The 60,948-nt window shown below is 40.5% G+C and overlaps 2 protein-coding genes across 5 annotated transcripts; both read right to left on the minus strand.

The window, feature by feature from the left end:
* Positions 1-11,399: 11,399 nt before the first annotated feature.
* alx1 (ALX homeobox 1) lies at positions 11,400-16,761 on the minus strand. Of its 2 annotated transcripts, XM_034587965.1 has the most exons (5): positions 16,478-16,761; positions 15,680-15,984; positions 15,151-15,279; positions 12,421-12,764; positions 11,400-11,763 (listed from the first exon to the last, which is right to left on the minus strand). In XM_034587965.1, exons 1-4 carry the CDS (start codon positions 16,665-16,667, stop codon positions 12,423-12,425), a joined length of 966 nt encoding a protein of 321 aa, XP_034443856.1. In that variant the 5' UTR covers positions 16,668-16,761; the 3' UTR covers positions 11,400-11,763; positions 12,421-12,422. The 2 variants fall into 2 exon arrangements, with proteins under 2 accessions (XP_034443856.1, XP_034443855.1); XM_034587964.1 differs by having other exon boundaries at positions 11,400-12,764.
* Positions 16,762-22,111: 5,350 nt separating this feature from the next.
* lrriq1 (leucine-rich repeats and IQ motif containing 1) lies at positions 22,112-57,864 on the minus strand. 3 transcript variants are annotated; one of them, XM_034588547.1, is made up of 28 exons: positions 57,355-57,863; positions 55,484-55,580; positions 55,186-55,262; positions 54,996-55,086; positions 54,239-54,444; positions 53,853-53,927; positions 52,752-53,276; positions 52,218-52,643; positions 51,651-52,142; positions 50,972-51,124; positions 50,744-50,894; positions 49,577-49,770; positions 47,962-48,089; positions 47,614-47,687; positions 46,910-47,003; positions 42,954-43,133; positions 39,404-39,775; positions 38,701-38,884; positions 37,666-37,791; positions 37,095-37,184; positions 35,685-35,818; positions 34,713-34,784; positions 34,486-34,574; positions 33,581-33,682; positions 27,621-27,726; positions 26,315-26,375; positions 25,624-25,744; positions 22,112-22,711 (listed from the first exon to the last, which is right to left on the minus strand). In XM_034588547.1, the coding sequence occupies exons 1-28, from the start codon at positions 57,469-57,471 to the stop codon at positions 22,578-22,580; spliced, it is 4,671 nt and encodes a 1,556-aa protein (XP_034444438.1). In that variant the 5' UTR covers positions 57,472-57,863; the 3' UTR covers positions 22,112-22,577. The 3 variants fall into 3 exon arrangements, 2 of the variants coding, with proteins under 2 accessions (XP_034444438.1, XP_034444437.1); XM_034588546.1 differs by having other exon boundaries at positions 51,651-52,643; XR_004614156.1 differs by lacking the exon at positions 26,315-26,375 and having other exon boundaries at positions 22,573-22,711; positions 51,651-52,643; positions 57,355-57,864.
* Between the last annotated feature and the right edge of the window lie 3,084 nt (positions 57,865-60,948).

Below are 60,948 nucleotides of genomic sequence, written 5' to 3' on the forward strand. Positions count from 1 at the left end.
AGCATATATGTATGTAATGTATTTTTTTTTACCATATTTGAAGTGAGACATGATTTACACAAATATTTTCTGTACATGTCAGAAATCAGATTATAGCTTCATCCAAGTATCCTGCCCTGCTCTGCTGCCTAGTGTGTGTGTGTGTGTGTGTGTGTGTGTGTGTGTGTGTGTGTGTGTGTGTGTGTGTGTGTGTGTGTGTGTGTGTGTGTGTGTGTGTGTGTGTGTGTGCTCCCCCTGTTTTATTTATAATGCATGTGAACTATATGCACTACCTGGAGGTGTAAGCCAAACACATTCATGTCAGATATATGAGGCACCGTGGGGCTGCTGGGGAGCTGAGCTGCAGTTTGGTTTGGCAGCTGCACAGCAGGAGCCATCTCCCCCTGTCAGCCGTCATGTGGAGGAGACGTTCATTTCTGAGGAGGCAACAAGATTACAGCCTCTCTCTGTGGTCTGCTGCGGGAAAATGTGACCTATCACATCCCACACTGCTTTTATGAAGTATATACATCTTATCTTATCGTCTTACTCTCCTCCCACAAGTCTCTCTTGTGTCCAGCATTTAGGATCATTATAAACATGAGTATCTTCTCCAGAGTGTTTAGTGTTGAAGAGAATTAATACACTATATGGTCTAAAGTATTTCTCTATGTCCTTTTTTTGTTCCCACACTGCTTTAAGTTGTGAAGTATTTGTGACACCTATGAAAAACATTTCTTTTCAATTTAGGATGAGGGAGATTTCTGAAATATTTTGATGTAAATAGCAAAACAAAAGCTGCATTGTTGTTTTGACAGGAGGTGTCATTGTGCAATTATGGATGTTTTTTCTATACAGATACAGTTTCAGAGTTTGTCAAGATTATATAAATTACACACGCGACTGAGGTTGTTGATGACATCTCACTTCATTCCACTCATCATAGCAGGAAATGCAAAATGTGAGAATTGTTGAAAACCTGAAGAAGATATTTAGTTTGATGTTCGAAATTCAGGCGATTAACTAAAACTTAACATGTTAGAGAAATTGTAATGTAAATCATTGGTATTGATCAGTGAGTATAACAAGCCCTGATGAAGTTGTAAGATCTCAAGTCCAGCCATCGTTATATTTTTGGATGGAAAGAGAAAACATAGAATCCTAAAGAAATAATAACAGTACTTGAGATTTAACCTTTTGTTTCTACTCCTGTCACAGAATTCGAATAAAATAGGGTTTTCCTTCAGGATCTATAAATGTCTTTTTAAGTTCAAATGATCTAAGTGGAAGTAATAAGGTGAAATATTGATCATCCTTTACCAGGGGCGGATCCAGGGACAGGGCTAGGGGGGCACTGGTCCCAACTCAAATCTGATTGGCCCCTGAAGTGCCCCTGTGCTGTCAATCGTCTTTTTTTTTATTGATAGGCTAAACTAGCCACTTACTAACAATAAATATATCAATTTGTTAAGCATTTTTATTATAAAAAAAAATCTAAACACAATGTGCTTGAACATGGAACAATTTTCAAAGTATTGTAACAAACTGGGTTTACTGTTGGGACGTGTTGTGGATTACTGTTTTAAGATGTTAAGTTAGTTTAAGAAAAGGGGCTGTTACTGCTGTTAGAAGTTTCTGGAAATGAGTGAAGGTGACACAAGATGATAGGCTGTAAAGAATGTCAGGCAGCTACCAATGGAAGGGATCTGAATCAAGGAAGGATCGGGTATCGGCTGAGAGTCAGGAAATGTTCTGTTGTTGCGGCTCTAGTGTGTGGTCGGAGAGAGCGGATGTGGAGAATCCATCAGTACAGAGAACTCAGAGCCGCAGTAGCCTGTATTACCTGGATTATAGATAAACGCTTGATGAACCAATTCAAGTTTTGCAGCTCATTATTAAAGGACACTGCACTGTGTTCAATGATTTACTCAAAGCTATAGAGCTGAGAGTAAACAAGGAATGACTTAAACATGCATCTTATTCAATCAGAAATTGTGCATGGATGTTGGACATAAAATTGCACCTCTATGTAAATTGTGGCCCATTAATGGCCCCTGATTTAGAAAAATCCTAGATCCACCACTGTCCTGTACTTTGGGTAATGAGTCTGCTTTTGAGAGCTGCAAGACGCTGATTCACACTGTAGTCTCCAAGTAGATAGACTGCACATAGTAAATTCAGGAAGAAGAGCCTTTACCAAACCAACTTACCTTAAATGTTATTTACCGAGCTCACCCTTTTGTTAACAGGCAATATATTTGACATAAAATAAGTCCACTGAAGAAAGGATCTGGACATTTATACTCTTTCAAAACTTTTGTCACATTGAAGGAATCTCGCGGCTTTTGAATCTTAAACAATAAAAAAATTGCTTCTCGTTTTTTTAGCCATTTAGGTCTTCATCAAACACAACATGGTCTTTATATTAGGATACCCCATACATACATACATGTATTACAACGCACATACTTGTTACATTTTAGATCAGATTAGATTAGATTTGTACAACGAAATGGACTTTTACATCTAACTAGAAATTGCAAATAGTAGAAGGGAAAGTATACATCATATATTGTACATTAACATGAAACAAAACACAGATGATAAAAGAGCAGCAGGGTCAATTATTTACAGTTATGGTATATATGAGTATATCCAGATCCAGTGAGAAGAGTATTATGTGTGAGTTTATATGTGTTGTATTTGTCTTCACTCTTCTCAGTGATATTGTTCCTGTTATTAACATCTCCTCTTTTTCTGCCCATTAATGGACAGAAATGTTAACAGCCCTTAAAAAACAGTTAATAAAACCCTAGTCTATTATATGTTCTATCTTCAATGACGTGAGCACGGGCCAGGCCACACTAACATCACATCAGTCACATCTATTCTCTCTGATGACACTGTTTGTTTGTTTGTTTTTAATTGTTGAGTGGTTTGTATAAACAGTATAATCCTGCAGGGGCAGTGCCTCGTGTGACTGTTCATGAGCGCAGCAGCTGTCAGGGTCAACATGATGCTTTTTACTGATAGATGACTGACTGTGTGAGTGTGTGTGTGTTTGCATGCATGTGTGTGTCCATTTGTTTTTGATATCACAAATTATAGACATGTTGTAAAAACGTATTGGCCCTGCAGAGATTCTTTTTTGTGATGCATTGAATTCTCACAGTATTAGTTTATTCACCTCAGCTATTAGTCTGAAGACATTTTCTCTGGTTTATTGTGAACATTCACGTCTAACATTTAGCCTTTATTATATATTGCTATATTATATTGTAACATTAAGTCTATCCCAGTACACTTTTTACAATCAATGTACATTCACACTTCCTGATACTGGTATTGATAATGGTCAAGCACAGCAAATAGTGATGCCCTTAGTGTTGCTAACATAACGACCACTGGTAACTAGAGATTGTCTGATTATAAACACTTAGGAAGCATCTATTAAGTTATGTACAGTTAAGTTGCATTATTATACTCAATTAATGGCATCTTGGGGCATAACATCAAAATATAAAGGCTGTTCTCTCCCAAATCAAACCTCAGAACACTGAATTAACAACATAGGTCGATATTAAGAGACAATAACGAAACAAAGAGGAGCTAAGTGAGACCACTACTAAATCTGACACCCTGTACCGACAAAAACGGAGAAAACAAAGTAAATGGAAGTCCGCCCCTATGTTTCAGTGATAGCCTATATACAGAAGTGAAATAATGTATTTAAATCGACATAAAAAGACAATTACAAACAATCTGAATGCAGAATGGAGGAAGAAGAATAAACCAATTAGCAGTTTGCCAGCATTCGCCCAATGATTAATGACAGTTTAAAACGAAATGAACCTCATTCTCATTTTCGCCGAGCTCACACTCTGGAGTGGCATTAAACCTGCCAGCGTCCAATGTCCTGGCAATGTTCCTGAACAAAGCAGTGCACATAAGGATCTTTTGTTTTTTGTCACATAAAGTGCTACATTATAACTTTTCTTTATGAGACAGTAGTTCCATGTCAAGTCTCCCTTTCCTTTTGTGAACAGTTCCTATGTGCTTCATGTAAAGAGCACTACTTTTAAGGGAATGAGAGGCACCATTGAGATTCTCGCCAGCATCTATACCCGTTATTAAAGTCTAATAATAGATCTTTCAACATTTGCTGCTTTGTTTCCATGTTTAACCTGAAAGTCTAGAGCCCCTGCAACCACAAAGAAAGGCTGTTGTCACTCCTCAGCACAGCAGGGGGCACTTAACCTTACCTTGCACCCTGTGAATTCATTCCACATATGTTTGGCGCTGGCATCTGTTAGACTCTGTCCATCCATCCATTAGCTATACTGCTTATCCTTTGAGGGCAGCGGAGGGAAGGGGCTGGAGCCAATCCCAGCTGGCGTCTACTAGACAGTTCAACACTATAAGAAATAGTTTTTGCTTTTGTTTTTGATTTCACAAAAGAAATGTGCAGTAATAGCCAAAGTGTCGTACTTGGAAAATAAGAACAGGAAGAATATAAGTTGGCTGTGATGACAGTCAAGGGCCAAGTAGAGCAGAGACATGACATCAGTGATTAGCCAATACTAAGTTAGATTCTCCATCCGTCACGCTGGATTGGACGACATTTACCAGGGGAGCAAGTCTGCAGTTTTCCCACAGTAACACTTGACCTGATTATGGGTGTCGATACACACACACACACACACACACACACACACACACACACACACACACACACACCTGGATTGACTGAAAATCTTTTGTGATGGAACCAGAATAATTGCTTACTCAAGAAATCCCACTGTGGCCTTTTAGCTGTGTTTCATTTGTTTAAATGTGTGTTTAGTACACTTTAAAAAAAATGTTCTTTTTATTTCTCATTTCCTTGCTTGGGTTTGAAAGTCAAACACAGGCTCATACAGTTAAAAGAAATGTCCTGGACTGACTGTGGAACAATTCCAAAATTCAAAACCACCATCAGTTGGCAGCGGCTCTTGCTTTTAATGCTACAACCTTGCACCCATTTACCCCCCCTGCCACACGTCCTGTTGATCTGACATTGTTGTCAAAGCTCCTCAAAATCTACAAGTGCCTAATAGCTCTGAGGAATCATGGTGTGCAGCCAAAAATGCCTTTCAGGAGGTCCCTTATTCTCAACGCGGGGAGGAAGTGGTTCACAACGGGCCCGAGGCGGCTTTACAAGGGGCTATTAGAGGCCTGTAGCAGGATGCCTCACAAATCCAATTAGGAAGAGCTGGGACTGGACCTGGACTGTCTGCTGCTGCCTGTCAGTCAGAGCAGAGAGAGCAGGTGTCCAGTTACCAGAGGTTTCAGGGTGTGTGTGTGTGTGTGTGTGTACGTGTGTGTCTGATGGAGTTCAGCTTCAGTGGGTCTTTTATCTGGAGCGTATTTATGTGCATCATGTAGGCTATGTTTTTGACCATACAGTATATCAAATTATGCTATTATTTGTCTGTACATAGGTATGTGTGTGTGTGTTCCTGTACTTATATCTTTGTGGGGACCATTTGAAGCATAGACCCTACAGAGTGAGGACATGTTTGGAAAGTGAGGACATTTTGGCTGGTCCTCACTTTTTCAAAGGGCTGTTTGAGGGTTGAGACTTGGTTTTAGGGTTATGGTTAGAATTAGTGTTAGGTTGGGGTTAGGGTTGGGCATTTAGTTTGGATTTTAAAGGTTAGGGTAAGGGGCCTGGGAATGTATTATGTCAATGTGGGTCCTCACTAAAACAGAAGTACAAACATGTGTGTGTGTGTGTGTGTGTGTGTGTGTGTGTGTGTGTGTGTGTGTGTGTGTGTGTGTGTGTGTGTGTGTGTGTGTGTGTGTGTGTGTGTGTGTGTGTGTGTGTGTGCGTGAGCTAAATCTGTTTACACCCTTACATTATGGACTTGTCTTCCTAATGGGGACAAAGAAGCCATGCAGACCACATAACGTAAATCTTAAAATTTTAAGGCGAAGACAGGTTTTAAGGTTAGGTTAAGGTTAGGTTAAGGGTTAGTCAAGTAGTAAATATGCATAGTGTATTAGCCTATTCACAGCTGTGCAGCTAGTGTAACATGGTGAATATTGCAGGCATTATATCCTGACACTTCTTAAGTGTTACATGATATTTGCTTTGTGCTAATTATTTATCTAACATGACAAAAGTAGATCTTATCCCAATCCCCTGGTCGTCCATTTCATACCAACATACACACAAGTGTACAAAGAGTCAGAAAAAGTATTTTGTTACTATTGAAGTAGGGGGCAGTACAATGTCCTTTAGACAGTTTATTTTAACCAGAGTGGTTAGAGGTCTCCTGAGGAAGGCCCAGCTCAAGTGTGAAGATTTCAAAGGGAAGCTGCAAATTCAGATAAAGTGCTGTCTGAGAGCATGTAGCAGCTACAGTGAAGGTGAAACCTGTGTTGCATGGAGCAGCTGTGTTCAGAGGAGAGCGGGTCGTCCTCTGACCAAAAGGTCAGTGGTTCAATGCCGAAGTGTCCTTGGGCAAGATACTGAACCGCAAATTGCTGCTCTCATAGAGAAAGAGCTGCACATAGATGCACTGTATGAATATGTGTGTGAATGGCAATAAACTGCATTGTAAAGAGCTTTGAGGGGTCATCAAGACTAGAAAAGCTCAATATAAATACAATCCATTTTCCTGTTAAAAATACTGTAACATTTAGTTTTACCCAACAGATTTTTTTAAATCCCTTTTGATAGTACTTTTATAAAATTATAAAAAGTTGAGCAACTTGCCTCTTGGTACAATATGATCTGCAAATATCAATATTCAAAAACAATAAAAACAAAAGAATTATCATGACTAAATAAGTGACTAAAAGCAGAAACTTTCATGTGAGTACCATCAAGTAGTCCAAGAAGTGTGGTCTTTCAGTTTGTTTTATATGATTCAATATAATACAAAACATTATGATATAAAAAAGACACTGAATGAACAAAATGATGAAGTTCTTTGATATATCACATTGATTCATTTTCTAATGTGAGTTTTGTGTGTTATAGTTTAACACAAATTTTGCCTGCTATACTTATATAGTATTTATAATATATTTTTGCAGTTTCTTTTTTTTAAGTATTAACACAGGACAAATCTCAAGTCTCATTTCTGACATGTATTGCTGATTTTTTGTTTAAAGATATTTTAGCTGCAAGGCTCTGCACACTACATTAAAACAACATGTGTATACTCAGCTCCATGAAGTTTGCCTTTGCCACAGTCTAATATATATTATTAAATAGATTAAGTGACCTCTGAAGAAACTCAACTATCACAGTGAGCCAGGGAGAGGGCTTAAGACAAATATCTGTGCTCACAGGGAAAAAAAGAGGTGATGGACTGTTGGTGAGCTGGTCTATCTGTTCCAGAGCAGGAGAAGAAGAAGTAGAACATCAGTGTTGAGTGATTAGAACAACAACAGTGGGTAGACGGCAAATGTAGATCTCTGCTGTGGAACATACGTGACCCATAACTCAGTGTTTCAGCCGCCAGAGCATTTGATCTAGCTCTATTTCTTCATGTCAACAGCTGTGTGTGTGTGTGTGTGTGGGTGTGTGTGTGCATGTATGTGTGAGAGTGTGTTATACAGAGGCCTGTCCTCCCCTGCGTGAGGTAGTGCGGGAAGTAGGGAGGCAGGGGAGGGAAGCTCTTATATTAATGGCTGTGGTTAACCTGGAAGGGTCAAACCCATTGGAGCTGTTGATGGATCTGGTCTGCAGGAGCCCTCTCACTCTCTCACTCTCTCTCTCTCTCTCTCTCTCTCTCTCTCTCTCTCTCTCTCTCTGTATCGCACACACAAACATACACACACTCTTGTCCGCATGCGCACAGGCCTGGCTGCATGACCATCAGTCGGTGGTTGTCCGGTCACAGATGGCGATGACGTCATTTTGCTTAGGGAAAAAAGATGACCATAAAGGCGCAACGTGGACTTTTAGTTAAGGGCATGTTTATCAGAGACAGAGGAGGACGAACTCATGTCATTTGATGAGGTAAAGCTCAGTGGAACCACATAACAACAGAGTCTTAAGATAGTGAAAAAAGAAAAAGCTAATTATTTTTCTTCCTTAACAAAACACAATGTGGGAGCTCATCGTCTGACGATGAATGAACCTCTGATGGCAACGGCCAGCACAGATATCCACTGTCTTGGCCCTAGTCCCACTAGTGTCTTTTATCACACAAGTCAAATGTTTCTGCACACAAAAACACAAACAGTGATCATCTTTCTAGGTGTTTTAGGTCCAGCGATCTGCATATGAATGCATGGTAATTTAAGCCGATGCATTTCGGTCAATGTGTTCTGCCTCTTGCTCTCAACACAGCCTGTTTACCTGCGAGCAACCAAAGCCTGTACAACGTGATTGTTCAAACAAGAAATGGAGACCAGAAGATTTCCAGACCAAAAATCTTGTTCCTCACCTACAAAACAGATTTTGCATGTAAATATGTAGAATCTTTTGTTTAGAGATAAAAATATATTAAATATAAAAATATAAAATTGTATGTTTTGCCAGCACTCAAGTGCAGTTAAGTCCCGCCAACTAGAACCACTCTGTTGGGGAGAGATCATGGTTGTGGTTAAACAATCCTAAAAAGTCAACACACTTTTGAGCGTATGAGGAGCTGGAAAAGTGTCACACTCGTCCTGACAGTCCTTATTCACAAAAAGCCACAAGAGGTGAGGACCCAAACATACAGTAGGCTGAATGAATGACAGATGCTGACGAGATCCAGTGAGGAATGTTTCCTCAGAAAGGTCAACAGAAATCCACAATAACATTGTGCAATCTTACTGGCATTCACTGACCTAGTTTCAATGGTTGGTTAGGAGGCTGCGGGATTTACTGAAAACTCTTACATACAGTGTTCACTGACATGCTGAGCCTTACAAATGAAACTTACAATGTGGTATGACTGAGATCAGAGTTGTATAGGTACATAATGCCACTGGAGTAAACAAGAGACACACACCAAACATGTAGGATCTCAAATAAATCCCTGTCTAACTTGACTTATCACTCTTTTTTGAGGAAAATAGTTCCTTTTAGATATGAAAATACTGCTGAATGTAGCAATGCGACACAATTGTGACTGTAGTCAATCTCTATATACTGAAAGTATCTTGAAATTATTATTAATATTATAATATTAAGGCTCTGCAATATACTAGTGACCTGTCCCAGCCTCATGCCCAATGTCAGCTGGCATTGGCTCCAACTCCCTCATGACCCTCAAAGGATAAGTAGTTGATGGATGGATGGATGGATGGATGGATGGATGGATGGATGGATGGATAGATTGATAGATGGATAGATTGATAGATGGATGAATGGATGAATGGATGAATGGATGGATGGATGGATGGATGGATGGAGGGATGGTGCAGACCTCGTCGAGGCCCAACAATACCCTTATAAAACCACATTTGAATTCACCAGACCTGGACATTTATTTGGATCTGCAACAAATTGCTCATAAATATCAGTTCTCTTAATATGCCTGAAATTTCTTTCTGGGAAAATGGTGAAAATGGTGAAAACGCCCTATCTCGCAAAGTTCAAGAAAGAGAAAAATAATCCTGGATCTACCCCCTGATCCACATCAGCACCAAAATGTAACGTGTTATTCCCTGACCCATACCACATCCTTCCACCAAGTTTCATGGTATTCTGTCAGGTAGTTTTTGCATAATCTTGCTTACAAATAAACAAAGACACAAACAAACAGTCAGGAGTGAAAATATGACCTCCTTGGCAGAGGTCAAATAACAAAAGCCTAGAGGATACAGCACATGATAGTCAACAAAGGGACTGGTAAAGTGAAAAAGATGGCGGGGGGAATAAGAGCAAGGAACACCTCCCTGCAACATCGGGGAACACGTCCAACACCGTTTCCATGGACACTTCATGATCAAAGCCTCTGTGTTATGATGCGTGCAGATAACATACTCTGGTTTGTACTTTTGAATAGCAGCAACCAGGAAGTACCCCAAGGAAACAAACTGGTTTCCAAACCCAAGCATCTGACACAAGTTACAGTCGTAATTGAATCAAGCCCACCGTTGGGTTTCCCTGAGATGCTATCCACTGCTGACTGTGATCTCAGAGCAAAACAAAAAGATGACATCAGAGAGGAAACAGGAGAGAAAGAAGAAGACATGCTCCCAATTACAGGACAGTGTCATAGATTAAAGAACAGGGACTGTGTGTCTTTGCAGAGACATGTAGTGCTGGGGCCACATGGAAAAAGCTACCACTGACGAATGAAGAGATTAACTGTGTTTAATGAGATGAGGTGGCAGTTTCCAGGCTACGAGGGTCAGGACTCTTTTTGGATGGAGTTTAAAGGATAAGGTTGGTGATACCTTTATCTCTGTAGTATTCATATGGTGCGTAACATATCATCAGAACACATCTATATTCATCTGTGTCATACAGAGATCCATTGATGTGAGCTACACTGTTGCACTAGCTGACATGTTACTTCATGAACATTAGGACTGAATTTGTCTATTAGTCTTCACCTGCAAATTCATTGTTTAGTCCTGTTTATAACATTTGCTAAAGACTACAGAGGCCTGCCCTGTGATGAGTCTGAGAATATTTATTGCAAGGTCTTCAGTAGGAACCAGCGGGTTAGAGCTGATGACAATGTAGACAGGTCAAACAATTGAAAGACCAGTGAGCATGTTTATTTTGGTTGATTCATGGGATTTACTGACAGTAAGAAAAGTAAATGGAAGGAGAGGAATAAGAAATTAAATAATAAACTAATTAACTATTGATCGAAACCAAGAAAAATGTCTCCCTGAGTTAAAGAAGTGAGTCACTGATGTTGTGGATTGATTTGGGGCGTGGTTCATTGGAGGAAGCTGCATCAGGCTCGTTAGAAGGATAAATTCATTGACCACGTTTAAATGGACAATAATATTCCAATTATTGACCTTAGTTAGAGTAAGACATCATTTTGATTATGAAATTTATATGAATTGCCGATAGAATTTTCCATTGAGATTCCTGTTTATGTGTTAAAGAGCATAGTGTGATTATGACTCACGTCAACATTCCTTCTAGTTGTTTACACTCCAATAGGACGTTATAATGTGATTACGACATATACATTTCAACATAATGCGTCAACTCCACATGTCTTCATTCCATTATTGCTTTTTCCGAGTATGACCTTATTCAGGTTAAGGTAATCAGGAAATGCTGTTGACGTGGCAGTGTCTTATTCAGACTATTGGCTTAATCAGGTCAATATCCAAATATTGGTGTCCATGTTAGCATTGCTATTGTTGATTTGTTGACACTAAGGAACAAAATGGAATCTCACCGGCCTTACCCTTTAATGTAAACTTCAAGAAAAGTGCAGTCATACTGGATTCATTGACATTCATTTATTATGCATTCACCAGATAAATTTATAACACAAAACACTATATTAAAATCTGCCTCCGCTGCCTGCGTCTTGTACCTGTGATACAGCACAGAGGCAGACGACAGAGATTACAGAGCTTTGCTGCAAAGCACACAGACACGTTAGTACGTCAAGTCAGTCTGTCTCATCCTCAGTCCTGAGCTGGAGCGAGGGGGAGAAAGGTGAAAGGCGCAGGGAAAGAAACCTCTTCACAGTGCTTTAGAAATCAGGTAGTGGTTCAGGCCCCCTTGCTCTGGATCCACGTTTACCCATGATGGGAGTGAATCCCACTGGAGCCTTGAGTTTTCTCTGTCTTCACCTGCCTTTCACTTCTTTCTGTCTGAATAAAGAGGAAGCACTGCTGACCCTCCTCTTTAAAAAACAACAACAGAGAAAGCTTTTTCTTCACAGCTCTCACCTCCTCACATCACCATGGTTCATTGACCGTCTGGTCGGACCAGAGAGTACAACGGTTTTTGCACAGGGCTGTAAAACACTGAAAGAGCATCACCCTGAAAGTCTGAAGGATATGGATGTCTTACTTTAGTTAAGCTACATGAAGGTCTAGACTGGAAACTTGATTTGGTATTTTAAGAATAATACCAGTGAGTCGCACTGCAGATCTGCATCACACCAGAAACGCAGCTGATTATCTGTCATATAACATTATGGCTGCATAGATTCCTATCTTGAGATTGTTTCCTGCAGCTTTAAGAATATGCAGATAAAGCATTTTCCACTTAAGCTCTGGATCCAGGCCCAGTTTTGGGTCTATTTCTTGATTCAACGGATACATTTTGGTTATGCCTTATATATGATGCAGATCTAAATAGTAGGGCAGTATGGTTGTTAAATTGGCCATATCACTCGCAGTGACATCTAATCTTTAGATGACAAAGGATCGGTGAGTTGTGAGATTTGTGAGTCACTGAGCTTTTTGATATGATTTCAGACTCTTTGAGCATTTTCAAAAACCTCTCCAGGCACAGAAACCCACAATCACATGGCCCAGGAGATGTTAGCCGTGTGCTCCTTGGCCTTCATGCGAAGCACAGCGATGCTGGACGAGCGCCTCTCGAACTCTGGCTTGGTCTCGAAGGTGTGGTGGCCATTGGTGGCCGGCGTGAGGAGAGAGTCTGCACTGAAGAAGTTGTTGAGGGAGACGTGGCCGAACTGGTTCTGCTGATTGGGAAAACCCATGTAGCCATGGTCGGCGGCGCCAGCGGCCGAGCGGGGGGAGTGTGAGTAGGAAGTTACGCAGGGCGGGGAGCCTCGGGGCAGCACGCAGGAGGAGACCACGGAGCCGCCGGAGGCCGGGTTCGGCCACAGGTTGTTGGAGATCTGTTGGGTGTTAGATACGGAGCAGAATGAGTCTCATAGCATGGGGGTCTAACACACACTCCAACAATGGCTGCTGAAGATCATGAAATACAGTCAAAAGCTCTGGAAAACCCTGTAAACAGATGCTAGTCACACAATATAGATGTAGTAATAAGAACATTTAAGTTCTGCATAGTGCGCTGAAAATAAAAAAACTAAATAAATCTAATTATTCGTCTCTATTGCAATGTATCGCATTTTAAAGGGGCTACAAACGACACAAATGGAGTAAAAGAATTAACATAACATTTACATTATACTGCTCTGGTTATTCAATGTAGTTCCAGCATGAATCTGTTAAAATACAGGAATATTTTGTAAAATGCTTAATCAACAGAAGAAAAAAAACGGCAAATGTCTTGGAAATGTAAATAGGTTGTTCCACCCACAGCATATTTTCTAAACTCTAGTGGTGTCTGCGTGGGCTTTCACTAAGTTTTGGTTTGATTTGCCCAGGTTTCGAGATATGAGTCGTTCCATAAACAGTGTCCGGTTCCAGAAGAAATAGTCCCAATGAAAACTTCTGACAAATATGTGGAATATGTTGTGAGACAGTGACACTTCTCCTGGAATTAAAATATAAATGTTGCTGTTAAATTATCTTTAATGTCATATGTTTTTAATGTTGCGAGCGCCACATGGAGGCCGAGACCTTCGAATACAAATGAAAGCACAACTGTATTTATGAGTCTACTAATATAGAGGTCAGTGAGGAAATATGTTTTGTTCATATTGAGTTAATGGTTATTATGTTTACATGCACGTGGATTTAAATGAATCCAGAGGAATGTCATACATTTCTCATATTCCTCGTTGGAGGCTCATGCAGAGAGCAGACAGGACAGTGAGTACAGAGAGCAGACATAAACCCATCTGGCCAGCACACAGTAAACACCACATGGCAGGAGCGTCTCCACAGAACAGCATGTCCGTCTATAAGGTAAAATACACTGATGGCTCGGTCACATAATAAATGACCTCATTCCCTCAAACGCCAAGATTTCAATCAAACTGAGAAGACAAGCCCATGCAAGTACAGTTAGTAGCATGTGAGAAGCATGGGAATGAATTAGTCCTTTAACTGCATTTGGTCCAATTTAAACCACTGAATCATGCAGCTAAAGAGTTCTTTATCATAATGAATATGTAAAAAAATGCAGCATGTTCAGAGAATACAGAACATGCAAAGGGATATAGGCTGAACCAACCGGCTATTGTGCAACGTAGGACAACACCTTAGTTTACAGAAAAGACCACAAGCCAATTGTGGCTGGATGAAGAGTTTTCTTTTGACAGTGAGATAAACTGACTCCAGCTCAGAAATGTGGCTGTAGCATGAGAAGCAGCTTGGGCCGGTGGAACGTTTCCTAACTGTGTGCCTTCCTGACAACATGTGCCATTGATCAACTTCAATCTCTACCCAGAGCAACAACAATGGCCAAAACCCTTATAGTAAACAAAAGAAAAAAACAGACTCTTTCAAACTCACAAGAATGCGATCCATGCCCGCTGAGTTAGGGGGACACACAAAAACACCCACTCCCCCACTCAGTTACTCTTAGGGTGCATTCAGTGACAGTAATCTGGATCAGCTGCAGGACAGGGCACGGCTGGTATCCAGGGCCATCTATCAGAAACATGTGTGAGGACAATGAGACAGTCCAGCAGATTCTTTGACCTGCTCTTGGACCAGGCCGTAGCACAGACTCCAACATCCTGTGCATTTCAATTTATGATTCTGCTTTTATCAATTCACAAACTGTTTTCTTTGAGCTTAAAATATGAACACGCACTGCTGTGAGAAGAGGCTGTCTGCATATTTCCATCCGGGGAAAAAAAAGAAATCAGCACGGGGCTTGACAACACCACGGAGGCCTAATCTCAGTCTGTGATAGACCCGGAGGACGAACTGACACTCTGTGTCTCCTCTCACCTCATCTTGTACATGACCTTTGTCCAAAGTGCAAGATGAATGTTCAGCCAACATGAAATGTGATATTAGGCCATTCATTCCGCCATGACACCTCGCAGCCTCTCTAATCAGCGTCCCGGCTCTTTTCTGAAGATACGTTTCATAATAAGTGATTAATTGCGCTGCAGTGACAGTTTGGCTGCTTTGTGCAATTTGTTGTGACTCACACAGGGGGGGGGGGGGGGTAGCTTAGAGGAGAAAGATCACTGCAGGCCGCTGTGCGCATTACGCACCAGCGGCGTCCCGTCGGCTGCATGCGCACTGTATATATGCTTTTGATGAATGGCTTTAAACTCCATCAGATGTAGATTTTTTTTTTTTTTTACACAGGCTGTAAAAAGTTGAACTCCTGCAGAAACGTGGGGTCAAACTCGCCTGTGTGTAGCTGTCGGTCCTCGGTAAGACGGATAAATCGTAGGTGGCTGCGAAGTGCGTTTTGGCCTGTTGGATCTGCCCGTAGCGCTCCCTCTTCCTCCACTTCGCTCTTCTGTTCTGAAACCACACCTGGTAGGAGGCAGGGAGGGGAAATGGAAAATAAAATGAAACAATGTCATTTTAAATAGTGTGACTTTCCTGCATAAAATACATGGTATATTTCTCGAAAAAAAAAAAAAAACATGTTAAATAATGTGTTGAAAAATAAGTGCTGTGGCAATAAATGGAAAATAAATATTTCTGTAATGATGCAAAAAAAAATCAAGTGTGTGTTTAATCTAAAAATGTGTTTTATCTAATGAAATATGATGAGGTGTTTTCATATCAGCTACACTGAGGGATTTATATTTTTACGCACTGCTCCTCATTCCTGTTTTATCGTCTTAAACCTTCTTTTCCTTATCTCGCGCTTTGTCGTGTCCAACAGTGAGACTGAAAGAAAAATACTGAGCCCGCTGATGGATTGTACCTGCACTCTGGCCTCCGTTAACTCCGTCCTCATGGCCAGCTGTTCCCTCACGTACACGTCTGGATAGTGCGTTTTCTGGAACACCTTCTCCAGCTCCTCCAGCTGCGCGCTGGTGAACGTGGTCCGGTGTCTCCTCTTCTTGCTGCTGGACACGTTACTGTCGCACTTGTCCGCCATGTCGTCCAAGTCCGTCTTCTCCTGCCCGCTGGTCACCGGGGACGCGCGCAGGGTGCAACAACTGTCCATGGACCTGCCGAGGTCCGAGTGCAAAGTGTCCTCGTCCGTTTTTGGCACACCGTAATTGGCTGGAGAGATCAGGTGACAAATAAGTCATACATATTTCTCATATTTTATTTCAGCACATGTTAACTGCAGTTTAGCGCAAAACAATGATTCAAGTATCAGAGTAAATAAAGTGTGGACTGCACGAATTAGTTTATATCCCTCCCCCAATACACTTTAGGTCCATTTTCATTATTTTAAGTGTATTTCCTTTTATAATCATGTATAAAAATGTAGGAAATTATTTTTAAAATTAATTTTAATTATTAAAAATGACAAAAACATAAAACAATTTCAAGAATAATGACATCTAATGAGTATATCTGAATTTAAATTACGCATTTGAAAGGTTTTGGACAAAACAATATATAAAGAAAAGAAAGATAATATCACTGCATGATAAATGTCCTGAAATGCGACTTCTATTTTCTCGCTCTGGTACGGATGCAGATCCTCTAAAAGCACAGAGATGATGCACACAAAGTCAGAGTCACACGACACAAAGTTGTTACGCACCGTTTTGGTCTCCGCAGGGCGAGGAGCGGTGGTCGCCGCTCTGGAGCCCGAAGGCCTGCGCGCACTTCGTGGAGGACTTGGTGAAGTACTGCGCGCTGTCCAAGCTCTCCATGACTTGGTCCATGTAGTAATCGCTGGCCTTCATCGCTTGACTTTTCAAGGCAAACTTATCCTCCATGTACTCCATCATCTCAACCGGGATCCACTCTGCTCGAATCTGATGTCACCATTAAAGAAGACACTCTAATCGCGCGACTATTAGCGGAGCGGTGCTTTGTGATGCAATAATTTGCCAATGGAGTTGATTTGCTGTGTGTTGAAGGCAGAACGTTTTTATAGCCCCGAAGAGAATGAGAGTCTTAAAGGAGAACCCTGTCCTCCTCCTCCTCCTCCTCCTCCTCCTCTGTGGATGTGAACCAGCAGCCAACTCCTCCCACGACCCCAATCCAAACCAGATACAAGTTTGAAGTGAATCTAGACCCACAACGACTCTGAGAGGAAACAATCACAAGTGACTATAATGTACAACATGTTTACACATCCAAAATGAGCCCATCATTTATCTCCAGCTTCGACCTGAGACTGAGGAAACCTGTCCATTCCATCCCTGTGTCTGAAGTAAAGGTCGCTGCTCTCCGCACACACACACGTCCATTAAAGACTATTTAACCTGGGTGCTTTCAAAATAAGTGAACAGCAATATGTTCTAAAATGCACGTAAAGTTAGGCGCAAAATCACATTTTACTTTAATGATTAATATGTTATATCTACGTTGAGACTGTTTTCTGAATCTGAGTGATTTGCTCAACTTTGTACTTCGAACGCCCAAAGGCGTCATGTCACTATTTTTACCATTTATATTTCTTCTAGAAAATAAAATATATTTTAACTTTTAATAGAAAAAAAGGACGGAAAATGAATTTAGTTTTTTTATTAATTAAAAGCACAAGTGCGTAAAAACTAATCCCTTCACAGTATCTACATACAAGCTTAAATAAAAAATATGGCTGCACAATTTTATTTTCATTTTTTTAAAGAAATTGTAGAAATGACACCAATTCTAACTTAATAACTAAATATACAATTTAATCGATATTAACGGTTCCACGCTTCATTCCGAATTAAATAACGGGATTATTAATTCCTGACAATGTTAAAAAGAAAAATACATATTTTAAATACAGTTTTACACGTTATTTTCGCTGTAATGTTCAGTGTGTCGCTAACTATGTATTACTTACTGCTGGGTTAAATTGCGCTAGATTAAAAAAGTGAATGATTGAATGAAAATCTAACGTCGGCGCAGTTCGATACTTGCTCTCATGTCAGCCACCATCTGCAGATTATTATGCTTTATATGAAATTAACGTTCTTAGTCAAATGTTTGCAAAATCCTCGATATGTTTTTTCAAAGAGAACCAGACATGATTTTCTTTTTAAACGAGGACAAACTTAAACATAAAGTAAAAACCACGCTCTGCCTGTTGGTCAATAAAAGCCTCGGTTCGTCTTCCTGAACTCTGTCGCTTTATTCTTTAAAATGGGAAATACTCGAAATCAAATTAGGATTTCATATTTGACATTCATGGGTCCTGTAGAAGACGTGTTGACCTTTTCTTGCTTTTCGAGTAAAGAGCAAACATTCCTCTGGTGCAGGGAAGTTGAGTTTCATTGAACCCATGCAGACTCCCCGGAGCAGACCGGACTCAACAGGGAGGTTTTTCTTCTAAAAAAGGACAGGAAGTGGGCTTCTTCTATTTCTTCTTATTGGTGGAATTATGTTACCGCTAACCAAAGCCCATCTCCCACCTCCACATCTCCACCCTGGGCCACACCACCTGCCATGCACACCATGCGTTGCTTTGGTTCGCTCTGGGGTCAGTGGCAGTTACCTGGGGCTGCACAGTGCCACGGGAGAAAATATCAAAATAAATAGAGGTGCTCTTAAGTAGCAGGGGGGAGGGTGTCCTATTGGGCTTCTAAGATGACCTCGCGCACCGGCTCACGCTGAGGAGAAAATGTGAAAAGTTCACTGTGGTCTGCTGGAAGTCTGGCTGGAGACTCCTGCCACAGTAGATGCTGCACCGGTTTGTAGAGTTGGAGGGATCGGTCACCTCCAGGCCCTGGAGTCTTTCAGTGCTGCAGCCAAAATGTCATGTGAGCCACCTGGAAAGACCTACAGATCCATTTCTAATGAAAAAACATCCACTGCCAGTTTGTTACTACATTGTGTATGTGTAGCACTCATCGTGGTCAAAATAAATATGATTGAACTGAACTAATTATCATTCATCTCAGTCTTAATGTGACTGAACAGAGTCCAACACGACCAAACCAGGGCCCGAGAGGCCAAAATGTGCCACTTCAGAAGGCAAGAGCATGACATCATGATGCCTGAAGCCCTACAGGGTCTAATTTAATCCATCAAAATGTCTTCAAAGTTGGGCTATGAAACACAAAATCGGCCAGAGTTTATATTCCCCCAAAGCACAACATTTTGAGGAGGTCGTGAATGTCATCTGAATCTGCAGAACATTAGGCTCAGGAAGCTGTATATCAAAATATCAAAAAAAGTGAAAGCTGCAGTTTGGGCTTTCAGAGATTGTTTGTTTGTCCTTTGTTATTTTTCAATGGAGTTGGACATTCCTGAGTTGCACTTTGCTGATCATCAGGATTATGGAACCAGATAAATTAATCCAGACTTCAGACTAAAGCAACATTTTGATTAAAATACAACGTGAGGTTGACGATTTTTGTCATATAACCACTTCAACAGTTTGAAAAGGTTTTACAGGAACAACATCAACAGAGCACCTAGCAACAATAAAGACACGCACACGTGATCTATTTGCATATTTAAGCAATTTTAAATACAATAAAATCATCACCACTAAAAACATCTAAAAGCCTCTTTAAGTGGATTTTAATATTTATTCAATCTAAAGAAAGAAGCATGTCTACACAAAGAAGAACAGCGAGCAACTGTCACAAGCTGCTGAAGCACAAACAATCTATTATATCATGTTTATTGAGTCCAGTTACAAAAAGAAAAGGATTATCATTTAAAAAAAGACAATTAGACAAACCTGGAGATATTTTTGCTCCTGACACAAGAAGCTAAAAATAAATCATGCCACTGATAAATTATTTTAAATGAATAAAAATATATATGACTGTATTATGAAAAAGTTAGAGATCAATAAGGTGTGTGTGTTTAAATTTACAATTGATAATGTACATTTTAATTAGATGATTATATCATGTATGTATAATGTATTAAATATGTGTGTACATAAATGTCCTCTGTATATTGTCTCACTAGAGATTTTTTTTACCTTCACCTCTGTCAAATATAATAAAAATCAGATCCAGCAGTTTTCATTCAGGGAAGCTTCAACTTTTACCAGAATCCCGTGCATTACTGTTTCTGCTTGTTTGAGTTTATTCTAAATTTATTTATCAATTGGTTAAAATTTTTCAGGGGAACTTAAACATTCCTGAGTTTGTATCAATTTCCCTTTTCTTTACTTTGGATAAAATTATTGTTTAATTGTGTCACAAGGCAGAAATAAATAAGCAAACAGCACCTCTTCAGTCACTTGTCTATGAGTTAGGTCCTTTGATATTTACAGTGCTGAGACTCAGGAAAGCTATACACAATACTTCCATATTCCAAACCTAATAACTTTGTAACTCTTTTTATGATTTACTCTTCACTTGAATGATAAATACACCAGCACTAGACCTTCAAACCAGCTTCACTACCACAACCACATTTCCTTTAATAAGTCAGGCTGCCTGCACACACGTTCTGCAGTGTGTTTATTATATATAGTACTATATGTATTTTTTGCACATAAGTGTGAACGAGAGGAAATCCTTCAAACCTAAAATATATTTTTCCCATTTTTAGTCCATTTAAGGCAAAAAATGTATACATATTAATAAAAAATATATATTTCATGCAAGACATGTTGCTTTGTGTTTGAGGAATGTAGTTTTTTCCCCCAGGTAGCTCAGTTTCCATTAATTTACACAGGATATAAAAAAGAATTATCACATCATTGAAACATGCCTGTGTTCATTTTTCCATAGCTACATTATTGTTGTAATGTAATGATAATATATAACGTTGACAAACATTAACGCCACATTCACTGTGATTTATTACACAACTCAAGCAAGTCTCATGAGTCTGCTGATTCATTTTCAAACACATTGAACTGAATTGAAACTCATACTTGTCTACAAAAACAAATGTACCAAAAAATAAACCCGTACATTATCCATTCCAAACTGTTCAGGTGAAGTGTACAGAAGTCTATAGAACACATAAAGATGAAACTTGCAAAGACACTGTTAAAGTCCTTTAATGCATTTGAAGACATCACATGGAGCGATGTGGATACAAAACCTCTCTCTGCCAGACTCCATTTGACAACGTTAGCTGACTTGAGGTCAGGCTGGCAGCGCAGTTTGAGCTGAGAGGAACATTCTTCATCTTATCTAAATGTGTGGTGCAGCACTCGTTTCACCAGGCAACGCATTTTGGATGTCTTAGGTTACATATAATTTACCCATAATCCAAAAGTAAACAACTTTAATGATGGCTGGTGGATGACGTTGATGTTTAACAATATCATTTCAGAAGCAGTAGTCGTAGATGAGGAGTCGGAGTCTGGTAGATCTGAACCTTGTGACAAGATGTGTTTTAATGTCACCTGTCTGATCATGTTTTATATGCAAAAACAATCAAAATTTTCCAGTTGTACATTGTACAGCTGTATAGTGACAGTCTGATGACAGACACCCCCACTCGCTCGCTGTCCCCCGCGGGGCCTGACGAATCAGTCTCCCCCTGAGGGAGGACCGTCCTCTTGGGTTTCACAACAGCCTCCAAGTGGGAGAGACCACCACATCTCTGGCATACGCCACTCTCCGAGACACAAATCCCCATCAGCTCGAGTACAGTCATAACACACCCTCCAGACATGTGTAAGTGAAAGATAGAAGGAAAATAAATAGAGAGACATGCTGGAGAGATATGCATTTCCTGCCAGGGAGCCACTCCGCAGCTCAGACTATTTGTTTTGACATTAATTAAGTTATCATTTCTAGGCAGCCGACCAGCAAGGAACCTCTGAGCCTGAGGTTCACCACCTCCGGTGGGGCAGTGTTTGTGAACGGACGCCTTAATTCAAACACACAGAAAAGGTCGTTATAATCAACGGTTGAAAATAAAGAAAACAGACTTGTAATTCCAACACCAATGTTTGTGTTTGGCTCATAAAAGCAGTAATTTCATGGCCGCTGTTGGTAAGCAGGAGCTAAACATATCCGCAGAAAGGAGAATTTGCACAGATTTTCTGGCCTTTATTAAAGTTTACTCTTAAGGGAGAGGAGAAGAAGTAGAAAAGGCACATCTCTTCCCATGGTTACAAACTATATTTACCGTCGAGAGAGAATATCAGTGCAGAAACAACAGCTCGGCATGTTCAGAAACAGGAATCCACAGGTACTTCACGTCCTGGTTCTTATTTCCTGCCATCATTTGCATATGGAGCGTGTCATTTGCTGAAGGTTTGTGACTTTGCTCCATGTGTTTTGGTGCCGGTTGACTGCAGTCACATTCAGGTCCTGATACTTGAGCAGAATCACCGTAAGAAAAGGGCCTGAGGATATTTGGGCTGTTCTGGCTCCCATTGGTCTTAATTAATTTCCAGGAGAGGGAGCCCATGTTTTCAGCTGAGTTAAAAAAGAACAGCTGCAGAGGGGATTCAGCACAGGTGATAAAATAACATTATACATCAAACTAAAGAAATTTGTCTTCATGGAAGAAAGAAATAACCATTTGACGCTTCTAATAAAGTCCGAACAAAGATTTATTTAATAACTTAAGACATCAAATCAAAGGCAGCACGGCCCTGAGCAATTCTGATGCACATAGATTTAGATTTTGAAAATGCTGCTAGATGTACAAGATGCACATCTACATATGTGCACATCGTAGCTGTATGGGAGTTATAGTTGTATCTACTTTAAATGGTGCCGTGTCAGGGCAGCAACAAAAAGAGATGTCGTCGTCGTGGAGTTGGTGTTCTACTTGTACACTTTGTCCCTTTTCTTCCCTCCTCCCCAGCCGCCGCTCAGCTGGACCGGATTGTCTCGGAGGGAGATGCGTTCCCTTCTTGATGGAGCAGACTGGACGCGCTGCGGAGATAGAACCTCTTTTCCTACAGACACAAATATCGAAGAGGGACACATCAATATTTCACATGTACAATGAGCGGTGTGAAATCAATCAATCAGACTTCAAATAGAAATCTGGCACTGCACTTTTAATATTTAATAAAATAAGTTTCTCTGGTAACTTCTGTTTGTCAGAATGGTAGTGTAACATTTTTGAACACCTGAGAATTTCTTGAATTCTATTAGCTCCTCCTTGTGAGTTGGTTCTAGGAAGAAATCCTTACTTTCTCCTGGGAAACCATGAGTCCGCTTCAAGTCTAAAATTCCAAGAACAGAATGATAAAGGGCGCTCGCGATACGACATACATTTGACCTCAAGCAGTGAAAGGAAAGAAGTTTGGTTAGTAAAATCTAAAAGTTAAAAACAAACAGCCAGACTGAGATTTTAATGAAATGACTTATCATTCGGTCATATGATTACTATACTACAGAAACGTCTTCCTCCAGGACACAACTGTAGCTTTAGTTGGTAGATAAAGTGTGTGCCTGTGGTCTCTGGCTCAGCGGACAGTAAAGACTTAAGCGTGAGCAGATAGGTTTTGTGTTTGTGTGCGCCGGCTCCCCGGGGCACTGGTGCGATGTATCACAGCCCCTTCCATTTCACCTGGGGATCAGTACAAAGCTTTTCAAACACACAGAACAAAGGCGGTGCTTCTACCGGGCATGATGCATTCCACGTGTAGAGCCCAGGCCCGCAGTCTCCACGGCCAAACCACACAGGGAGCCAAACAGTGGGGAGAGCTCTGGGGGAGGCGGGGGGGCCCGGAACGCTTCGCAGGTACTGACCCGGCTCTAAATATCTGCACAGCTGGCACACTGTATAGAATATCCCTCCACTCATGAGTCAGACCTAATCGCAGCTCTCTAGTTTTTGATTTTACTCACGTTCCATGGTGTGACGCCGTGCTTTTCCCCTCTCGTAGTTTGCGTAATATAGTTCCAAGATAACCCACCACAGTCCTCCGTGTTTATTTTCAGAAATTTCACTCCAGCTGTGGAGGCTGAATTTAGTTTATTAAAGACTTTTGTCCAATTATCTGTTCTAAATCAGAAACAGAACCCCAAACCCCTGATGCACATGTTGCTAATTTTACTGCGAGCTCTGCAGCCATGTTATTAAAACGTACGGAGATAAAGAAATGGCCACACGTTTGAATCAACCGCTGTGACCAAACAAATTGTTTTCGATCATTTTACTCCTATTATCATTGAGCGTTGCACAGAATCGAGGGAGCAGATATGCAACTTAAGTGGTTTCCTCTGCACACATAATGAAAATATTTTGTGAGCCTGGAAACGCATTTTATGGCACCGTCCCAGCAAGTGGTGAGAGTATCGCATTGCAACAGGTTATAGAGTATTTATGAAGTCTTTACTGCTATGGCAAATTAAGTGAACCCTCCAACTTTAAAGCTGCACTTTGATGTGTGTGTCCCTTCCAAGGCAAAGAATAGACAACTTTATGATAAAAACTCTTTTACTGTCTCATACAGGCTGTGTATAAAGATGCCCCACTCCTGTTTTCCTGATTTAACCCAAGTTAATTAAATTAGGTTCCTGGGATTTGAACTGGAGCACCACATTGACCATTAGATGTCCTTTCCATGTTTATGAAATATCTAATTGGCTTTTTGAAAAATGCTCCGGCCTTACACATACATTCATATTTCAATTTGCCCTATGCAATTGGTGTTTTTATCGGGGCAGACAAAGAGGCTTTCTCTCTCCAGCGCTGAGCTCCTGAGGAGAACAACAGTCTGTCTGCGTAGCACGCCGACGTTCGCTCAAGCTTCCACCTCGTGGATATCATTTTGGAAATTATCATCGGAATCCAATTTGGCTTCGTTAGCGTGGGACAGGGCTCCCCCTTCACTCGGATTCCTGGGCTTGTTTAATGTGATCATCTGCTGTCAGCCCGTCAGTAGCATCTTTGTCACTCAAACTCCTGAGCACTGCGTCTCCTGACAGAAGGGCCAGTCATTCTTCACTGAAAGGACGGATTTTTTTTTTCTTCCTGCCCGTTTCCTGTCAGAAGAGAAATTCACGGCACTCTGTCCCCGGCCCGACCTTGTTGCACCCCCGCCCTCCTCCCTCCCGTCCCACAGCAGCCGACCAGTGGACTCAGTCTAGGCTGAATAAGCAGCCGTCTTTATCCCTGGCTATGTGCACTCAGGTCTGTGTGACCTGAGACCTGCCTGTGCAAGTGTGCAAACACTGAAACATCTGTACACACATGTAAATGTACTGCATACGCACATGTATGCTTCTCTTATGTTGCGGAAGTTTGAGCATGAAACTGCTCAGAAAGTTTAACTTTGGTGCATCTCCACCTTTTTATGTAGCAATAACTAGAAATTGTGCATTTGCTTTACCAACAACTAGCTGATGACATATATATAGACACATATTATATACACACAGTATTTCTATTTTAAATATATGCCGATACATTTATAAATGTGTATGAACTAGGTACAGTTGTTTTCCTTTAGAGTTGGCTTAGAAAGAAATCATTTTTTATGTTACTCTTTGTAGTACAAAAGATTTCCACATTTGCAAACATTTGTATTTGTCCATTTGTCAATACACAGTATGCATTGGATACTATATGCATGTATGTATGTTTAAAAACAATTCATAATTTCTTGAAAAATCTATAAAACCTGACCTGAAGCCCCTTAAATAACATAAAATGTCTCTATTATCCTTTCTATTTGTACAAGAATGTTCAAGTGACAGAAGTAATTTACTATGAAGGCATGATTGTCCTGACTTTCATTTTACATTCTAGGAAAATACATATGTGTTCTTTGGATTCTGTTCAATGTTTGGTGTAAAATTGCCAGTAACACATTGATCTCTGGTAGAAAATGGCTGTGAAATTCACAAGACTTACTTGCATGACCCAAAGAGTTGCTGCAAGGATAATTTCTCTCTTTGCAGGGTTGGGAAACTAAACTGCTGCTGGCCCACAATCCACTGGCGTGATGTAGACGTTCAGCGTGTGCTGGGTCAGCCTGCGCACACAACACGCAGAGACACAGAAACACACACACACACACATTAAAGAGGCCCAAAATGACACGTCTCACGCAAGCAGTCCAGTATTTTGAAAAACATTCAACAGGCAGCGGCTCTGCAGTTTGAACATATCTAAGAAACAGGAGGAAGGGGGCGGCTCCTCTTGCCAGTGATCATAACTCAAAGTGCTGTATAACGGCACAGGGAGACCTGCGGTTTCTGACTTCAAAGACCTTACGAGCATCAGTATCGTTCTCGGGTTCAGACAAACTGCTCCACAGTGACACTGGGATTTCTGCGAGTGAAATAAAGAAATTGCAGCCAGTTGATCCAATTGAAAGTGTCACTGTGGAGCTAAACCTCCGACTCACCCCCCTCCCCACATTTCCTCCTTTAAATCGAAGCTGATGAGACAGGCTCCAGGAGAGGGAACCTACAACGCGTTTGATGACTGTGACTGGCAAAAGTAAATACTGCATACCTTCACATGCAACTGCCCCCCCACACAGAAATTATTCAAATAAAGATTCAAAGCACAGGGGGGGGGGGGGGAGATATGTACTCACCACCAGCTGCACTCTGCCTCCATTCAGAACAACTGAGCTGATCTCTGGTAGGAAATGTTCACTGAGAATAGGGCACAAAATGTGTTCAGGGCTATTAGTTCTAGGTGCATTTAGAAATAGGTTCCCCCATCTTAAAGTCTAGGCATCAGAATACCATTCAACTAGAGTGGAGCTCAGTAGAGTGCATATCTCTTCCAAGGCCCCCTAATGAAGACACATTTAAATTCACTAGATCCAGATTTTAATTTGGATCTGCACCAAATTACACTCACTCATATATATCCCTAAACTATGCCTGATTTTTTTTCATCAAGATGAAATCATAATGTTGGGGGAGAAAAAATAAAATGTAACATCCTTGGCAGAGGTTTAGAAACAGTGAATTCATGAATGATAATGTTAATGATTATCTTAGGGCAGTGGGCAGCACATGCCTCATGGCTCAGTGCCTCAGAGACAAAAAGTTAGTCTGATTCAATACACAGTGATTATACTCAAGTGTCATTATCTATTTAATATTTCGACAATTTGCCCCTGGACATTTAAAGAAAAAAAAACACAGATAATGTGATTTTACTAAAAGGCAGTTTATTGCTTAATAAATTGAGACAAATTAGATAAATCTTATAATTTTATGGGGGAAAAAAGCAAAATAAAACACACCCAGCTCTTAAAACACACCTCACTTGGATGTTTGACCTTCACTGTGAAGACTCATGTAAGTTTAAGACTTCAATGTTTTATGTTGTTTTGTGTACATCACAACTTGTCTGGTAGCCAATCACGGCCCAATATTTAACTTATAGTGTGATGAATGCGTGTCAAGATCTGCACTTTAAATGTAGTAGGAAGTCTCTTGTGTTTAGTAGTGAAAAAAAAAAAATGAACACTATGCATTGTCATGACTTCTGGATTATTAAGTGAGGGAGAAGTTTTGTTTTTTTAAAGAGGTATCTGAACTATATTGCTGAGAAATCCAAATCATCTTTGTAGTTTAACAATGATGGAAGCTTTAATTGATGATTAAAAGATCAATTACAGAAATAAAAATCTAACTACCCCCACTGGTATCAAGCCATGGCAATGTTTTGGATTTCTGAGATATAACACATCTTTGAGATTTCTTGTTGCTGGATTAGATTATACTGGATAATCCATTGACCTTGCTCCAAATCACAGATTAATCCAAAGATACGTGCATGGCTCGATCCAAAAGAAGAAAACACAATTTGGTCATGTTACCTTTTAAAGAAATGTATGTCGTTCACATGCCCCCTCACTGTATGACCTACATTGAGCAGCTCACCTCTCTGAGTCCCTGTCTGACTGGGTGTGCAGCCACTGCTGAGCTCGTTCCTGCTTCACTTGCTCGGTCTGCTCCGCCTGCTCCAGGTCTAGCTTTGCTCTGCACACTGCACTCGACAGAAAACATCAAATAAATGTCAAAGGCAATTTTCTTCCCCCTCCAACTTTTTTCGTGTCAGTTAAGTAACATTCTTGTTGACAATTGTGGCAAAGAATGAACATGATGCTTAATCTGTAAAAACTGGGGTGAAGGTGGCACCTTTCTAAATGACAGGGAGCGTAATCAATACCGCAGTGAAGGACTTGTGTGAAGTACGAGCTCAACAAATAAACAGCTCGTGGGCCTGATCTTCAGCAACACTTGTTACACTGTAATTACAGCCGGTCAGAGCTCCCAGTCCTGGCACACAACAGTGGTCAAACCTCCCAGTATGTTTTGGGGTAATGTGGTGTACTTGTTTGGAGGACTGTATAATACTGGATCATTTAAAGTTGCTGAGAGATGAAATGAGTTCTGTATCAATATTTGTTGGGTCTTGTGGTTCTGTGTAAAAACGGAACCCAAGCAACAGCCCAACAGTTTGTTAAAGACAGAAATCAGACAGGCATCTAGCTGATTGACGAGTAATGCCGGAATCCCATAATAAGGTCATATTTCAAAGTAAACATTTATGTTGCTGAGACAGTAATGCTGCTGTGGTTGGTGTACACTGATAATGACTTTTGACAGCCCAATGCTGGAACTAATGATGCATTTACTTAAGCCACTGACTTGCTTCTGCTGATCTGTAAAAAAAGAAGGGGAAAGCTATACAGTTTTCATGGGTTAATTGAGAAGCGCCACTAAAAACGTCAAGTGATAGATGCGTCCCCCTCGGGGCAGCAAAGGCCAGGAAATGGCTACTTGCACTTCCCAAAGCTGATAATACACAGAGAGACGAGGGATAGGTGATTCAGAAGAAAAAACACTCAGAGAATTGTGTTTTTAAATAATAACTTATGCTGATTATCTAAATTTGCTATCAAGGCTGATAGTAGTTTGAAATCCCTGCATGTATCACACAATTACACTGTGTGGACTGTGTACACAAATATACAAGCTCAATGAAAAAAATAAAAAAAAGTTTGCATTTATGTTGCAATCCATTGGCATAAAGAGACTCTCTTCTTGTTTTCCCCTCTGAACCCTCCACGGAAAAGAAAAACCTCCTGACCCCCTCCAACCTCCTGAATCCCCCTCTAGTTCTCCTCCAGGACATCAGAAGGGGGCCTGTAGGAGTCACGCCTGTTAAGAGGGGCTCTTAAGCACATTAAGCGATCTCATCTCCACTGAGGTGGGGAGAACTCTGACTTAATATCAGAGAGTTGGAGAGGAGGAGGGTGGAGGCTTTGGCCCCGCAGCAAACCAGAGGTGATACACAGAGCTGGGACTTTGGAGCCTCCTCCCCTCCAACGCCACTGCAGAGACAAACAACACAGAGTCAGGACCAGGGCCAGTGATCTCTATTAAGAAATGAAATGGGGCCCTGAATGAGCTGATGAGCTTGTGTTGTAGTGAGCGAGCATCCAGAGAAGTTTGAATCATCTGTCTCAAATGCAGATAAATTAGTTAGATAAATAAGTCGAAAGCTGATGCATTTCGGTCAATGTGTTCCTTCTATTTTGCTCCTCACAGTCTGTTTAACTGCAGGCAACCAAAGCCTGCTCAGATGTGATTGGTTTAAGTAGAAACTTGTTCATGGAGATTATGGTAAAACAATGAGTAGACAGTCATTAGGTTGTAAAAAAAGATTATCTAAACCACTTCATTTGTATGTGAATCAGAATAATAAAAAAAACAGACAATTTAACACAACCGCACATAATCTCTCGTCTCTCTGAAGCATTCACAGTTGTGCAAACAACAAGTGACTGAGGTTGTTGTGTGAAGCTTGAGATAACACTTCCTGTGCTGCCGACTGTCTGACCAGCCCACACCTGGCTTGTCACTGTAGAGAGGATTGTCCGATTTTTTTGTCCTGTTAGATGAGTATTATATAAATACTACTATAAACTGATGTACACACAGCCAGATAACAACAAAAGTTGAATAAAGAGGCATTTACCATTAATTACATTTTTCTTCCAAATAGGCTAAGCTTCTAATTTGTTAAAGCTACCAAAATAAAACACTACGTAAAATCCTTTCTAATATATCCGTGAAAAAAAATGTTCAGATGTTAATTGTTAAAACTGACAGAATCAACACTTTTTCTAATAAAGACTTACTTGTACCCATCCTGCTCTAGATACTGTGAAGCTTTAGATTTACTAAGAAAAACAATCTATGTCTCAGCCCCTTACATTCTTTGCTTTTGGTTTGAAAGCCATTTTGATGGAAAACATGGCACAAAATCCTGTCTTCATGGACCTTGCAAAGTGGAAGAAGAATCAGAGCGTGTCTGAAACTTGACTAACTCAGTGTTTTCAGTTGGACGTCTGTCTCTGTGAGTGACTCAGACTGCTGCACCTCAGCACAACATTGGCTCAGCGAGTTTCGTCCCCGAGTGTGCCAGTGCACCTCAAACATATACGATGAGAAGAGAGCTCCAGCCTGAGATAAAAGTAAGCGCGGAGATTACGGGGGTGAAATTGAACGCATATGAATGGTGGTAAATAGTCTGACACTAAGTTATTTTGGATGATGGATGATAAACAAGATGATTGTGTTTCAGTCGAGCTTTGTAGAGGAATTGAAGTGTGAAATCGAGTTAAGTGCTCGGGAGGTAGAGGTTCCAGGCTGAAATAAAAATATATACTCTCGTGTCCCTCTGACATGAGGACGGATGTTTGGTGGAGCCTGATCTCAGTTTGGATGGAAGAGGAAGGTTGGAGCAGTGTGTGTGTGTGTGTGTGTGTGTGTGTGTGTGTGTGTGTGTGTGTGTGTGTGTGTGTGTGTGTGTGTGTTTGGCCTATATTTGTGGGGTATACTTGTGGAGACTGACAGCTTTGAGGGGACCCTTTAAGTTTAAATGCTGTTCGCGGGGTAAGACTTGGTTTGAGGGTTTAAGTTAGGCATTCAGTTGTTAAGGTTAGGTTAGGTAGGGAAGGAAACGCATTACATCAATGAAAGTTCCCAATGAATGTAGTAAGACAAGGATGCATGTGTGTGTGTGTGTGTGTCTGGGGGGGTGAGTGGAAGGAGCTGGTAGAAAGTAAGAAGAGAAACAAGGAGGAGTGCTTTGAATCATACAACATCTTCAGCATCTGCACTACCCAGACACTTGACAATACAAATCATCTAGAAAAAGGGAAGTGCATTTCTCTTCTTTCTTTTTTTTGCCTTTAAAAGAAAATGTCTTGCGGCTCTGCTCCACTCTCTCCCTCTCTGTCTCTCTCTCTCTGGGTATGTAAGCCGATACCCATTTCAAGTGGGTTACTCATGTCCAGCACATCCACACAAAGAGCCCGGATAAAATAAACACGCCGCATCGGATATCTTGGAAAGAATCTGTCATGGGTTTGAGGCTAATCACCTCCAGAAGGGGCTTGACTCAAAGCCTGAAATGTTAGCCCCTGTCGGGGAGCGCTGGCTGGGCCGGGCTGGGCTGGCTAGGCCCCGGGCACTGGGGATGGATCCGGAGGAGGGGGTGCTTTCCACAGGTCAGGACCAGGGAAGTGAGAGGGGAGGCTGGCCTGGGCCCATTTACACAGGACCACCGCACCGAGAGCCAGTTTCCGACACAACAACGCCGATGCCACTGTTGACACCGCCTTTAGGATACTCTGTTAAAAGGCAGCAAGAGTCCTCTCCTCTAGAACCAAGCTAGTTAACGTTTTTCAGCTTCGGATCAGAAAACCGGCTGAGGACAAGGAGTATTTAGCAGAGGGAAGGGTAACGTCCGGACCCCCGTTACTTTATCAGTTAATGTAGCTGCTTCGCTTCATTCCTTTAGAACAACAGTCCTGTTTGATGAATTATCAAGGCAACAGTGGAGGGGAGAGATAAGGATACTGAAAAGAAACAGAACTGGGAATATTGTTGTAACTCAATAGGTGAATTGGATGGAGCCGATCCTGAACCGCCAGCTGGCTGAGAGCTTATCGATGGCTGTGTTGTGCTCATTCATACATGGTTCCAGTGTCAGGAGACCCAGTGTTGGAGAGTTGACATAATACACCTGCAGGTCAAAATAAACACTTGATAACATAAGTACTCTGCCCTAGTCATACTCAAATTATCTGCTGAATAATTCCAAACGGGGAAAAATCCACTGCAATCGACCAAATTATTGGTTTATGGTGTAACTTTAGACATGTACTGACATCTGAAAACAATAAAAAGTTATCAGTCTCTTCAAAAACATGGAGCATTTTCTTGATCTTAAGCTGCACAGCGATGAATCAGCTTTGAGAGAAACAAGAGGACAACTTCGCAACTATTCCACAAACAAATGACCTAAGTGGACTGAAAATTATCCCAGAGTTGAAGGTACAATTTGTTATATTTCATTTTAAACTGTAAAATGAAATGAAGTGACAAATAAACATACTCTATTTATCCTAAGCTAATCGGGGAGTATTTCATGCTTATGGCAGCGTGGGACTTGGCCCAGCGATAGACCAGTCACTTCACTGCCTGTTGGCAAACACTGTTGTTGCAGCGCCCCTCTGACTGCTGGATGACCGCGGGCGTCATGCTCTCTGGATGTGAGGCCCTGATCCTGATGGTATAGTGTTGGGTGGGGTGCAGAGGAAAGATGGCGACAGGCCCTCCTGATAAAAAAGCAACTTCCCCCGTCTTCCCTGCTGCATTGCCTAAAGCTCTTCCCCTCCCTTTTTAACTGACTGTGGATGTCACAACTCCAAAACATCTCTGCACTCAGGACGGGAGGCAACAGCAGAAAGAGATGGAGAGACACGTTTCCATCAGTGTACTTCACATTACAGTCGACCTATAGACTCTTTTGAAGCCTCTGATTCCATAACAATAGGAAGAAAGTCTTCAGGAAACAAATCATCATAAATCAAAATCAGTTGGTAGCTGGTTGTACCCAAAGTACCATGTCTGTCTGTCTGTCATTGCCACTGTTCATCATATCAGCTTCACACAAGTGTGTTCTTAAAGAGGAAATGCAGTGTCAAATTATTGAGGTTTGGACATGTGATACGTTCAATATCAATACAATTTAATATACAGGCGACCAGTGCTCTGCATTAAGTGGGGGTTGGGCAGTGTGCCTTCAGTCTGTGGACCAGGTTGAAAATGTCTTCTACGTCCTCTGATAAACCACAACAGCAACTGGGTCAAACTGTGGGATTATTACTTATTTTGAAAAGTTGTGAACTTGCTTCTGAAGATTGTGTCGATTGCTTAACAGGCCTCTGAAATAGGTGACATGTTATGTATAAAACGTGAACAGTAATAAAACAAGTTCAGTTTCATTTTATGAAAAACTTTGACTATAAACTTTCATTGCAGATGAAAATACAGAACACAAAGTTTTCCAACTTCACTCTTCACCATAGGCTGTTAATAAAAAGCTCTGAACACAACGTCCAGCACACACAATAAAAAGTGACAGTCGAACTGTTTAAAGAGAGGGCTCACTAAAGACGAGGAATGTCAGATCATTGAGACAAAAGGCTGCGGTCTTCACAGATCTCACCATCTATGGTGAATATAGTGTTATTATGACCAATGAAGACATTTCCAAAACTTCAAAGAGAAATGAAATGATCCTTTACTCATTGTCCTGCTGGGCCCTCACATTCTTCTGCTTGGAGAACAAGTATGTTGTGTGCTTTGATTAATTCAACATGTCAAAGTTAGTAGTCAGGAAATTATCTATTGCCACTTGCACTTTGCATGTTGCATGATTTGTAAAATGCGGCTCGAATCTCTACAGATGGTTCAATAAAAGCGGTATTTACCGGTGTCGCTAAACGGTTACCAAATGTGTAGCATGTCCTGAATCCTACCTTTCACATGATTTCTGTTGTGTGGGCCAGGCCTGTTTCGTGCCTCCACTGGAGCCTGCTGGTATTTGCAGTTTCTGAACAATGCAAGGCAGACAGAGGGATCTAGGACAGAGAGAGAGAGAGAGAAAAGGAGGGTCAAAGAAGGACAAGGCAGGCCTAAAACCAGAAGCAGAAAACCAGGACCTGACATTCGGAAAATATTAGAACAGCGCTCTGGTTCCACTGAGGCAGACGCCATTAAGAGTTACAGCTGACATAGACCTGTGTGTCGGTGGAGCAAGATGACAAGAGCCCTGCTATTGGAATCATGCATTCGCAATTGTGATCAAAGCGCAGCCGCCGTCTACACGACCATGGCATGATAACCATGGCAGGACTACTGTTTCTTGGAGCAGAGCAGAGGTGAGGTCACCTTTCATTGCAGCTGCACTCAACCACTACAATGAGTGAAAGTCATCATGGGATGAATTGTCAAGAGGTTTCTTGGCAATCGTTATTTCCTCTGCAGCCTCTCAAATAAGGCCCAATAAGAGGCGACAGGCCCTGGCTTCTGCTGTCTGTTATGGCTCATTAACATACATGAGGTGGAAAGGTTCGCTGCTGTTGAAGCACAGTTGAAGGAAAAAGAATGATATGGACAAGAGGCAAAAATTAGTGTGGACTTTTCTTTTTTTCTTTTAGAAAATGGATTTATGTCATAACAGCAGCACAATATGGAATATATTGTGTGTGATGGGGATATTTGGTGATTAAAGGTTAGGATTGGGGAGACTGACAGAAAGGAGCTTCTGATCTGCCTTCATAATATTCAAATTTCTAAATGTGCCATATCGTGTTTTGCTAACAAAAAAGTATCAAAACCAGAAATATTACACAAACAGAGAAATTTCTACACACACACTCACCTCTATATTTATTCTGCTGTTGCTTCTTGGACCTCATCTTCTGAGCTCTCTTGAGCATCAGAAGAGCTGTGTTGCTGTCGTGGAACCCCCTTGGAGACAAAGTGGACAGAAATTACACAGATAATCCCATTCAGTGGAATTACAATGCACACGCATGCACACACACACACGAACACACACACACACACACACACTCTAATCATTAGGACACCATGTAGGTGATTTACCATTCTTGCACAATCTTTTCTGATCTTGCAGAGAGACCACTGAGCGCTGCAGTCGAAGCAGGAGATTTGCTTCTGAAAACAAAGAGATAATTGTCTTTAAAAGATAACATAGAAGTTTACTAATTCATTCATTTTCAAATATCACCACACATATTTTATTTATTTATCATATATGTGAAAATAGTGGTAATAGTATCAGTATTCTATTGATAAACAAGCATTTTTACAACAACAGTCTTTACCAACTTACTGAGGTTCTATGGTACCTGGTTTGATTGTTGCTTAAATGCTACATAGACTAAGTTGTGGACAATATTGTGGAAGATGGATACAATTTCGACATAAATCATCCATATTTTCTTGAAATCAATGTATATCTAATTTTATAAAAATAATCACCTGGTTGATTCACAAAAATGTCTCTTCAGCTAGGGACCGGAATCTGTTCATTCTCTTCCTTTTTCTTACTATGTTTTTGAGCATTGATTGTTCATTGATCAGTAATACATGTACCTGTATGTCACCTGCACTGTGGCACTAGAGCAAATCGCAGAAGTATACTGAGGAATTAGAGTAAACAATCTTGAATCAAATGTTGTTCTTAGTAATTTGCTTTAGGTTCAATGAAAATGACATTACAAAGTCAGTGCATCATATTGAGGTCAGGTAAAGCAAAAGTGACAACATACGGAATACAGGTAACACCTACAGTTTGTCCAGGAGCTTAATGCGACTTGCAAAAATATATTTTTTGGTATTTTGGGTCTCTACTATGTGCAGACTCCGACTCACACAGCATTGTTGGGAAATCAATAATGGCGTACCAATAAACACTGTTCACACTCCACGTGAAGATGAATTCTTTCTCTGCTTCAAATATAGTAGAAATTGTATAAAAACAGTGTGAAATAGAGATCAAGTTTTAGTTCTTACTAGTCAATGACAGTGAATAATCAACAATAATTCACTTACCTGATAGAACTCTCTGGTGAAACGTCCATCCCTGTGGAGTCCACTTGTTCTCCTGCCACCCAGGCCTGCTTTGGCCTCCATGAAGGTGTTGGTGGGAGTGTGTACTGTGAGGGTTCAGGAAAGGGCCCAGGAGGCTGAAACACACACCAATCACTGTCAGCAACTAGTCACAGCTCTTGTTACTTTTTTTGAGTCGATTTTCGATATGTATTACCTCTGCCAAGGAAGTTGTGTTTTCATGTGTGTTTGTTTGTTAGTTAGCAGGATTACGCAACAACTACTGAATGAATTAACACACCAGGTCAGGGAGGAACCCATTCAATTTTGGTGAGCATCTGGGGGTGGATCCAGATTTCTTTCCCACTTTCTTTAATCATCGGACATGTTTAGGGGATTGATATTTATGAGTCTGTGAAATTTGGTGCAGGTCCAAATAAAAATCTGGATATCGTGAATTTACATGTGGTTTCATAAGGCTGTTGGGCCTTGGCGGAGATATGCGCTCTATTGAGTACCAATTTCTTTAATTTATTTGAAAGGGAGATTAGACAGTTGAAAACATAAATGTAACCAGTTGATGAACCATAACATATTAGAGCTTCAAGCTAATTCACATCTGTAGTCCCTTAATCATAGTTTCCTTAACATCTTGCTTTTTAGAAAAAAAAGTGTGTACAGCAGCCAATCTAAATATTAGTTTCAAAAAGTGTAATAATCATATAAAAACAGTTCTATATTTAAATTTGTATTTTTAACATAGGGAACTTTGCATCTGGCTGTCTGAGTGAAAGTGAATCCTGATCTGAGGTGTGTAAAGCTGCCATGCTGCCGCTCTAAAAGGATGTTTTCATTTCAGGTATTTTGCTGACAATTTTAACCAAGGCAGGTTAACACACTCACGGAACGCTCATATGTTAGTCAAACTAACTAACTTAATTACTCTTTAGGTCCCAAGCGCTAAATTGTTCATCCCCTTCTTTGATGTGTACCTCACTGTCAATGCATTGAAACTGGCCATGACAGCAGCTGCACCACATCAGCGGGCCTAAACCAGCTACCATGATGTACAGCGCTGAGCCTGCTCCAAAGAAAAGATCCAACGAGAGGTAAAGCGAGGAGGAAAAAAAAAAACATGACAGCCCGTCGTGTGAAAAATGACATCTGCTGGTGCTGAGCAACCGTCGGCCCTCCAGGAAATAATCTTGTTTTTCAAGAGAATACATTTAGAGAACAATCAGGGAGAGTGAGACAAATTCTGGAAGTGAAGTTAGATGAGAAAGGGGCCGGGTGAGGAAAAAAGGTTGTCCACTGATATCACACATGGGGCTGGTAAATCCCAAAATTCCCATGCCACACTCACAACAATACCACTCCACCAAACTTTAAAAACATTAGAGACAGTTAGTTCACCTTCAGAGAAAGTGGCTGCTCTGAACCATGCTGATGTCTGGAAGATGATTCTTCAGAAAGTGGCAATGTCCAGTGCTTCTCCAGTGCTGCCTTTGTGAAAACATAAAGATTTTTTCTACATATTAGTAGCAATATTATTTACACTCTATTTCTAGCCAGCAACTGGTGAACAAGTGCCTTCAGAATCAAACATGTAATATTATATATAATATATAACATGCTGTTCTCTATATATGGTGTAAAATATATAATAGTGGAAGGCGTTTATGGTTGTGTATTTTGTATGTGATGTATTTATTGGTATTATGATGTTTTTGTGTCCACATTTGCATGTCTGCAGGTTTATGTCTTGTAAGTGTTTATATTTGTTTCAATACGTAATGTATGCAAAGGTGTTTATGTGTCTATGCATGTATCTTTACAAATCTTCATATGTGCTTGTTTGTGTATGTATTGAGAGGGAGAGTATATTTTTAGGTATCTTTGTATGCAGGTCTGTGTGTCTGTTGGGGCAACGGTTGGGGGATTACTGAACCACGAAAGTGACTAGCACATGAACCTGTGTGCATACCTCATCAAAGACAAATCCATCCACGTCTACCTCCTCAAAGGCTTCGTCCTCTCCGCTGTCGGGGCATGTGACAGCAGCCAGAGCAGTTTCAAGCCTCCTCCTCAGAGCGAAGCCCCTCCAGAATGCCTGGAGGTACCCAAAGAAAGAAAAAGCTGAAACGTCTCCATGAATCACGGAGCAAACGTAAATATTGTGTGTTATCCCATTAGGGAGATAAAACATGTTAACCCCTCTTTTAATTGCCGAGCGCTCTGCTGTCTGAACTCTGCGTGACTCCGGGCTGTTCCGAGACAAATGGAGTTCCAGTGTGCCTCTAAATCCTCCAATTCCCAATGGGCTGGGGGGGGGGGGGGGGCACACTTCACTTCAAGCTGCACCGAGCAGGAATCCTAGAACCCTTACCACCACACTTCTTTGGAATCTGATTAATCACAACCCCAACATGCATACACACTTCTCTACTGCACCAGCCACCTCCCCTTCTACCTTGGAGAGCCCTGAAGGACTCATCAAACACTTTTTTGTGTTGAGAGGGGATTTGTGCTAAGTGTTGAGTAGCATGTTTTTTAGAACGGCAGCTCACGCCTGTGCAGAGGATTAGACGAATAAACCCCCCATAGCACGTATGAGGCCTGAAGATGGATGTTTGAGGGTGAAAGTGGAAATTTTCAGATCTCCACGGTGTGAAAGTGACTTTAACCTTCTGCCACAAAAGTGTGGCTGTAGATGGTGAGGTTTTAATTTACACATTGGCAAATTATCTATTGTCCATTCTGACCAGCAGTTTGGTTAGCGAATATTGACTTTTTAAAAATTTTATTTTTTACTTACAGGTACAGTGAGAAATATAATGCATATACAATGAAAATATTGACCTGATGAATTGAATTGAATTAAATATTCTCACAGTTTAAGCTACAGGTGTGTGGAAAGTAAAAACTTATAACGTTTTAAATATACTTCAACTGGATTTATCCTTCTGTAAATCAGACGACAAACACGTCCATATATTTGACAGAATTCCAACAGCTTTACCTGGATGATAGTTGCTGCATAATCTTGGCCAACAACGCTTCTGTCAACATCAGAAGGTCCTGACTCTGGCGTTCCTCCATCTCCTCCTCTTTCACCTCCCTTCTCAGCTGTGGGGGGGCTGCTGATGTTCCCACATTTCTGTCTGTACTTCCTCCACCGCTGCTGAATCACGACTGCTGCTGTGCTGCTCCACAATGGACACATACACACACACACACATGCACAGACAAAGTGAGGGATATATATATGATGTCATCGCACCTCTCAAAACATAAACTTATCCATGAGCAGACATCTGGAGCGCAGGAGGGTTTAAGCCTGTCCAGAGCCACCCTTCATATCAAAGATCTATTGTCCTCCCAAAGATAGCGCAGTGTTAATGATGAAGCTGCGTGTTAAAATGAAGAGAATGTTCAACATCTTCTGCCGTAAATCAAATAGAGGAGGCTTCAATGATGACAAATGCTCCCCAGCAGAAACTAATAAAATGCTCAGCTGCTATGAAAAGTATTATAGTTTTTAAAAAGGGGGTGTTTGTTTTCAATCAGTCTACAATTATGTATCCAGGAATAATGTGGACACTGTCAATACAAACAAGCTCAACTCATTGAGTAGTTTCTAAAAGCATTGCGTTGGATAGGGTGGATGTACACCACCTCTGCTTTGAGGTTCACAATGAGGCTGATGACAATTGGTGATTTACTTTTTGGAGTCCAGGTCTGGATGGTTGGACACAGGAGCCACTTTAAGTCGAGAGGAGGTGGTTGTTTCCATCGTTGCCAAGGAGTGAAGGCCTAGATGACTGAAGGACAACTTCTCCTCTAATGTCCAGTTGGTGTTGTTCCTGTTTGGAATGACTGGTGGAGCTTTTTCAGTGGACCCAATTTCTGAGTGCTCAGCGAGCTTTTTAGGAGCAGCACTGTCCATGTCCAGTGTTTCCTCCAGCATTGTTTGGCCTGCAGACACAACGGTGTCGCCGTATTCATGAGCCAACCTCTGGTCCACAGCAAGTTTCAGAGTCTCAGTGAAGTGTCGACAGGATCTTTTCACAGCATCCAGGGGAGCTGAGGCATTACTGTGAACACACAAAAACATGATGTTTTAGGAAGGGATGTTCATTCTGTTTAGGATATCTGCAGCCGCTGCAGCACAAGTGGAGGTAGTAATGACCCACCTAAAGAAAATTGAATTACAACCTATCTTAGCTACAGTCTATATCAATCACAGTCATGCTTACTCATGTTGACTTGACAGAGACTCTTTTATGAGAAATATGAGATTCCTGACTCTGCAGTCAAAGAACATATTAATACATATTAATGCAAGTTTTCCAATCTAAAAGCTTTCATTTGTCTGTGTCTATGGCTCAGGACATAGATCAGTTCATCCACTGACCATAAGGTGGTTTGATCCCCATCTCCTCTAGTCTCAAGGACACTGTGTGAAGTGTCCTTGAGCAAAAGGGCTTAACATAAATGCACTGCATTAATGTGTGTGTGAGTGGCAAAACTGTATTGTGTTTTGGGTGGTCATCAAATTTCCAAATCTAAGCTACAATAAAGAAACTGCACACGAGACAACATCAGTATGATGTCAAAATGTAAAGGTAAATCATTCGAATAAACTGAATGGAAGCTGTTGACTCTCTGTAATAAATGTGAGGTCCAGAAGATAGGCTAGTTGAGGTAAGTGCACTGTGTGTGTGTGTGTGTGTGTGTGTGTGTGTGTGTGTGTGTGTGTGTGTGTGTGTGTGTGTGTGTGTGTGTGTGTGTGCAGCCTCCCTGCACTGTGTGTGCCCTAATACCATATAATGTCTCTTTCATTGAGGGGATAAACTGACTACAAAGCCACCTCAATGGAAACTTAATGAATCTATTAGCAATGCTTGGATCTGCTCCCCCCCGTCCCCGCCCAATCCTCAACCCCGAGGGGCCAGAGACGCTTCAATACTCAGCCAGTCTGGAAGGCCAGTAGCCTTAGGTAGTCCAGCTTCTTCTCTACAAAGACCTAGCTCTTCGTCCTCAGTGGGATGAGAGAGAGAGGAGTCGGGGGGGTCCAAAAGGATTTTGACACAAGTGACCCCTCCTCCCTCTACCTGCTGGTTCACTCCAGGGTCACCACAAGCATGTATAACAGTGGTATAAGAGATCAGGGGAACATTTAGATTGTTAAACCTGCCGCAAAAAACAGGATCGTGTATCTACTGCTTGTGTGTAGTTTGCAAAATCTGTGTTTTTCAGTTACATTTCAGGACATTTTAAGGACTAAGAAAAGCTCATTTGGAGACTTTGAACATTTTACACAACTAGTGACTCTTTCAATGTACATATGAGCATTGTGTTTCGATAAAATGTACAAAATTGCAGCCTTGACTCAGTCCAGTATCCACAGGAAGTGAATTACTTGCAGCTCTCAGATTATGTGCAATGTTAACGTCCATTGGCAATGTCAGACGTAGAGTTCCCTTTATTATGCAAAGTAAAGTAAGATAACTGAGGTAGAGTTGGTAGAGGTGGAGCATGGGTGCGTTTATCCTTCCACGTTCACGCCAGAGACGAGAGATTGTATAACTGCCAATGGCTTCTTCTAACATGTTATATCTGTTATGTATTCTATGTATGTATCTATTGCAGTGTCTTGCCTGAATACTGACTTTAAAGCCAATTACTCTAGAAAACATTATAGGCTCATTCTGTTGTACGACATTAACTCTCTGCTTGTTTCTAAAACTACTTTACACTGTTCTGTGGCAAGGTGATGAATTCAAGGAGATAACAGAATTAAGTTAGGAGAAGAAAAAAAATAAAGAAAAAAAACTTTCTAAGGATTTCTCTGTCATACATGATCACTCGAGAACACGCACAAACACACATATTTGTTTTATGGATGTGCTGTGGTTGAGACACTTGTTTTCCAACAAGGTGCTTGAAGTGAGGGTAAAGAGATTTTAATTGCTCAGTTAAATACCTTAAACGTAAATGATCTGTCCAAAATAGAGGCACTTTGTGAAGAAAATTGAATTCAGACTCTAACTTACACCTTGTAAAGACAAGTTGTGAAACCATACCCCTATACCTTACAGTCACCAGTGGTCTGGCGTGTGGCTCGCCTCTCACCTCCACTAAACCTCAGTCTGACACGAGGTCAGGCCAGGGGTTAAATGGCTGTGTTGGTCCTTGGGAAGCCCCCAGAAAGGCTCATTGTCCAGAGGCCAGAGGGGAAGAGGGCACACAGTGAGGGGTGAAGCCAAGGGAGCGCCATGCTAACCCCCCAAGCCATAGGAGTCCTTGGTGTGACCCGTACGGATAGCCGCCGCCACGTTTCATCTTTTGTGTTGTGTAATTTGGAAGGTCATGAAGATACGCAGAAAGTTGACCACTGTTTCAAGTGTTGGTGGTCCGTCTTGCATAGGACCAATGTGTGTGGAGGCCAGTGACATTGAAGGACTTGTGAAAATAGATGGACGTTGTCTTTAGGCTCACTACGCCCTATCCATCAGACATAACAAGAGGATGGCTAACATTCCTGACTGCTTCATGTGTGCCTGACAGACGGGGGGGGGATCAGCATGTAATACAACATCATATAAATGCAATTATTTCTGTGGAGAATAATCTAAGTTGAGTATTTCTTAGCAGGCCCCAATAATCCTGAAGTGTGAGGGGTTTACAAAATAATCTTAATGCCACCGATTGATTCGTAGGCTCCCCGATCTCCAATCGTAAATATCAAGCATGTTTGATATTTATGATTATCGGCTCTGACAGAAACCCACAATAGCCAACGAGAGTGAGCATCACCAACCACATGTTGCGTACTCGTACAGCTGCAACTAAAAACAGCAATACATTTCCAACTCACCTCCAGTTCGCACTGCAAAATATATGTCTCTGGAATCACCTCTGTGAAATCGTATCCTAATGACGGCAAGTGTGTGGTCTGATGTTGTGTCCAAATCATCTAGTGTGTGCGCTCTGAAGATTATAAGATTCAAAATCGGTTAAATCTGTCTGTGGTCTTTAACATTTTTAAAATCTAGAATTCATCGAAATAAAATCTAAGTTAACAATAAGTATCACCAACCATTCTTTCCTCTATGGGTCCATAAGACAGCTCTAAAAGGATTAACAGTTATTTTTTGGGGGCTCCTCCACACACACACACACACACCAACCACTTTCACTGACCACTGTTCTCCACACTACACTCCCTGACAGCACTTCGACACAAGCAGTCAGAGATTTCTCTCTTACCTGAGCTCCCTGCTGTGCTGCTGCTGTAAATCACGAATCTGCTTAAGCTGAGCCTGACAAAGCGTTAGGAAGCTGCCTGAGGCCAGGCTGAGCTGTTGAGCAGCAGGGGCTGACAGAAAGGAGTCTGTCTCCTCGCCATCAATGGCTCTCAGGCCAGCCACGGCTTTCTGCAGCGTGGATCTGAAAAAGAGAGCAAACTGAATTAAGTTTCCCATTAAAGCAGTGTTTGAATGGCATTAGTGCTTTAGTTATGATTCAGTACCAATACTTATTTGCATTTAACCAACATAAAACAATGATCTGGTTCATTTAGCCAAATATGTATTAAAGTGAAAAATAAAACCATAATATCAACTATCAACATATTGACTGCAGCACTGACCACATTAATTTGAAAATGGAGACATTGACAGACTAAGCTTGGTAATGTGACCTTTTCTAAGACCTTTTCTGCTGACACATTAACATTCAGACTTTTTAAATAATAAAAAAACTAAAAACAAAAACAGGCTGAAATTTCAGATGCAGTGGAGATGTTAAAGTGAGAGCGAGAGAGGAATAAAAGGTGAAGATGTCCCCCTCAGGCTTGTGCCACAGGGGAAACAGCATGATTTGACTTTTTGGTCAATATGGACTCACAAACATCTTAAGAGGATTCAGACTTGTGGTGAAAGGTCTTCATGAATTATGATCTGTTTTATATTTCAAGATGTTAATTTAATCACTAACACAACTATTCAAATCCCCATCTTGTTGCATGATGATTGTCTTATTGAAACCCCATCTTTATTGGTGTATAGCTCATTGGCTAGAAAGTTGTTCCAACACATGAGGGTTGGAGCAGCCATTCTCCATTTATCCTGACAGGTAGAGAGTTTGAGAAAACAGTTGTGGGTCCCACTGAGGCCACTCATCATACAAGCTGTTCTGTTTGCTGTCTGCATTGTACATTTTGTCCTCTGGACTAACCAGGCTAATGTGTTTACTGTGATTTGGTGAATTTGTTGAACTTTATTCACTGGTAAAAATGATGCACACTGTGATCCGGCATTCTAATCTTAAGCCGTTTGAGACAATTTAACTTCATTGTTAACTTTATACTGTTGTGTCTAAAAGGGTTGTTACACAGCTATTTTGGATAAAGCCCCCCAACCAAATGGAATATGTTAGGTAGTATTAGCCTTCAAACTGGAGAGAAGCCCTGAACGGCTTATGAGTCTGGGGGAGAGGTAACTGCTGCCCGAGGCTAAGGATGTACAAGCAGAAGAATCTCAACTATCTGCCAGAGAAACAGACTCCGAGCATCCACCAGCAGAGCACACGCCAAATGTGGTTTGTGTTCAGTGGGAAAATGTGAAGCTGGGAAATCTACAGGACACTAGGGACAGCCAACAATAAAACACACCAAAAAAATCCAAGCTTTCAGGCGATGAAGTCAATATAACAAAAAAATGATGATTAACTGGGAATCTCAAAACTGATTCCAAGGGCGATGCATGCTCTTAAATCCTGCTGCTAATGCCACCAAAGAAGAAGAAAACATGTGTTGAGGGCGGGCTTTTCATTTCACCAGCTCATGTGTTTTTGTGAAAACTATTTCATATTGTATCACATTACATATATATCTACATGTTTTACCAATGTATGGCTTTAATCGATTTTTAAGAGTAGATCTCTTTGGGTTGTCTGAAAAACAAAGCTTCATTTTCCAATAATTATCAACTGTCCCCTCCACTTCATGCACTTCATGTACTATAGCCATTGGTAGTAAACTAATAAAGATGAAGACTAAAGCATTAACTCAGTGAAATGATTCTGATTCATTTAGGAGCAGATCCCTGTGGAGGATTTTAAAGCAGTTCATGCTCTGCACAAACAGCATGCAGAGTTTCCCCAACCCTAGCGCCACCCTGAGTCGAAGACATCACCACGGAAGACGGGATGTGTGTATTGTCAGGGGGATACAGTTTTCATGTGGCCCACTTGGCCTCTTTGACACAGATCGGGATAAGATTCCAACCCTTCAGGCATGTTGTCTATAGCTGGCTGTCCTCAAATGAAATGAAGCTCCAAACCCAAATGGGACCTTCAGATAGTTGCATGAGCTCATTGAGGTGCAGATTGTAATTCAATTCAGGGCTGGACGCCACTTAGACACACATGGAAGAATGCAGAGTAGACCTATGTACAAAATAATTAGATGTCATGGGTTGTTGATAGTTACAGTGAATCATTCATATCAGACAAATCAGGGGGTGGAGTTGTGGTTTTATAAAGACATCGCTTACACGAGTCAATCATTTTCATGATTTTTGTGAAGAATCTTTTCCTGTTGGGGTATCGTAAATGTGAATTTATCAAGACTGTGTATTTATCAAATACATGAAACTAACAATTTAGATGTGCATCGCTTTCTCTCCGTACAGCTACGTCTACGTTAACTGTAGTCGGTCAACCTGAGTCTTTTCTAAATTGATCAAATGTCATCCTCCTTCACTCCTTTCTGGGGGAAAACTGTTCTTGGCTCACATTCCTTCATCCCCCGCTTCTAGTCCGTATGAGCACAAGTCCGTATTTCATTTAGTGAAGACTTCCTCAAAAACACGGGCTCTTAAAGTGACCCTGATTAATCAGGCCCAGTGTTTTCTTCGGGATCAGGAGCAGCCTACAGGGAGTGGAATTCTTAACGCTTTGCCGTTTGGTGCTCTAATTTAGCTGGTGTTATCACTGGCTCAGGATGAAAGGGCCGGGGCATGAGTGTGGAAATACAGAGGGTTAATTCCAGCGCTGGCACTGGAGGTTAAGAAAAGTTCAATCAAATATTAAGGTAATGTTTCAGTTGAGGCTTAAGATGGAAAAATTACCACAAGTAACCAGTGTCCTTGGGTTTTTTTTTTCTTTTTAAAGAACATAAACTACTAAAACACAGACATTTACAAATAAAAAAAACATAGATTTTATGTTAAAACTATCATTTATACACATGGCCAGTTGTACAGTAATGGTTTACATGTGCCATTGAAATTAAACTTTTCTACGTTATGAAGTTGCAGATAAAAAAATAAATAATGGATGATGAATTTTACTATATACACCATACAACAGCCAGAGAAACATTAGGAAAAACAACCCAGAAATAATTTTCTAAACCTGCAACATTAAGGGCTTTTCAGTGAGACAAGAAAAGTATAGTTTTTCATATTTTGTATATTTGTCTGATATTATATGGGCGTGAGTAGCTTTGCGGAGCCAAATAACTTTGCAAACCTGCAACAGCTGAGATCATTGCTCATGACAGGTTGACAAAAGAATACAGAATATGAGAATTTTTCATGTAATTCACTGCAATTGTCTTCACACAGAAAAAATATTTGGGTGTTGTAAGTGAGTGAGCAAATCGACACAGTAAAGATAATTGATTTTTCTGTTGTATCAATATTTTGGGAATTACAAGCACTTAGCATGACGTACGTACACACAGATGTCGGTGGCACATCGCAGTAATCTAATAGCAGGCGCGGATCACAGCGCTAATCCTGGGAAGTGGAGAGGAAGGCCTGTGTTCTGCTGGAATGTTTAGACTATCTGAGCCAACAGACCGTATTTTTGATAAGAGAAATACTGGATTTTCACTGGTATGTTCCTTTGAACATCCATCACGGCGAGTAATATTTCAGAGCCGAAAGAAGCTGAAACTTTTTTCCAGAGAATTTCCAGAAAGACCCTCGGAAATTTCTTATTATACTATCTTGATTAGAAACTGTGAGGCAGGTACAACGGGGACACACATACTAAAGTCAGATGTGAACAGCCGTCCAGAATATTACTGCGTGCACTAAAATCAGCTTAATACAACAGTTCTGCCTGATGAGCCTTAAAAGCAGAACATATTTAGTTGCAGGGAAACAGTAGCCTATGAAATATGCTCTCACTCCTCCATCCAGATATCTCCTTACCTCCAGCCAATCTCTTGCTGAAGAGGATTCCCGCTGAGGTGGACCTCTTGCAGGAAGAGACATCCTTCCACACCTTCACACACATTCTGCAGTTCTGAGAGAGACGTAGAAAAACACATTTGCTATGCGGTGTCTATTTTTCAGTCTATTCCTCACTTTCACCATCGTCTCAGCTGGTTATACAGATGGAGACGTGTTATAGAGACCTATGCATCTTATTTCCAAGGAGTCATATACTGTACTGTGGCTTGACAGCCAGCACAGAGCCAACATGAAGGCAGCAGCATAATATAAAATGGTGGAACCACAAGGGTTTATGCCTTAACGTCTGGTACATCTAAATTTACAGTTGAACCATATCGTAACTTATTATATAAGATGAAATCAATCTTTGGCTGTAAGGAACAGAAATATGGAGAAGGTCCGGGAACACACAGAAAAAAGCTACCACACTGAAAACAATTGCATTTTACGATAATTATAATCTTAATTTATAGAGCAATTTTCAAAACCAAAAAAGACAAAGGGCTTCATACAAGGCAGCAAATTAAAAAAAATTAACATTTTTATATCATCACCTAAAGAAAAAAAGAAAATGAAACAACACAGGTTTTGATTTGTCTACATTACATACACAGTAGGAGTCGGCTTTGAGAAGAGGAAATGAGATTTCTGTAATCTGTTTAAACAAGACAACATGTTACCTGACATGCAGTTGAAGCGAAGATCCAAATTTGTAAGGGACACAAAATCAGACAAGGAGGGCAGGAGGGTAATTCTAAGAAAGACAGAGACAAATTGTGAGCCTTAGACGCAGAATTCATGTTGCTGCAAAACACAGATATATTTAAATTTACATTCAATGATGCTCAAGTCACCGAAAAACTAACGAGTTTTAATTTTTATATCAAATTACTTAATTTAAAGAAAAGCCAAAAGTGTTGTAATATCTGTCATTTTCTCTTTGGTATTTCCGACACACAACAGACCTCAGGCAAAGACAGATATGGAGTAAGACTGGTGATAATAATAAAGCTTTGCTGATAATGAACCTGTTTTCAGCTGCTGAGAGGTGGTGCATGAGGGGAAGCCAGCAGACAGCGAGGCCCTGCAGCGACGAGATGCTGTTGTCATCTAGATGCAGCTCTCTGAGGAGGATGTGGTTGTTCAGACTGGGGGGCTGATGGACAGACAGGGTGAAAAAAGTCAGTCAACACAAGTAACACTGAGGAGTTGGACTAAGTTTCTACACTGCTGCTGGTCGGGAGGCGACTGAAAGACCCCGTCCATCACTGTCAGCTGTTTTAGTCCTGCTGTGTTTACAGTCATCATCTCGTCTCGGGCCACAAGTGAAATTTGTCAAAGACCAAGGGGTGCCTCAGCGTGTACTCAGTGAGGATGTACACATTTTCATACTGATGAAAATGTGTTTTTATATTAAATTTCATATAATATTATAATATTTAATTTCTGTTGACTTTGCCTTATCCAGCAATTACTGGAGAGTTACTCTCCATAAAGCTTCAGTAACACATACAACACCCATTACTGTCTTTAAGATGTCAGTGGCATGTGCTAGTGCCGAGCCCATCTCTCTTTTGTTGAATTGAAACCTGTATGAATTATATAATATATAAGTATGCTTCATTTGGACATTTCTGAGACTTACAAGTTTATAGTCACCTTTAATAATTTGTAAATGTGTGCTGTCCACCGATAGAAACAGTGTTCTGTTCTGTACATCTTATGTGGAAATATATGTTTTATGTGTCCCATCACCATGTTTTGTACAGAATTACACAAAACGTTGACACTGTCAGTTATTTGTATGATTTTGAACATGAATTGCCAAGAACTGCAGATGAAAACTTGTCTGCACGGCTAAATCTGGCACATTTATATGTTGGAATTAGATATGCATGGTAATAATGTGCATTGCCATTTTCAAATGAATAAACTTTGGGTTTGTTGCATTGTATTCTTCATTTATCTATAAGGTCATCCATTCATTTAAAGCCCTCGTGCTGTACAGGGTGGCAGGGAGGTCTTAAAATCAGGTTACATTAAAGATTTTTACATTTATTTGAATTTTAGATTTGGTTTGATAAAAAGAAGAATAAGAAATGTCATGCAACATGTCGTTTTGTCACAGTAAGTTGTTAAACTAGGAGAGATTCAAGGTGATGATGTGAGCCCTAAAACTGGCTTCCTCGTGTGTTGCTCATTTCAATGAATCAGCTCAGATGTATATGTAATACTTTCAAGCTTATTATTTTGTCAAACTTACATGTTTAGCTTTTTTCATCATTCTGACTAATCACATACACACTAACCCTCTCTAAAATTACATCTGGGGTTTGTGATTATATATATTAATATATAAGGTAATATAATACATCTAATTTTCTGCATCATGATAAAAAATGAACAAGCAAAAAATAGAAACGTAAACGATTATCCCTGAGTTTCCATGTGAAATCCATCCATCCATACAAATGATTTACATCCCCACATGATGAAAAAATACTCATGCAAGTTTAATTCAATAAGACCTCTTCAGTCCTGCACCTCCCTCAAACAACTGAATCACCTTCCATACAGGTCTAGTCTAAAATTGCACCACTGAACTGAACAGTGACATCAGCTCCACTGCTCAGCTGCTGTTACCTCAGTGAGGCTGTTGGATCTTAGGTCCAGGGTCTGGAGCAGAGCGCAGTTCTCCACACCCTCCGCGCCGGCCAGGTGATTGTGGGAGCAGTCCAGGTGAAGGAGGGTGTACGTGTCCCTCAGCCCTTTGGTGCTGATCAGCTGGTTGTGATCCAGTGACAGACTCTGCAGTCTCCTTATAGACTCCAGACCAGCTGGGAAAGAAACAACAAGAGAGGAGCTTCTTATAAGGGAAAAATCTGCGTATGAACAGTAAGCAAATCATAAGCATGTTAAAAATCTATCCTGAGATGAGAGTCCTTGCCCTTATCTGCATGTACAAGTTTAGGGGTGAGTCAGAGGAAAATGTTACAGTAGCTGAAAGTACCATTCAATGCATCTAACCTCTTGCCTGGCCAATATATATTTCTGACTTTAGCCCCACGCCCCAGGTTGAGTTTAGTAATGAATCACATTTCAATACAGATTGAAGTGAATGAGGTCCAGGACGGAAAAGGAGAACAAGGCTGCCCTCTTGTGGAATATTGCAGACCCCACAAGAAGGCTTCGTCTTGGCTGCTACTGCACATTCACAGTCCAAGGACAAGACTACAAAGACTTGAAGACCTCATCTGTGACACGATCAAATATTGATGATAAACTTTATTACAGGCTCTAGACCCAATAGCAAGACATACACCATAAAGAAAAAGGAAAACAGATACATAAAGACATACAAACATACTCTTATTCATGAGAGTCTTAAAAGGCACCCATACCAATGTTTCCACAGATATGATTGATATCTGACCGAGCTGCACCTGGGGCTTGTGAGCATCATTATAATACAGTTTTGTGATTCATCAAGTCGAGACATAAACTTAAACATCAGGTTCCTCAAGAGAGCCTGTAAAGTGCTTAGCCCTGAGTCACAAAAGAGCTTACTAGCACTGCTACACCTGGGCTTTTTCAGCAGTATCCTCAGACAGTCATTGAATGCGACCTGAAGTTTGCGCAGGGTCTCCTTTTTGTAGCTGCCCCATAATGGGGCTGCATACATGGGGGTGCAGTAAGCACGAAACAAGCTCACTATTATCACTTAATCTGTTGAACATTTATCTGTACTTCATTTCCAAAGCATCAAAGTTGATGTTTCATAGGACAGCTAATGGATTTTAAAGTTCTCACCAATGCGGGTGATGGAGTTGTGCGAGAGGTCCAGAACATTCAGGTTTTCAGCTCCACTCAACCCATGGATGGATGTTAACTTGTTGTGTCCGAGGCGAAGAACTTGTAAACTCGCCATGTTTTCACAATCCACAAATGAGATGTCATTCCCCTGAGACAAAACCAATTCAGTATGAACAACGTGAACAATGGCACCAGTAACTCATCACATACTGGTTCAACGTTCACCTGCACATCGATGTAGCGCAGCTGTGGTAACTGGTTGATGCCTTCCAGGGATTTGAGGCCACAGCGTCTGAGGGTGAGGGATTGAAGTTGAGGACACTGAGCGAGAGTGACGAAGCTGCAGCCAGGCAAGTCCTCCAGGGTCACCGTGGTAACCTAAAAGAGAGGCAGAGGTTGCATCGGGTTTCAGGGGTTAATTTGGAACATATGACATGGCACAAGAATACGTCTTTGTATTAGATTTGTATGATACAATATTTTGTATAATACAATACTTTGTATTGTGTTATACCAAATACAGACCACCAGGAAAGTGATACTGCTAAAACAAAGCACTCTCTATCATAAAGCAGGATTATACAAAAACTACTGAACTGATTTCCATGAGGGGTGTGCAGGTTACTTTTTTTGTTTACTTTCTTTAACAGTATGAGAAAGGGTGTTTTTCAACAATTACGTTGATTTCTCAGAGAATAATTCACAACTCTGCCACTGCCTCTCGTCCTCCTCCTTTTGATGAAACAGATCAGGCATGTTTAGGGGACTGATATCTATGAGTGTGTGCAATTTGGTGTAAAAATCTAGTGAATCTAAAAGTGGTTCCTTATGGGGAATGTTGGGCCTTGGCAGAGGTTAAATAACTAGCATCTGCATCATGGCTGAACATTTGTACAAAGGTTACCTCTTGCAGGGATCTGCAGCCTGGGGACTGAAGCAGAGTTTGTGGACAGACAGGTGGCAGACTACAGGCCTCGGAGGCCCTGCGCAGTCCCCTGCGACTTCGGACATGCACTTTTTGCTTGCTCTTGTTCTGCAGAGACAGTCTGGACCACGGGATGCAGTCTCTCATCCATGACAGTCTCTTCTGCTCTGTGTGCTCCGGAAGACACACAGGTAAAGGGCAGGAAGAGCTGCGAGGCGATACATCTGCATCTTGTTGTTTCATAGTTTGAGATGTGGAGGTATAGAGAATATTCTTGTTTGGGTCAAGTTGTTGTACATTTTCAGAGCTGGAGGCACCGACTGTGCACTCGCTTTGTAAAGAGACGGTGCATGAGGAGGTCGGATTGATATTCTTTGTCTTGTTTTGACTTTTCAGTCCATCCTTATCTCTTTTCTTCTCTTGCAGCTTCAGCCTCTCTTCCTTTTCGGCGTCCTGCACGCCAAAGGTGTTCGTTTCCTCTTCTCCTTTGAGTCCTCTTTCTTCCATTTGCATTTCTTCTTCCTTGTCTTTTCTCACATCTTCCTTAATCCGCCATTTGTCTGCTTTATTTCTTCTCACATCATCCTTTGTTTTTACCTCAGGTTCCATCTTTCTTTTGTCTCTATTCTGTTCCATCTCTTTCTTGAATCTTATTTCTTTTTCCATGTTATTGTGCTCTTCGTCTTCTTCTTTCTGTTTCCTCATTTCTTGCTTCTGCCATGGCCTCTTGTCCTCTTCAGTTGTTTTCACTTCTTCCTTCTTTTTATCACTAAATTCCATATTATGTTCCTTCTTTCTCTTTTCTCCATCTTCCTTGAGTTGCATTTCTTCAATATCTTTATCTTCCCCTTCCTTCTTATTCATCTGCTTAGCCATCATCATCTCTTCCTCCATATTCTTTCCTTTCTCTTCAATTCTTCTCTCTTCCACCTTTTTCCTCATCTCCTCAGTCTTTGTCCTCACCTCAAGTTCCTTAGCGATCTTTCTCTCTTCCTCTCTTTTCTTATTATCCTCATTACTGTTTTTACTGTCTTGCTTTTCTTTCTTTTGCCACTCCTCCTTTACCATTTCTTCTTCATTTTTTCTCCTTTTGTCTTCCTCCATCTTCTTTGCCATCATTTTATCCCTCTCCTTTATTTTCTCCTCATTTTCCTTCCTTTCTCTCTCCTCTATCTGTCTCATCTTCCCCTCTTCCTTAAGTCTTGTTTCGTTTATTTTTCTCTCTTCCTCCTTCTTTCTCATGTCTTCCTGTATCATCTTTTGCTCCTCTTCTTTTTTCCCCTTTTCCTCCTCTTGAAATCTCCTCTTTTCCTCTTCCTCCGTTTTCCTCTGCTCCTCTTCTCTCTTTCTTCTGATCTCTTCATTAAGTTTAATTTCTTCCATTTTTCTCTTTTCCTCTTTCTTTCTCCTCATCTGTTCCTCCATCCTTTTGCGCTCCCTCTTAATTATCTCGTCTTCCTTTTTCCTCCTGTCCTCATCCTCTCTTCTCCTCTTTTCTTCTTCCTCCTTCCTTTTCTTCTCACCCTCTTCCTTGAACCTCTTCTGCTCCTCCTCTCTCATCTTCTTCTCCTCCTCCACTTGTTTTTGTAAGTTGCAGATCAGCTCCTGATTGGTGAAAATACAAGAAAAAACAAAGCAAGTCTCATTCAATTTCTAATTCATTTCTCAATAAACTAATCAAAACTTTGTATTGTGAGCATATAAAACAACCCACATGAAAATTGGAAACATTCTAAACAACCCAAACCCTATTATTTTATATAGCTGTAGAGGAATGATAATGACTACACAAAATGAAGATTTTTTTACTTAAAGGTAGGGTTGGTAAGTCGTTTCTGAAACGCCTTTATCTTATTTGTTGAAATCCTCTTCATGTCCCGATAACCATCAATAAAAAAATCATTATAAAAAGCTGGCATCTGTGGCCCTCACATGACTGTGATAAACATGACCAATCATTTCATTTGGTCCAGATGAAAGAGAAATACATCGCTGAAGTAGAGACGATAGTCAGAAGTTAGCGAGCGAGTCACAAAAAAGACGGCTTCTGGCAGTTGTCAGTCAGTGCACGTTCGTGTGTTCATGTGTATAACTTTTCCAGGATTAACAACCCTGGCTTTAACTCAGTGAATAATTAACTACACCTACACTAAGTCCCTGCCTAGGAAAATTCGGACATACCTGCTTAAGAAGAAACTCCTCTTCCAGTTTTTCCTGAGCTCTCTTCTTCATCAACTCCAGTTCTCTCTGATGAAGCTAGATAAAAGCAATAATACAAAAAAGAAACATCACATATATATATATATATATACATACATTCATTCATTCACCACACTTGTCCAAGGCAGCAATTTCCTCAGGCTGCAGCTTTCCTTAATAAATTAATTTAGTATTAGACATGTTTATTAGGTTTGTATTTCCCTTTTCCAGTCGGTCATATATAAAACAAATCATGACTAAATGGGAGATCACAAATTTGCTCATTTGTAATACTTAAGATATCTGCCATATTAAGAATTATTTTGACAACTTAGTATGTTGAGTAGAGGGAGTCACAAATGATTCACCTTCTCTGCCTCCATGATCTTCTTCAGCTCCTCCTGGAAGTCTCTGTGTCTCTGTCTCCTCTTCTCTTCTGTCTTCATCTCCTCACAGTGTCTTTTCTCTCTGTGTTCTCTATGGGATTCTGTGCTATTCTTTATCTGTTCCTCTTTCTCTGAGCTCTGAATGGTCCCCAGTCCAGGCCCCACATATTCATCTGTTTCAGCCTCATCTGTGAAGAGTGAAAAGTAAGAGAAAGTTTCTTTTCCCAGCTCTCTGTGCTTCCATCCATGTCAAACTATGCAGTGACAGTAAGTACCTCAAAAATACTGGATAAACAAGTGTTGAAAAGGTGGGATTATGTACATCTTCATAATTTCTTTACTACAATAGTCATAGATTGGAACAAAAAATAGGACAACAGGGACCTCTTGTGGGGAACAGTAGTATTACCAGAGGTGTTTGTAATGAAGAAAGTTATATCGCACATAACTGCAATATAAACGACATGGTAATATTATATTTCATTGGATTTACATTTGCTTAACAATTTCTTAGTATGGTTACTTTTTCATAAGTAAGTACCAACACTGTATTAAGCATCAAAACAATAATGTTCTTTTTGAGTCACGTTTACTTTCATTACAACTAACTTCAGTAAGTGTTTATCACAATGATGGTGCTTTTAACTGGGAAATATGTACATTAAAAAAATATATTCTAAAGATTGCTTTTATCACCATTCATACATTTTTACTTCATTCTCGAAAACATGCACTGTACCTTCACTGTCAGGACACACTGACAGATTGTGAGAAAAAAGTGCTTCTGTCTCAGCAGAAGAGATGGACTCATTTTCTGTGTCAAAAGTGACCTGTTTCAGAAAAACAAAAACATGCATTTCATCAGCTTGTGTGGGCCTATTGTAGTTTTGATGGGTCAAACAGTAAGAGACTTGAAACAAGGCATTTACCTGCTTCTTCATCATGTCCTTATCAAGTTGATCGGGCAATTTCTTCATGTCCTCAGTGTGACGTGATGCAGTGAAGTCTGGGATATAGTTCAAAGTAAAGGCAGATGTTTTAAACCACAACGGAGACAATCTACGTCCTTTTGATGGGACCATTGGAAGTCTTATTTGTTGTAGATACTTCTCTCTCTTTTTAACAACAATTATCTCGATGCAGAAGCTTTACGCCCCTTTTTAACAGAGGAAAGATGATCTTACAGAAGGATGTAACATGCTCTGGCTATTTGACAAGAGTCCATACCTTCAAGTTCCTCAAGAATGAACTTCTCACTTCTCGCTGCTCTGCTTTTTGAAGTTTCAAAGTAACTGAGCAGAGATGGTGGAATATCATCGGAGACCTATTCACAAAAATTCATTTTAAAGTTACATTGGTCTCATCACAGAAACAAATTCATATATGGGTCATTGACGTGACGCCTATATTTTCTGTCCGACTGCATTTTCTTCTGTTAAAAAAAGGTTTAAATACATAAAGAAATACCATATATATGTAGTACCTCTCCCGTATATGTACACACTTTAAATTTCCAAAACCATTACTTATTTCAATGTTTCTGTTTTTTAAAGTGTCATAATATCATGTGGTGCGACCGTCCGGCCATGACTGCTGTTGTGAAAACCTCTTTGAAATTACTCAAAATCTATTCAAATTTATTTTCTGCCATATTTGACATGATTTCCAAAGTCTTTTGTAATCCTGTACAAAATTGCAAAGCATTTGCATTTATATTTCCATCATAGTATACAAACAAACTTTGTCCGATGATGTCCATTTTATGAAATATCATGTGGTGCGACCATCAAGGAATGACCAATTTGGGACATTGATGTTGAAATCCATTCAAAGACAGGAAGTTGCATCATAAACCATTTTGCCAAGGACCCATGGAAGCAGCAACAGGTTTGTAACTCTCTCTCAAATTTGGAATGTGACTTGGAATGAGCTGGTATGTAGTTGCCACATTTGGATATCATGTGGTATGACCTCACAAAAACTATGAATTTTTTGTTATTTCAAAAAATGTATATTTTGATTATAAATTTCATAGTGACCTTTTGTGCTGAACTAGTTTGTTTTCTTTAGGTGGCCAATTCTGTGGCTGTAAATTTTGACTGAACTAAAAAATATCATGTGGTGCGACCAAATGTGGTGCGACCATTGCAGAGTGTTTTACATGATAGATATATGTCCTAGATTGTGAGTTTTGGGGCTTTTTTATATTCAATTAATGATTTCTATACATAAAGTAATTTATTTTTGTATTATTTGGAAAATATCTCTATGCAATTAGAGTATTTTTTTATGTTTAATTTTTGTATTTGTTTTAAAATTGGCCTGTTGAAAATCCTTATACGTCATTGACCCATATACTTATACTATATTTTGGAATACCATCAGCGGGCCACATGGCTTTCATGGTACTGCCATACAAGCCAGTATCCAGACAGATTTACCTCAGCGTACCAACTGCTTTGCTTTTAACGTTATTGCGATTAAAAGGCCGAAACACCTGATGACTCCACCATCATCTTTTACAGCATTGTCCTCGGCTGAAGTTCGACTGGCAGACAGAACACACAAAGACTTGGACATATTTTATTTTGAAAGTAAAGGATGTAGATTCTTTGAATATTTATTGATTCAGAATGTTTATCAGACATTACTTTATTTTTGGAAGGACGTGTTGCAGAAAGAAATGATAAACTTCCAAAACATCAGGATCGATGGGGAAAGTTTATTTAGGCTAGGGGCTTGAATTAAACTTATATTTAACAAAACTAATTGAAAAACACTTTGTTATTTATTTTGTGTGTTTGTTGGTATATTTATGTTGTTACCTAAACACGTACTTGGGCCTGTTGATAATGTTTTGATAGTGTCAGTCTGATATAGTATTGGTATTAATATGTTGGTGTTGTGTGTTTATTGTTTTTGTCTGTTTACATAAACACACCTTGATGCATAAAACTCACATAATATGAATACGCAAAAACGCCACCATCCACCGGCTTGACTCACAAAAGCAGTTTCCAGCTAGCCTGTTGACACCTGCACCTGTCCGGTTCAAGTTAACACAAACTTATTTCAGCGCTCAGGACTCACACACTCACCGTGTCCTGTTGGAAGGTGAGTTCCTCCAGCTCCTCGTCAACATCGCCACTTTCAGAAATGACCACGTCGTGTAGCTCCCGCATGATTGTTTCACACAGCTCATCAGCATCCGCCATGACGACGGTACACTCCACTGGTACACTCCACTGGTACACTCAGTTGGTCTCAGTCAGTCGCCGCAAACTTCACTCGCGTTGCTAACATCGCCTGTAAACCCCTGTGACCGACACGTGTTCTCAATAGTGTGTTGTTCAACCCGCTACAGCTAATTCAACATTTGTTAGTATGAGGATCGAGGTCTCTGGCAGTGAGGGGAAAGCTCAAATCGTGGCAGCGGTAGCTCGTAGAGGCACTTCCGGTGTCAACAGAACCTGCCACTGATATGTAAAAGCAGCTGCCTCTGATGCCACACCGTTTGGCATCTGGTTGCATTTTTTGTGTTACAAGACAGCAAAGAGACTCACAAAATGTGACTTTCCAATTGCATATAAACCATTTACAGTTTTATTTACTATCATAAGTTGACTTTGGCCCAAATGTTTTCCTTATGACGGGATCTCATAGACACCCATAAGAACATTTAAAATAGACTTGTTGTTACTCCTTCAACTTTAATATATTTTGTATGAGTTATGAACTTCTATGGTTTAAAAGCATCAGTGCATATACTAGACAAAGGACAAACAAAGCTGTACACAACAAACAGCTACTGACCTACTACTTTCTAACCAAGTTTTATTCTCATGTCTTCAGTATTTATATGTATTCAGTTAACTGACAATGATTCCATGAACAGCAATATTGATACAGAATTTCAAGTACATCTACACCAAGGTTACCAAGTACAACTTGAAAAATATTTTTTTTTGCTTTGGATGACAGATAGACATTCAAAATGTGTAAATAATCACCTTTTTTTTTTTTTTTGGAATTTTTGCAAGTGCAGATCATAATAACTAAATTAAAGCATTTAATTACAGCATTGTCTATTGTAATGACCTGTTGTGTCAGTGATGGTAAATTTTAATAATGGAACCTTAAAAAGGGCTCCAGAGCTGCAATAACCAACACAAACAGCAGGTTTTACATGTGTCAAAGATAGCAGGGTATTGTAGTAAGGACTGGGTTAAAGTGACTTTAATATTTAAAAATCTATGAAGTTCACAAGGCACGAACATTAATTGGCTAATGATACATTAGTAACAGCTTCTCACCATCTTCATTTCAGACAGAGGAGTAAAGTCATAGCAAATTTAAGTCTTTTTATGTAACTCATTGAAAAGAAAGCAGTGTTCCACTTTCAGTCATTAAGCATCATGTTCCATTGACATCACTGCCAAGTCCTACCACATTCGTGTGTACCAGATTGTTGGACATCGTTTTAACAACAGCTCAACTCTATCAACATCTATAAATGATGCCTGGATAAAGGTCTTTACACAGAAGGACACACCATTCCCGTAGGCATCACAAACTGGTTACATCACATTGTCAGTCTTGATGTGATTTGCCCCGAGGCTGTTCTGTGGATCGGAAAGTACAACTGACTTAGTATTTGTAATATAAACACTATAGGCTAACACACCTTGAAATTGTATCTACCGCGAGACCTAAAGCTGCTGGACCAAAGACAAGTGAAGGAGAGACATTTTCTACTAATTTTGCAAATAAATGGAAACTTACAATACATTCTAATTTGCACATCTGCAGAAAAACACCAGATATTGAATCAGATAAAGATATGCACAATAGGCTACATAAATATACATATGGAAATACCGGAATGTACAGATGGTAATGCAGTGAAGTGTCCACTTGTCACTTGTTGCACATTGTTACAGTGCAAAGTAATAATGATGTCCTCAAAATAACATGTAATATAGTCTACAAGTATCCAACAGTAATATCACTTAATTTTTAAATGCAGTTCAAAACACACAATTACTAAGCAATACGAGGACACAATACATAAGAGAATAAAGGAACATCTTTACCTTGTTCTCCTTCATCTTTAGGGAAACCTAGTGCAGGTAGCCCAAGTGCTCATCTACATTGTGCTGACTAGTCAACTTCTTTTTCCATGGAGACTGGATTTCTTTGGCTTTGACAAAAATATTATAATGCTTTTTGTTCTGTGTTGCTGTTAGGAGTCAGAAGTGTGGCGCAGGCACATCTTATAAATGATCAGTAGACAAAAATAAAAGAATTAACATGGCATGGACCCATAAAATGCTTAATAAATCCTATTAAAGTTGAACTAAACCCCTAAAACATATTTTCAGATGAAAACCAATATATACGGATATTTAGTAGAGAAAATATTTATTCGGGAATTCGGCCGTATTAAAATACAGCACATACGAGCACAGAAAGTAGAAAAGAATAAAACAGATGTGAAGGGATGACACCATAACTGTACGCAGCGTCTCGACCAGCCATGCCTCGGGAACAATAACAAGTAAGTAAACGTTCCCAAACTGGTCCGAATCTCCCTGAATAAGTCACAAACAGCGGTGGTTGGTCTCAGACAGTGTGGCAGCAGACAGCTGCCTCAAATCAGGGCAACTGCCTTTACAGATCAGTGGCAGGTTCTGTGGCCACCGGAAGTGCCCCTACGAGCTGCCGCTGCCACGATTTGAGATGATACTTCGGTCTCCGTGGAAACGACACCGTGAACTACGTGACACCGCAAGGGACAAACCGTGCAAAAGGAAAAGTGGCATTGTAGCGACGTGTCGAGTTTTAGAAGAGGAAGTCTGTATTGTCATTGTACACAACGAAATTAAAGATGTCACTGCTGAAAAACTGTGCACATTTATTGAAAAAATTGACCAAAAGAACTATATAATAAATAAATAAATCCTAAATACTCTATCAACATATCACATTTATGAATTGGTGGCCCTGCATGGGAAAGAAACTGTCCTTGTTTCAATCATTTCATTCATCATAACAATGTAATATAATGTAATGTAATGTAATATAATATAATATAATATAATATAATATCATATCATATCATATCATATCATATCATATCATATCATATCCTACCAGAGTTACAGAAAAGCAGAGCAGTTTGGATGCATCATTTTCTTTGTGAAAACAAAATGTAAGGTCACTGACTGGTGTGGGCATTCTGGGCAGCCATAGGAGGTCAGTGAGCCTGAGACCCTGTAGGTGAGTCACAGGACCAGAAGAACACAAAACGTGTGGGGCTGTGAACAATGTACACTTTTTTCATGGCATTTCTGATCACAAAGACCGGTATCTCTCTCCCATGGTGAGGGCTGTGCACTCGTTCTGTACTCTGTCCCTTTGAGGAGATTCCAGTGGCCCACACAGGTTTTCCCATACACATTCCCGAGGGCTTTTCTAAAAGGAACCCAGTCTCCTTCCTCAGTTTCAAAGAGACACAGCATGTCCTCCATCCCAAACTGTTTGGTCTGGAGACACTCCGAGGCCTGTTCTCCATTCTCGTGATGTTCCACGACAATAACAAAACAACACAATGGCGCCAGATCAGACTCATTTTTCCATCAAAGGCCAAAACTGAATTCCACAATAACAAAGAAAAAGCATCACATCTACAA

This window comes from Hippoglossus hippoglossus, chromosome 6, assembly GCF_009819705.1.
Source record: "Hippoglossus hippoglossus isolate fHipHip1 chromosome 6, fHipHip1.pri, whole genome shotgun sequence".
Classification (NCBI taxonomy): domain Eukaryota; kingdom Metazoa; phylum Chordata; class Actinopteri; order Pleuronectiformes; family Pleuronectidae; genus Hippoglossus; species Hippoglossus hippoglossus.

Excerpts from the sequence above, each read along its gene's own strand:
- alx1 (XM_034587965.1), bottom strand. The coding sequence starts at position 16,667 with ATGATGGAGTACATGGAGGATAAGTTTGCCTTGAAAAGTCAAGCGATG. Across the intron at positions 15,985-16,477 it reads GCCCTGCGGAGACCAAAACG|CCAATTACGGTGTGCCAAAA; the intron begins GTGCGTAACAAC and ends TGATCTCTCCAG. Across the intron at positions 12,765-15,150 it reads GGACCGACAGCTACACACAG|ATCTCCAACAACCTGTGGCC; the intron begins GCGAGTTTGACC and ends AACACCCAACAG.
- lrriq1 (XM_034588546.1), bottom strand. The coding sequence starts at position 57,471 with ATGGCGGATGCTGATGAGCTGTGTGAAACAATCATGCGGGAGCTACAC. Across the intron at positions 34,575-34,712 it reads GAAAAGATTGTGCAAGAATG|GGGGTTCCACGACAGCAACA; the intron begins GTAAATCACCTA and ends TTTGTCTCCAAG. Across the intron at positions 27,727-33,580 it reads CAACAGAAATCATGTGAAAG|TGTGCAGAGCAAAGCTAGAC; the intron begins GTAGGATTCAGG and ends TGTCGAGTGCAG.